Raw genomic sequence first — 72,089 nt, forward strand, 5'->3', positions numbered from 1 at the left:
GACCGAAAAAAGAAATATGTCCATCGAGTTCTGCCTATTATCCCCCCCCCCCTCCCCCCCCCCCCCCCCCCCCCAATGTTGATCCCAGAGGAAGGCAAAAAAACCCAATGAGGAAGAAGCCAATTTTCCCCATTTAAGGGAAAACTTCCTGATTCCAATCTGGAAATTGGAATAATCCCTGGATCAATAACCTTTCTAATGTAATTAGTGACTATAACATGTAATATTGTAAAGCTCAGGAAAGACATCCAGGCCCCTCAAACTCTTTTATTGAGTTTGCATCACCAGGTCTTCAGGCAGAGAGTTCCATCGTCTTACTGCTCTTACCGTAAAGAACCCCCTTCTATGTCGGTGTAGAAACCATCTTTCCTCAAAACATAGAGGGTGCCCCCTTGTTACAGTCAAAGTTCATGGTATAGATTGTATATTTCCCCTAATATATCACTCATTGCCAAAAAAAATCAAAGCACTTATAAAGTGTTGTCGGAATCTAATGAAATTTTCTATGTGTGATTGTTACACTGATATAAGTAAGTGATTACTAACGGAAGTGTGGTAATGTTGTGCAGGCATTCCTGTGACACCCTTGCTGTGTGCAGCAGAGAATTATCCTACTGGAAAATGTCTCTTGAAAGCCCTACCTTGAGAGGCAACACATGTGGCTGCAGGATGTCCTGAACATATCGTTGAGCTGTCATTTCCCCCTGTGCCACTACTAGGGTTGACTGACTGCCATATGCGATGGCCCTACCAGACCATTACAGCAGCAGTAAAGGCAGGATTGAGGCACTCACTGTTGCTCTTCAGACATGAACATGGCCATCATCAGTGCCCAAACTAAACTTGGATTTGTTGCTGAAGACAACCTGGTTCCAGTCCATAGCAATTCAGTTTCATTATTCGCAATGCCACTGCGAACGGAGTTGACAGTGGGTGGGTGTCATAGGTATTACATAATGATCACCATAAGACCAAATGTCCTTCAGCCAAGTGCCTGGAAATGGTTTTGATAAACATAGGGGTCTGTAACAATGGTGCCACCATGGATGGAGGCCAAAGAAACAGTTGGAGCTGGTCATGCTTGTCAAATGATCAAGAGCATCCTGAGTCCAATGACCTTGTCTGCATAGTTTCACACATCCACTAGTCCCAACACCTAACAGTCTGGTTAGAACGGTCCATGTGGTGGGTAATTCATCAATATGACAATCCAGCTTCTCACATTCCAATAATGCACCGCCTCCCCCTCTTAAAATCTCTTAACTGGATGAAATATCTTTGATTGCGTCATAGAGGCATCTAGTGGTAACTAAGCTCTACACAACTGAAAAAAGAGGTCCACCACACACAAGCAGCCTCTGAGTGCCTTTTCATAGGCCGAGGGTAGAACCACTTTTAGCACCTCAGGTGGCAAGACTGTTCATGTTATCATGCCACAAATCTAATCATTCATATATCTGCCTGAGAAGTAACTGCTTGCCAAGTTTTGCAACAGAACAACAACTCCTTGTAGGTAATTGATTATTTTTACAAAGAGTGTACATAATAACAGTGTGTAAGGCTTTAAAAAAAGTCCTATGTCTATCTAGTTTCAGCCTGTTGCCCCCCAATGTTGATCCAAAAGAAAGCAAAAAAAAGCCATGAGGTAGAAGCCATGGCATAAACAGGCATGGCATGATTTGTAGAGATGAGCGAGCGTACTCGTTAAGGCAAAATACTCGAGCGAGCATTGCCATTTTCGAGTACATGCCCGCTCGCGCCAAAAGATTCGGGGGCCGGCGGAGGTGAGTTGTGGGAGTGAGCATGGGGGGGGGGGGGGCGGGGGTAGGGGGAGATCTCCCCCTCCGTTTCTCCCCTGCCAGCCCCCGATACTTTTGGCACGAGCGGGCATGTACTCGAAAATGGCAATACTCGCTCGAGTATTTTGCCTTAAGGAGTACGCTCGCTCATCTCTACAAATCATGCCATGCCGGTTTATACCAAATGATGCAGCAGTAGATAAACAATCATTTTCAGGTCTGAATGAAAGATCCGATCAGCGACAATCTAACGATTTATCGCTGATCGTTCATTTACACCAAACAATTATTATGCACATAAATTGTGCCATATAAAAGGCCATTAAGCCCAATTGTGAAAGTCCTGCTTCCATTCTATTGTCTCTCCCATAGTCTCACTGGGATCAGTGATAAGATAATCAAGGGTAATTGACACTAAATTGTACTACTCCACAGGCTGAATGACAGAGACTGATGTTTAAACAAACCCTATCTTTATCCTACAATTAAGCACTATGAAAACTCCGCATTTCATGCCCAGACTGGGCACTTCAACAAGCTCAGCTAGCTTCTAGGATATTACTGACATTCAAATAGGTAAAAAGCCAACAAAATCAAACAGGTCAGAGGTCATACTTAGCTAAACTGGAAAAAAAAGCCATCATGAATTCATGAATCCTTTGTGATTTGGTTATTTTCCCCGTGAAATAAATATAAATGGTTGGACATAATTGTGTTGGGGTTTTTTTTAAGTTAAATTTGGCTCATGAAGGTTACACATTGCCTTGGTAACCGTCCTGATGACACTTTACTTAGCTAATTAGGGAGACACTAGAATCAGAGGTCAAAACAAAACACTTTCGAAATATTATTCAAAGCCATAATATATAGCAAAGGATCATGCACAACTTTAATTGACAAATAGGCTTTGTCAATTATTCTCTTTATTTTCCCACCCTACAAGCTTAATTGTGTGTCATATTTCTTGTGTTTTAGGTCTAAGACTGACTTGTACATTTCAATTTAAACTGAAAAGAATCTGCCATGCCCCTAACGCTCCACAGCAAGTTCACAAGGTTTCCCTTAGAGAATAAATTGTACTTTAAACCTTTGGTAGCTGGCTAGGCTTGGAATAATAACTTGTCAGTTTAAAAAAGATGTGTAAGATTCTTTACAGGGACACCTCACCTTTCTTTTTTTCCAGTTATGTCCCAATTTGCTAACTAAATTGATTTTTATTGATATATCATAGACACCCTTTCTGATTAAAGGAACATTCCAAGACAAATTTATACAATATGTTGTTCGAAGTGCCAAAAGGAACAGTGCACGATTCAAAGAACACCAAAGATAAAGTCATACATCACCACTTCAGGCCCTAGGTAAAACACAATGTATCAGCGTTCTTCAACAATGTCCAAATTCAACCATACCCTAGATTATATATTAGAGAAAACCTGTGATATGACTCATGATGGAAAAAACACATTTGGCCACTGATACAAGATCATACAGATCATGTAACAGATAAATCACTTCATGTCATAGATCCCATAAAGCATTGAGTTGACACAGGGGCGCAAGTAAAGGCTCAGGGGCCCTGATGCAAAAGGTGAGCTGGGGTCCCCCCTCTATCTATGTCTGTACCCGTACCCATACCTAAGCCATACTGCACAGAGACATAACTTGAAGCTTCTGGGCCCCAATGCAAAACCTTTAACAAGTCCCCCAACTATAATGCTTTATTCATACTACTGGGCTCCCTATATGGAGAAGAGAGGCCTTATGGGCCCCCTAAGGCTCCTGGGCCCGGGTGCAACCGCATCCCCTGCACCCTCTATAGTTATGCCCCTGAGTTGACGGGATAGAAGGAGGAGGGTCCCAGGAACACTAGTGACCAGGTAAAATAGTATTAGGCGGACTTACTTTTGGCTAGGGCTATGGTTTATGCAACGTTCTCTTTTATACTTCCGAGCTTTTGATACCATCATATACATGAATGTACTGCATGTTGCCATGATACACACAGACATGTATAGTCTTGCTTTGGAACCACACAAAAGGATTTTGTTGAGCTCTAAAATATACTAAGCATAAATTTAAATCTAAAGATTTGTTCTGTCCAAACATTTTCATGAAATGTAATGATTCAAACATATCTTCTGGTGGAACAGAGATACCAGTCCTTTGGTAGATAATTACTGTATTGTGTTATCTGAAGATCCATTATGCATTCTTTGTAGAAACAGCCTACTTGCAAGTTATCTGTATGGAGACCGCATACAAAAACAAGTAAGAATAATCATATCATGATGATATATGGTGATGCATTAGCCCTGAAAGAGAAAAATGATAAATGGATAGTCTCATCAGCAGAAATTGTATTATGTAATATTTTTCTACAAATGGGCATTTTATCCTATGTTAAAGAAACCCTCTGGGCCTAGAGAAACAAACATGGCTGAAATGCATGTCTGACTACCTGATGCCATCGTACATAATATGCATTGGTAGTCCAGGATGCTACGTGCTGATCTGACTGGCCATAACTACTGATCTGGGCAGCATTGGATAATCAAACAGGTGTAGCGTCTTAGATTAATGATGTATACTAATACATAGTGTGCACCAAGGCAGTCATAGAAGCTGGTACGGCCATCTTTGTTTCTCCAGGCTCGAAGCATTACTTTAACAAACTATCAGCATTCAGAGTAAAATATCTATTAGTGAAAACTAAACTAAATTCTAATTCATTTATATTAAGTTCAAATTAATTATGACATCCTATTTTATAGATTCTATTCATCAAAGTTATAACATTTTCTTCGGCCAATGCACCCCCACGATTATATGATGTGACTAGATAATAAGTAGGGTAATAATGGGTCAAAAAAATCTATTTGTCAGAACAGCCGCATACCAACTTGACTGTGGGCCACTCCTGAGGACAAGATCTCGGGTCCACTGGATTTTATAATTTAACCCTACCAATTGTGATATGGTCCTTGCTGCAGAAAGCCCATGACAATTACACCATGAATAGTCTTGGTTCACAAAAAGTTACAATATTTATTTAACAATGAAACAATAAGGGTGCCCACCCACTAGCGTTTTTTACTGCGAAATTCACAGCGTTTTTTTTTCTGCAGGGGTCTTTGGGCTATGGGAGTTGTAGAGCTAAAATCGCGATTGCGCAAAATCGCGATTTCGCGGTAAATCGCGATTTTGCGCGATTTTAGCTTTACAAGTCCCATAGACCCCCTGTAGAAAAAAAAACGTGCGAATTTCGCAGTGAAAAAAAACGCTAGTGGGTGGGAGCCCTAAAGTTGAACAATATAATAAGCAATTGTACTTTTATCTTCGAATACATAGGTGCTATATACTGCTAACTAGAGATGAGCGAGCACGCTCGGATAAAGCAGTGACTCGAGCGATCATCGCTCTTCTCGAGTAACTGCTCACTGGTCCGATTATGCTCGAGGCGGTGGCAGGGTGAGCGGGGGAGGGCAGGGTGTAGCGGGGGGGGGGGGGAGTGATCTCTCTCCCCCCGCTACCGGCCGCCGCCCCCCTGAGCACGCTCGGACCAGTAAGCAGTTACTCGAGAAGAGCGATGCTCGCTCGAGTAGCTGCTTTATCTGAGCATGCTCGCTCATCTCTACTGCTAACTAAAATGTAGATAAGACCTATAAAAAAAAATAGGGGCAAAAAACCACCATATCATAAAAATATGGTAACAATAAGGTAAAGTGTCAAATAAGTATAAATGGCCACACAAATATCATAAACCAACAATAAAAAATGCACAAAAATGCCACATCAAAACAATATTTTATTGAAAACACATTAAAAAAAATAATATCTAAAAATATGAGTCACCATAGGAAAAACACTGAGCCATGGGTGAAGAATCTAAAGACAAATATATACGCCGAAACATACGTAGTGGCTGACGACATTGTATGAAGCACCCCAGACAACAGAGTAATGTGTTTCTCCTTTATTATATTTTTGCACATTCATTTATATTGGTTTTTTATATATGCTGCTTTATTAGTTTACACTTGCACTTTAATTGATATTCTATGTATGACTTCTTGTGGGTAATATATTGATAGATTTGTCTTGGGATTCTTCACCTGTGGCTCCGTGTTTTTCCTAGGGTGACTCATCTTTTTAGATTATTTTTTAATGTGTTTTCAATGAGATATTGTTTTAATATGGCATTTCTGTGCACTCTTTGTTGTTGGTTTATAACAAAAATATAGAATTGGTAATAAAATGCAGTAACAGTAGTACCTGCTGAGCAATTTTAATAGCTCTTCACTAACATTGCTACTGTTACACATAATTACAGATCACAGAAAATAATGTCGTTTCTCTTTAAGAGTTAACACTCCACTACTTGTCTCTGTGGAAGGCTCCTCAGGTACCCCAGGTGTCATATTACTTTCCCCTCTTGTAAACAAATATCTCAATACATAAACAGGGCTCAAACTATAGACATTTAGCAACAGTCCAATTTCTCAGTGTAGTCTGTCTCTTCCTGCAGCAGGCCTGCTGGCTAACTATTGCGACCATATTGGTATACACCTGTCTTTGCTGAAACCAGCCTCACTTACAGTTTTATGCATGAGAGTTGCAGCTTCTACCAGCATGATCTCTTCCACAGCATTGCTTGGGGTCAGGAGCACTACTCTGCACTCTCTCTGTTTAGCGCTTGTTGCGGTTGCTGCACTCTGCTTACTCGGGCCCATGCAACGATTACTCCTCTGTCCAGCCTCCTCAGCCGTCCTTCCTGCACCATCACAAATTAGCTCAGCTCTGCTTTGCCCTGCTCTACTCCCTGCACAGCAAAAATTTGCCTTTTTATAGTCAGAGCATCAGCTAAACAAGAAATGTCCAGTGGATATTCTCCATTCCATTTGCAGCCAGCATCTTGGTGCACCATTGTGAAACCTAGTACACCCTAGGCCAGTGATGGCGAACCTTTTAGAGACCGAGTGCCCAAACTGCAACTCAAAACCCACTTATTTACTGCGAGTGCCAACATGTCAGGGGGCGGGCTTATCACGACATATGATTTTATCCCCGTCGTTCCCAAAAGGACAGGGCCGCTTCAAAATAGACAGGGTGCAGATTTTGATTGCTTTTTTTGACGTGGAAATACTGCAGAATGTCCTCAGTGGAAATTTCTGTGGAGCATTTCCACATCCAAAAAGCAGTCAAAATCTACTCGCTGTCTATTTTGAAACAGCCCTGCCTATCTCCGCCACATGTAAACATACCCCAGCGATAATAGTGACCCACCACCCTCTGCTGCCCAAGCGATAATAGTGACCTCAACCCAGCGGCCCGAGTGAAAATAGTGACGCTCCCCCAGTGGCCCGAGCGATAATAATGACCCCCCCACGGCCCCAGCAATAATAGTGAGACCCCCTCAGCAATAATAGTAATTCCCCCCCCCTCAGCGGCCTCAGCAATAATAGTGCCCCCACCCCCAGCGGCCCCAGCAATAATGGTGACCCCACCCCCAGCGGCCCCAGCAATAATGGTGACCACCCCCAGCGGCCCCAGCAATAATGGTGACCACCCCCAGCGGCCCCAGCAATAATGGTGACCACCCCCAGCGGCCCCAGCAATAATGGTGACCACCCCCAGCGGCCCCAGCAATAATAGTGATCATCTCCAGCAGCCCAAGCGATAATAGTGGCCCCCCAACGATAATAATGACCCCCTCCTCCCACAGCGGCCCCAGCGATAATAGTGACATCTCACAGCGGCCCCCAGTATCACAGTGACCCCCCCACAGCGGCCCCCAGTAGCACAGTGACCGCCCCACAGCAGCCCCCAGTAGCACAGTGACCCCCCCGCAGCGGCCCCCCAATAGCACAGTGACCCCCCGCAGCACCCCTCAGTAGCATAGTGACACCCCACAGCGGCTGCTCCTCCTCTTCACAGCGTGCAAATTAACTTTTTCCACACCACTGCTGCCCTATTCAGCAATTCCAGCAACCTGATTGGTTTTTTGGTGAATCAGTCAACCCAATCAGTTTGCTGGAATTGCTGAATAGGGCAGAAGTGGTATGGAAAAAGTTAATATGCCTGCCGGATGCTTCCTTCCTCTGCTCTCGCGGAACCAAGTAAGAGACATTGGGGGAGGAGAATGCTGACAGGGGAGCCGCGGCCCCTGCTGGTATTCACTAACGTGGTGCGCGTCCGACGGCAATGCATGCCAGCAGGGAGAGTTCTGTGTGCCACCTCTGGCACGCGTGCCATAGGTTCTCTACCACTGCCCTAGGCATTGCTACACATCAAGGCCTTTCAGAGGAATCATTAACCGCTTAGGGATTAGTACCAGAGGAACATGCAGAGACAATATACAAAGCTGAGGTCAGGTCAAACCAAGTTCTTGCGTAATAGTGAGACAGGCAGAAGGTCAGGGCAAACTGCAAGCAAATAAATAATAGTCAAAGTACAAACCATGAGGACAGCAAAACAAAAGAAAACTGTATGAACCGGGGCCAGGTCAAAACAAGAGTTAGTCAGGATGCAATAACACTTTTGTAGAAACATAGGGAACTAATTGTTCAGGGACTCAGCAGTGGGGAAGGGTGTTTTATATAGCTATGGAACTGACTGGATTGGCCAGTGATGGAAAAGTTGGGTGTTTCTCCTATCTCCTCGTCTGCCAGTTGTGTCCACCAATCCTGCCCAGCTGTAAGTCTGGTGCACATTGCACCATCCTCTATGTCAGAGATCCTATCACTGCTGCTTGTAGGGGGGGGGGTCAAACTGGCCATTTATGTAGAGGCCCTTACATATGTGTGCACTCTATGGGTGGCAATAACGGGGACCCTGGCATATCAGATGGTATGGCATTTTCAGAATCTGACAACTGGAGGGTATCTAGAGCCACAACCTGTGGATGAGGGAAGTAGGAGGACCCACCGGCCACAGTCACTGACATGACACAATTAATTAATATTGCTTCATTAAGGTTTGGACTATCAACATAGTAGTCAAAAAGAGCCCAAAATGCATATTCAAAAAAAAAAAATCACTCTGCTATACAGTACCTCTACATAAAAAGTGTTATAATTACCCTGAAATGAGCATGCTAATTCAAAAAGTCACAACCCATTTCCCCATCCTTAGGTCATCAGGAGACCGCACTAACACAAAATTCATGGGATTCAACACAAGACGAGGTTGACAAACAACCAACACAAAACCACCATATAGCTGTTGTCCATGCTACCCTCTGTTCAGCATCCCACATGGAATCAGCAGACTTACTATACAAAAAAGGAAGGGGTTCAGCTTTTAAAGACGATCCTGAATTATATTACTCCTCCTCAATGGGTTTCCTCAGCCGAAACACCTAATTATGATAGCCCTGATCCCAAACACACATTTTTGCAGTGTAACTTAGTGTATCAAAAATAACTGTGGCAGAGAGCTGGCGATACTTCTAAATCATCCAACTCTGAACTTAATAATATCTGTGTTCTGCAATGCCGTAATGAGGTGCAAAAAATAAAAGGCACCAAACTCATTTTTTTTATGAGTTCAGTTGTAAATAGAATGAATATGAAAGTCATAGATGCAGTATTCTTAATGTAATAAAGCATTTTACACTGTACCTTCTAGACACATAATGTACAAGTTAAGGTCCATTGGCTTTAAAGGTATAGTTTGTAACCCGGATTGATAACTGTCTGAAAGCCTCCAGAGAGTTGAGGTCAATGATTCATACTCTGTATGCTCCACTGATAGAAGTCATTTACCACAAGGTTTATTGCTGGGACAATTATTATTCAATGCATTTATAAAAGATATACTGTAGTGAATGGGATTAATAAGACCATCCTGGTGTTTTCGTCTTTTCAGACAATACCAAGCTATGTAATGTAATATAGTCTATGGAAGATGCTTTTAAATTTGCAAGCTGACCTAGACACAATGACATCAACTTGACGTATGAGATTCAAAATGAGAAAGTGAAAAGTTATGCATCTGGGATCTAAAATTCTACACACGCCATAATGCACATTTTAGGAAATGGCGGGCTTGCAGTAGGTGTATTTGTTGATCACAGACCTAATACCAGCATTGAATGTCAATAAGCTGCATCTAAAGCAAGTTGGATGCTTTCATGTTTTACAAGAGACATGCCCTCATAAGACAGAGACCTAATCTTATTTTACAAAACATTGGTGTGGTCTCATCTAGAATATTCCATTCAGTTTTAGGCACCAATTCATAAACAAATATTTCCTGCAGTTGTGAAAAGTTGACAGAAGAGCAACCAGATTGATAAAGGGTATAGAGAACCTCATGTCACATGTGCTCAGGCCTGTCGGCATAAGTGATAGCAAAAACCTATGGAGGTTGGCACCTTGACAGACTGAAGCAAGTGTATAATGGAAAACTTGAGCCAGATGCAGGAAAGAAAGCTGAAGATGATAAAGAACCAAATATAAAGCTACAAAGTACTTCTTAAATCACCCCAACTGGATCTGCAAATAAGTGGAGCATCTGCCCTAAAAAGGGCAACCCCACTGTTCGTAGAAGCAAAGTCCAAGTCAGAGGGAAACAAGGGCAACTTACTACTGATAGCCAAACACTGAACACTGAGCACTGACAACTGAGCTCTGCGAAACTGACCAGTACACAAGCACCAATAGGCTAACTTCGATGATAGACAGCCCAGCCACTCTATCAGCGCTAGACCCAAGGAAAAATGTTGATACCTTAGCGTCCAAGCCAACTAATAATGTCACACCGGACCCTCCATGAAAGCTGCATCTCGACACTTCAGTTATGTAAGAAGATTAAAATAATAAAGTGAATATCATTTTGAGATAAGCTCAAGAGGAATATAATTAAGTGTTATGTATATTAGCCCTGTTTTTTGCTCCCCCTGAGGACTCTACAAGGTGAAATATGTTGGGGTGGCTATAGATTAGATTTTAATAGGGTTTTGGTGGTGCTGATGTATTAATTTCCACTAAGGCTTTTGGAAGTTGGCCATCCAGACCTATGTTTTAGTGTGTATATGCACAATTACACACATGACACTGATTGATGACTGCTGGTCACATTGCTCTCCTACCACCAGTTGCCCCTTTATTTTAAATATCGTTTGATGTTGTCTATGCCTTTTTCGAATAATAAAGTATTTATATTATATTTTAGGGGATATTACTAGAGATGAGCGAGCACCAAAATGCTCGGGTGCTCGTTACTCGGGACGAACTTTTCGCGATGCTCGAGGGTTCGTTTCGAGTAACAAACCCCATTGAAGTCAATGGGCGACCCGAGCATTTTTGTATTTAGCCGATGCTCGCTAAGGTTTCCTTGTGTGAAAATCTGGGCAATTCAAGAAAGTGATGGGAACGACACAGCAACGGATAGGGCAGGCGAGGGGCTACATGTTGGGCTGCATCTCAAGTTCACAGGTCCCACTATTAAGCCACAATAGCGGCAAGAGTGCCCCCCCCCCCCCCAACAACTTTTACTTCTGAAAAGCCCTCATTAGCATGGCATACCTTTGCTAAGCACCACACTACCTCCAACAAAGCACAATCACTGCCTGCATGACACTCCACTGCCACTTCTCCTGGCTTACATGCTGCCCAACCGCCCCCCCCTCCCCCCACAGCGCACACCAAAGTGTCCCTGCGCAGCCTTCAGCTGCCCTCATGCCACACCACCCTCATGTCTATTTAGAAGTGCGTCTGCCATGAGGAGGAACCGCAGGCACACACTGCAGAGGGTTGGCACGGCTAGGCAGCGACCCTCTTTAAAAGGGGCGGGGCGATAGCCCACAATGCTGTACAGAAGCAATGAGAAATAGAATCCTGTGCCACCACCATCAGGAGCTGCACACGTGGGCATAGCAATGGGGAACCTATGTGCCACACACTATTCATTCTGTCAAGGTGTCTCTGCATGCCCCAGTCAGACCGGGCTTTTTAATTCATAGACACAGGCAGGTACAACTCCCTATTGTGAAGTCCCTGTCGACCGACAGCATGAGTGGCTCCCTGGAACCCACCGGCGATACACAAAAATATCCCATTGCATTGCCCAACACAGCTGAGGTAGTAATGTCGTGCTTAATGCAGGTGGGCTTCGGCCCACACTGCATGCCCCAGTCTGACTGGTGTTCTTTACAAGTGGAAACAGATGCATTTATAATTCCCTGTGGACCCACTGCCTGGGTGGGTGCCAGGAAGCCACCGGCGGTACATAGAAATATCCCATTGCATTGCCCAACACAACTGAGGTAGTAATGTCGTGCTTAATGCAGGTGGGCTTCGGCCCACACTGCATGCCCCAGTCAGACTGGGGTTCTTTACAAGTGGACACATGTAGGTTAAACTCCGTGTGCACCTACAGCATGGGTGGCTCCCTGGAACCCACCGGCGATGCACAAAAATATCCCATTGCATTGCCCAACACAGCTGAGGTAGTAATGTCGTGCTTAATGCAGGTGGGCTTCGGCCCACACTGCATGCCCCAGTCTGACTGGGGTTCTTTACAAGTGGAAACAGATGCATTTATAATTCCCTGTGGACCCACAGCATGGGTGGGTGCCAGGAAGCCACCGGCAGTACATAGAAATATCCCATTGCATTGCCCAACACAGCTGAGGTAGTAATGTCGTGCTTAATGCAGGTGGGCTTCGGCCCACACTGCATGCCCCAGTCAGACTGGGGTTCTTTACAAGTGGACACATGTAGGTTAAACTCCGTGTGCACCTACAGCATGGGTGGCTCCCTGGAACCCACCGGCGATACACAAAAATATCCCATTGCATTGCCCAACACAGCTGAGGTAGTAATGTTGTGCTTAATGCAGGTGGGCTTCGGCCCACACTGCATGCCCCAGTCTGACTGGGGTTCTTTACAAGTGGAAACAGATGCATTTATAATTCCCTGTGGACCCACAGCATGGGTGGGTGCCAGGAAGCCACCGGCGGTACATAGAAATATCCCATTGCATTGCCCAACACAGCTGAGGTAGTAATGTCGTGCTTAATGCAGGTGGGCTTCGGCCCACACTGCATGCCCCAGTCAGACTGGGGTTCTTTACAAGTGGACACATGTAGGTTAAACTCCGTGTGCACCTACAGCATGGGTGGCTCCCTGGAACCCACCGGCGATGCACAAAAATATCCCATTGCATTGCCCAACACAGCTGAGGTAGTAATGTCGTGCTTAATGCAGGTGGGCTTCGGCCCACACTGCATGCCCCAGTCTGACTGGGGTTCTTTACAAGTGGAAACAGATGCATTTATAATTCCCTGTGGACCCACAGCATGGGTGGGTGCCAGGAAGCCACCGGCGGTACATAGAAATATCCCATTGCATTGCCCAACACAGCTGAGGTAGTAATGTCGTGCTTAATGCAGGTGGGCTTCGGCCCACACTGCATGCCCCAGTCTGACTGGGGTTCTTTACAAGTGGAAACAGATGCATTTATAATTCCCTGTGGACCCACAGCATGGGTGGGTGCCAAGAAGCCAGCGGCGGTACATAGAAATATCCCATTGCATTGCCCAACACAGCTGAGGTAGTAATGTCGTGCTTAATGCAGGTGGGCTTCGGCCCACACTGCATGCCCCAGTGTGACTGGGGTTCTTTACAAGTGGAAACAGATGCATTTATAATTCCCTGTGGACCCACAGCATGGGTGGGTGCCAGGAAGCCACCGGCGGTACATAGAAATATCCCATTGCATTGCCCAACACAGCTGAGGTAGTAATGTCGTGCTTAATGCAGGTGGGCTTCGGCCCACACTGCATGCCCCAGTCAGACTGGGGTTCTTTACAAGTGGACACATGTAGGTTAAACTCCGTGTGCACCTACAGCATGGGTGGCTCCCTGGAACCCACCGGCGATGCACAAAAATATCCCATTGCATTGCCCAACACAGCTGAGGTAGTAATGTCGTGCTTAATGCAGGTGGGCTTCGGCCCACACTGCATGCCCCAGTCTGACTGGGGTTCTTTACAAGTGGAAACAGATGCATTTATAATTCCCTGTGGACCCACAGCATGGGTGGGTGCCAGGAAGCCACCGGCGGTACATAGAAATATCCCATTGCATTGCCCAACACAGCTGAGGTAGTAATGTCGTGCTTAATGCAGGTGGGCTTCGGCCCACACTGCATGCCCCAGTCTGACTGGGGTTCTTTACAAGTGGAAACAGATGCATTTATAATTCCCTGTGGACCCACAGCATGGGTGGGTGCCAGGAAGCCACCGGCGGTACATAGAAATATCCCATTGCATTGCCCAACACAGCTGAGGTAGTAATGTCGTGCTTAATGCATGTGGGCTTCGGCCCACACTGCATGCCCCAGTCAGACTGGGGTTCTTTACAAGTGGACACATGTAGGTTAAACTCCGTGTGCACCTACAGCATGGGTGGCTCCCTGGAACCCACCGGCGATACACAAAAATATCCCATTGCATTGCCCAACACAGCTGAGGTAGTAATGTCGTGCTTAATGCAGGTGGGCTTCGGCCCACACTGCATGCCCCAGTGTGACTGGGGTTCTTTACAAGTGGAAACAGATGCATTTATAATTCCCTGTGGACCCACAGCATGGGTGGGTGCCAGGAAGCCACCGGCGGTACATAGAAATATCCCATTGCATTGCCCAACACAGCTGAGGTAGTAATGTCGTGCTTAAAGGAGATGTCCCGCGCCGAAACGGGTTTTTTTTTTTTTAAACCCCCCCCCCGTTCGGCGCGAGACAACCCCGATGCAGGGGTTAAAAAAACCACCCGCACAGCGCTTACCTGAATCCCGGCGGTCCGGCGTCTTCATACTCACCTGCTGAAGATGGCCGCCGGGATCCTCTGTCTTCATGGACCGCAGGGCTTCTGTGCGGTCCATTGCCGATTCCAGCCTCCTGATTGGCTGGAATCGGCACGTGACGGGGCGGAGCTACACGGAGCTACACGGAGCCCCATAGAGAAGAGGAGAAGACCCGGACTGCGCAAGCGCGGCTAATTTGGCCATCGGAGGGCGAAAATTAGTCGGCACCATGGAGACGAGGACGCCAGCAACGGAGCAGGTAAGTATAAAACTTTTTATAACTTCTGTATGGCTCATAATTAATGCACAATGTACATTACAAAGTGCATTATTATGGCCATACAGAAGTGTATAGACCCACTTGCTGCCTCGGGACATCTCCTTTAATGCAGGTGGGCTTCGGCCCACACTGCATGCCCCAGTCAGACTGGGGTTCTTTACAAGTGGACACATGTAGGTTAAACTCCGTGTGCACCTACAGCATGGGTGGCTCCCTGGAACCCACCGGCGATACACAAAAATATCCCATTGCATTGCCCAACACAGCTGAGGTAGTAATGTCGTGCTTAATGCAGGTGGGCTTCGGCCCACACTGCATGCCCCAGTCTGACTGGGGTTCTTTACAAGTGGAAACAGATGCATTTATAATTCCCTGTGGACCCACAGCATGGGTGGGTGCCAGGAAGCCACCGGCGGTACATAGAAATATCCCATTGCATTGCCCAACACAGCTGAGGTAGTAATGTCGTGCTTAATGCAGGTGGGCTCCGGCCAACACTGCATGCCCCAGTCAGACTGGTAATATGTACCTTAACAGTAACCGCGTTGGTGGTAATGTGGTGGTGACTGCGGACCTAGTAGCGCGGTTTTATTTTGTTGGTTTTCGGAATGTGGCCAGGATTAAGTGGGCCGTGGCGGGGGATGTTTTGGAGGCACTACGTGTCCTCTCCACGTGTCCGTGGTTATATGCACCTTAACAGTAACAGCGTTGGTGGGAAATGGCCTCGCCGCCATCATGTCTTTGGGAAGCCTCTGTTTCCACACCCCAGAGACATACCATTAGCAGCGGTATAGGCAGAGCCCAGAATTAGTAACATTTCAGCCGTAGCATTAGCTACAGGCCCCACTAACATATCACTAGCAGCATTATAGGGGGAGCACAGTCTTCGTTCCATTTCAGTAATAGTAGCAGCCTACACAGGCCCCAGGAACAATTCCGAAGCAGCAGTATAGGAGGAGCATAGTCTTAGTTCCATTTAAGTCATTGTAGCAGCCTACACAGGCCCCAGGAACAATTCCGAAGCAGCAGTATAGTGGGAGCGCAGTCTTAGTTCCATTTCAGTAGCTGCAGTATAGCAAAGGCCCACGTTACATTTATGTAGCTAAAGTGTAGGCCAACCCCACACACACTTCTGTACCATGAGTGCAGGCGAAGAACATACAAATTGCTATGATTACACTGTAGGTGAGGGCCCCAAAACATTGGTGTACCAACAGTACTAATGTACCTCAGTAAAAATTGGCCATGCCCAACCAAGATGGCAGGTGAAACCCATTAATCGCTTTGGTTAATGTGGCTTAAGTGGTAACTAGGCCTGGAGGCAGCCCAGTTTAACGAAAAATTGGTTCAAGTTAAAGTTCCAACACTTTTAAGAGCATTGAAACGTATAAAATTTTTTTAGAAAAATTATATGAGTGAGCCTTGTGGCCCTAAGAAAAATTGCCCGTTCAGCGTGATTACGTGAGGTTTCAGGAGGAGGAGGAATATTAGACACAGATTGATGAAGCAGAAATGTCTCCGTTTTGGATGGTGAGAGAGAACGTAGTTTCCATCCGCGGGTGCAGCCTACGTATTGCTTACGTATCGCTGCTGTCCGCTGGTGGAGAAGAGAAGTCTGGGGAAATCCAGGCTTTGTTCATCTTGATGAGTGTTAGCCTGTCGGCACTGTCGGTTGACAGGCGGGTACGCTTATCTGTGATGATTCCCACAGCCGCACTAAACACCCTTTCCGACAAGACGCTAGCCGCAGGACAAGCAAGCACCTCCAGGGCATACAGCGCTAGTTCAGGCCACGTGTCCAGCTTCGACACCCAGTAGTTGTAGGTGGCAGAGGCGTCACGGAGGACAGTCGTGCGATCGGCTACGTACTCCCTCACCATCCTTTAACAGTGGTCCCGCCGACTCAGCCTTGACTGGGGAGCGGTGACACAGTCTTGCTGGGGAGCCATAAAGCTGGCCAGGCCCTTAAAGACTGTTGCACTGCCTGGGCTGTACATGCTGCTCGATCTACGCACCTCCCCTGCTACCTGGCCCTCGAAACTGCGCCTTCTGCCACTAGTGCTGTCAGATGGGAAATTTACCATCAGCTTGTCCGCCAGGGTCCTGTGGTATAGCAACACTCTCGAACCCCTTTCCTCTTCGGGAATGAGAGTGGGAAGGTTCTCCTTATAGCGTGGGTCGAGCAGTGTGTACACCCAGTAATCCGTAGTGGCCAGAATGCGTGTAACGCGAGGGTCACGAGAAAGGCATCCTAACATGAAGTCAGCCATGTGTGCCAGGGTACCTGTACGCAACACATGGCTGTCCGCACTAGGAAGATCACTTTCAGGATCCTCCTCCTCCTCCTCCTCAGGCCATACACGCTGAAATGATGACAGGCAAGCAGCATGGGTACCGTCAGCAGTGGGCCAAGCTGTCTCTTCCCCCTCCTCCTCATCCTCCTCCTCCTCCTCCTGAACGCGCTGAGATATAGACAGGAGGGTGCTCTGACTATCCAGCGACATACTGTCTTCCCCCGGCTCTGTTTCCGAGCGCAAAGCGGCTGCCTTTATGGTTTGCAGGGAATTTCTCAAGATGCATAGCAGAGGAATGGTGACGCTAATGATTGCAGCATCGCCGCTCACCACCTGGGTAGACTGCTCAAAGTTTCAAAGGACCTGGCAGATGTCTGCCAACCAGGCCCACTCTTCTGAAAAGAATTGAGGAGGCTGACTCCCACTGCGCCGCCCATGTTGGAGTTGGTATTCCACTATAGCTCTACGCTGCTCATAGAGCCTAGCCAACATGTGGAGCGTAGAGTTCCACTGTGTGGGCACGTCGCACAGCAGTCGGTGCACTGGCAGATTAAACCGATGTTGCAGGGTGCGCAGGGTGGCACCGTCCGTGTGGGACTTGCGGAAATGTGCGCAGAGCCGGCGCACCTTTACGGGCAGGTCTGACAAGCATGGGTAGCTTTTCAGAAAGCGCTGAACCACCAAATTAAAGACGTGGACCAGGCATGGCACGTGCGTGAGGCTGCCGAGCTGCAGAGCCGCCACCAGGTTACGGCCGTTGTCACACACGACCATGCCCGGTTGGAGGCTCAGCGGCGCAAGCCAACGGTCGGTCTGCTCTGTCAGACCCTGCAGCAGTTCGTGGGCCGTGTGCCTCCTATCTCCTAAGCTGAGTAGTTTCAGCACGGCCTGCTGACGCTTGCCCACCGCTGTGCTGCCACGCCGCGCGACACCGACTGCTGGCGACATCCTGCTGCTGCTGACACATCTAGATTGCGAGACAGAGGTTGAGGAGGAGGAGGAGGAGGAGGGTGGTTTAGTGGAGGAAGCATACACCGCCGAACATACCACCACCGAGCTGGGGCCCGCAATTCTGGGGGTGGGTAGGACGTGAGCGGTCCCAGGCTCTGACTCTGTCCCAGCCTCCACTAAATTCACCCAATGTGCCGTCAGGGAGATGTAGTGGCCCTGCCCGCCTGTGCTTGTCCGCGTGTCCGTAGTTAAGTGGACCTTGCCACTAACCGCATTGGTGAGGGCGCGTACAATGTTGCGGGAGACGTGGTCGTGCAGGGCTGGGACGGCACATCGGGAAAAGTAGTGGCGACTGGGAACTGAGTAGCGCGGGGCCGCCGCCGCCATCATAGCTTTGAAAGCTTCCGTTTCCACAACCCTATACGGCAGCATCTCAAGGCTGATAAATTTGGCTATGTGGACGGTTAACGATTGAGCGTGCGGGTGCGTGGCAGCGTACTTGCGCTTGCGCTCCAACACTTGCGCTAGCAACGGCTGGACTGTGCGGTGCGAGACATTGGTGGATGGGGCCGAGGACAGCGGAGGTGAGGGTGTGGGTGCAGGCCATGAGACGGTAGTGCCTGTGTCCTGAGAGGGGGGTTGGATCTCAGTGGCAGGTTGGGGCACAGGGGGAGAGGCAGCGGTGCAAACCGGAGGCGGTGAACGGCCTTCGTCCCACCTTGTGGGGTGCTTGGCCATCATATGTCTGCGCATGCTGGTGGTGGTGAGGCTGTTGGTGGTGGCTCCCCGGCTGATCTTGGCGCGACAAAGGTTGCACACCACTGTTCGTCGGTCGTCAGGCGTCTCTGTGAAAAACTGCCAGACCTTAGAGCACCTCGGCCTCTGCAGGGTGGCATGGCGCGAGGGGGCACTTTGGGAAACAGTTGGTGGATTATTCAGTCTGGCCCTGCCTCTACCCCTGGACACCGCACTGCCTCTTGCAACCTGCCCTGCTGCTGCCCGTGCCTCCCCCTCTGAAGACCTGTCCTGTGTAGGCGTTGCACACCAGGTGGGGTCAGTCACCTCATTGTCCTGCTGCTCTTCCTCCGAATCCTCTGTGCGCGCCTCCCTCGGACTTACTGCCCTTACTACTACCTCACTGCAAGACAACTGTGTCTCATCGTCATCGTCCTCCTCACCAACTGAAAGGTCTTGAGACAGTTGCCGGAAGTCCCCAGCCTCATCCCCCGGACCCCGGGAACTTTCCAATGGTTGTGCATCAGTGACGATAAACTCATCTGGTGGGAGAGGAACCACTGCTGCCCAATCTGAGCAGGGGCCCGAGAACAGTTCCTGGGAGTCTTCCCGCTCCTGAGCATGTGTCATTGTAGTGGAGTGAGGAGCCTGGGAGGAAGGAGGAGCAGCAGACAGAGGATTCGGATTTGCAGCAGTGGACGGCGCAGAACTGTGGCTGGACGATAGGTTGCTCGAAGCACTTTCTGCCATCCAGGACAGGACCTGCTCACACTGCTCATTTTCTAATAAAGGTCTCCCGCGTGGACCCATTAATTGGGCGATGAATGTGGGGACGCCAGAAACGTGCGTCTCTCCTAATCGCGCAGCAGTCGGCTGCGACACACCTGGATCAGGAGCTCGGCCTGTGCCCACACCCTCACTTGGGCCTACGCGTCCTCGGCCGCGTCCACGTCCTCTCGGCCTACCCCTACCCCTCAGCATGCTGTATTACCAGTGATTTCCAAGCCAGGAATGAAATTGGCGCAAGCCTGCAGCCAAAATAGAATTTTTTCCCTAGTTTTTCAAAGGACAAGCCACACTGCGTGTATTCAATGAATACTACTAAGTTTAATAACTGTGTTGTGGCCCTGCAAATGTGTCAGAGAACTGCAGTGATTCAAAGTTATTGGCTCCAGCAGATCAGGGATTTCCCATGCAGGAAAAAAATTGGCGCAAGCCTGCAGTAAAACGTAGCTGGCTGCGTCTGATTTTTTTTAACGTTCTTCACGCAGCACACACGTACCCAGAGCCCTGAGGACTGTCAGAGGCAGGTGAAATAGAATTTTTTCCCTTGTTTTTCAAAGGACAAGCCGCACTGCGTCTATTCAATGAATAATGTATGTCTTCTGGCCCTGCCTACACAATTCTATCCCTGTAGTATTAATGCCGGGTGCAATGGTCTGCACAGCCGGTTTTGAGAAGAAAAAAAAAATGCAACACTGCTAACAGCAGCCTGGACAGTACTGCACACGGATAGATGTGGCCCTAGAAAGGACCGTTGGGGTTCTTGAAGCCTACACTCACTGCTAACACTCTCCCTGCCTAACCACCACTTCTGTCCCTATTGCAGGGCGCAATGCTCTGCAGATCCAATTTTGAAAAAAAAAAAAAAATACAGTGCTAACACAGTACTGCACACTATTAGAAGTGGCCCTGAGAAGGACCGTTGGGGTTCTTGAAGCCTACACTAACTCCTAACGCTCTCCCTACAGCAGCACCAGCACGACACCACTGTCCCTCAGCTAACTCACAAGGCATCTGAGCCGAGCCGCGGGAGGGGCCAATTTTTATACTCGGGTGACATCTGATTGCCCCAGCCACTCACAGCAGGGGGGTGGTATAGGGCTTGAACGTCACAGGGGGAAGTTGTAATGCCTTCCCTGTCTTTCAATTGGCCAGAAAAGCGCGCTAACGTCTCAGAGAGGAAACTGAAAGTAACCGGAACACCGCGTGGTACTCGTTACGAGTAACGAGCATCCCGAACACCCTAATATTCGCACGAATATCAAGCTCGGACGAGTACGTTCGCTCATCTCTAGGTATTACCCATGGGTATTTTTTGCCTTTGGCAATTAGAATTGTGTAAAATAATTAGGTGAATATAATTTTGAGATAAATTCAAAAGGTATATAATTAAGTATTATACATATTTTAATGTACTGGCATACCAAAATAATTAAATGGATCATGAACGGAAAAAAGGTTCAGTCTTCAGGTACTGTTAGAGGTTTGTGGCCTGTACACTTAGCACCGACATCCATTTACCACCACAGACCGCCAACATCCATTTACCGTCCACACTCTAAACTACTGCTGGACTGGGAAGGTTTGCAAGTGCAGTAGTTTTTATTACATTATCCTTACATTACAGCATCAACCACCAGCCCAAATGCAACATTTGTGAGAACACCATTTTTACTTCTTGCACTTAACACTCTGGGAGTTCCTGAATATTTCTACAATCACCTTTGTGTACCCCTAGTGAGTGACCTGACATCAGCAATATTTATGGAATAGCCACTTTCTATAAAATGACCTATTGGTCATAATAAACCGTATCTTAGCTGTATTTTTATGACACCTTAATGGTTGTGTCTAGTCAAGCCAACCTTTTTCATACATGAACCTGACCATGAGCTGATCACAAGTCCCCGTGAAAATGGAGCAGCCAGTTATTCAGACAAACTTTTTTACCAAACTTTTATAGAAGGAGAAACACTACAAGACATCTTGAAGCTAAAGTCCACATTCAATGACTGAGTTCTACATACTTCAATAAGCTCTTCCAAAGAGTAACTTACTTTGAGTTCAAAAGCCTTTACAGTTCTGTGAAATAACTACTAAGTTTGAGCGTTACTGTAGACTTTGGGTGGAGGAAAAGATCCCTCCTTAGAAAACTAGGACACTTGTAAGTCATTGCTGTATTTAATTTCAGCAACAATAGTTGAGCCGGTTTGCTTGAGTCTGTTTGCCGATATGCAACTGTAATTCTGCCTTCGAATTTTGTATGACCTTTGAGCCAAGCTTATGCCCTCACCGCCACATACAGCAGTGACAGATCCTGCAGCTTAATGTGTTACTAAGTAGTTACTTTTATTGCAATATTACTTAGTGTCATGAAGGACAAACAAGAATTAGACAGTTCTGGTTTCCAACTCCAACATGTTTACATTCAGAGATTTGTAATCCTCCTTTTCTTAAGGGCAATAGGAGATCTGGCAGAGTTATTCCACATGACCCAAAGCCATCTGTTAAGTTAAGATTTAGAGCATGCTGTGGTAATTCATAGCCCTGTGAAATCACGTTACTAGAGTCTTCTTTCATGTACTGAGATGTCATGGTAAATACTATCAGAGTTTATCCATCTATGAGATTATCCAGAAGGGATGCTTTTATCCGAGCTTGCTGCAGTTTAACACAAAGCCTTAAAGCTAAAAATGTTCCTTTTAAAGTATACATTTCTCCCTAAAGAAACCAGCTCAAATGTCCAGCCACTGAACCACTGCTCAGCAGGCACAACAATGAGGTAACGAAGAACTAAATAACCGGCCTTTCACAATGTCATCCTCATGCACCTGTACATTGCAACAGTCCAAGGATAACATAAGTCATAGAATCAGTAAGTTAATTAATGAAGTAGCAGTCCGTAGTAAATGTTCTAGTATCGCTGGTAACTCAAGCTGATATGTGACAGCTTTGCAAGACATTGGAAATCTATTACTCATGCAGTTTTCTGAGTAAACTCAGAGTTAAACCTTTATGAGCCTGCACTAAAATATTAGTTTATTGCAGAAATACCAATACACTAATATAGTTTTCTTACCACAATCCATCCGTTTTATAAGCCAAGGTGTTGCAGCATGACAGCTGGAGATCTATTCGAAATTCAGATTCCCTAAAGTGACCTGCATATTAGAAAAGGTAGGCTATAAGCTGACAGCATGACAGGGACGCCTTAGGAAATTCTCTGTGGTTTTCCTGCCATCATTAAATTTTATTCCCTCTGGTCTCATTCACATCAGCACTGTTTTAGTGCATTAGAGGCGCATGACAAGAGTGCTTCTATAAGAACCAATGGTTTCCCGTAGAAGCATTCACGCAAAGGAATTTTAGATGCGCAAAATCCTCGCACCAATCAAAGAGAGGACATATGACTGCAAAGATCGCATCTAAGGTCTGTACTCCAAAAATTAATGTGTCAACAGCACTCAGATTAAACCCCAGGAAGAAAAACCACACCGGGGAAGGAGGAAAAAACAGGTGCGTCAGCAGGCGCAGCCTCAACGTTGTAGACCAGCAACCCCTTAGACCGATCAAAAGTATAAGTCTCAAGGCGGTGGCAGCATAATAGGTGCTTCAAACAGTTATTATAAAAAGCAGGACTTTATCAAGCCGCTAGTCTATGAAACAAGGCGGTAACATGGACCCTGGAACATGGACTTACCGCCTTGTTTCATAGACTAGCGGCTTGATAAAGACCGTAAACAGTCAAAACGTTGCCTCTTTTAATGATGAAACAATAAAGTCCTACTTTTTATAATAACTGTTTGAAGCACCTATTATGCTGCTACCTCCATGATACTTATGCATTTGATGCATCTAAGGTCTGTGGTGCCAGAAAAGATAGGACCTGACCTATCTTTAGTGCATGCTTTCCATAGACTCCTATGAGAACTGGATTACACACACCTCCGATTGTGTGAATGGGCTAAGTAAAATAAGTAGAATTTACCCATTCATGCGATCTTTAATGCAGTATAGCTGCAATCTTTTCATGTGCCTATTCTCCGCTAAAACAGTAGTTGTTTGAATGAAGCCTCAGACCGACACCAAAGGCCTCTCACCCAGTTGACCAGCACCCCATTTTGCATGGACAAAGTGCGATCTTCAGATTATTTGATGTCTGTGTCCTTTCTATAGCGAAGACTTTGGTTTGGCTTATATACCTCTGCATGTTGCAATGCTGGTTAAAGGGTTTGACATTGACTTATAGGGTTGCTATCCATAGGTGGCTCTACAGAGACAGCTTTCCATAATCAGGATAGGGTTTATTTACATACCCTTTTTCCCAGGAAGCATTGCCTGCCTCTGCATATTTGTGTAGTGGCTGGCCCCTATGGGAAAAAAACAACCCCTGGTGAAGTATCATTTTACTTACCGCCTAAGTGGATGCCGTGTGGCACCAGCACATGTCACACACTTAGTGGGTCTTGATTGTATTCATCCATTTCCTATATGTCTCTATCATGTGGTATCCAAAAGGATTTGTGTCATTGCATCTTTCTCAATGTGTGAATCCTAGGTATAACTACATACATTTATAGATAAGGGAACTACAAATACCATAATTCCCTGATATACTTGCCCCATTTGAATCTCTTTATGAGAAGCAGCTTTCTGTTACTAATGCAGGAAAGTGTATGTTAGATAGCATTGATTTCAAAAGATACTATATAATGCCTTACTTACCCAGCAATGACATTTCTGGGGAGTTGAACACTTACTGACAGGTTTTACCACAGTTTACAGTTGATTTCTAAAGATCTGTGATTTTTGGTTTGTACCAAAGTGAGATTGTGTTCTGCTAATGGGACAAACTCACTTTGTCTTTCAAAAACATCAATAAAAAGTAACCAAACATTTGTGTATTCCCCTGTCACGTCCAAACTGGACATGTTGGATCCATAAGCCATGAAATTTTCACAGGCTGTGAACAAACAGGCTGCAAGTGCACATAAAAAAGTGGTAAACAATAAGGAAAACAGACCCCAAGAAACACTGCCCCTATAAACCCTTTACCTAGGAAAGGAACCTGCCTATACGCAAATAACCCGCCCTAATAAGGGCGAACCTGACCATGTACCTTGGGCACTAACAAACCCTATGTGGGATAGGAGAAAACATGATATAAACTATAGTAAGCACAATACTTAGCTTTGTGAAGCATCAGGTAAACAAGAGATCCAGCACTAAGCTCTGACTTCAACCACAGTAAGAGCAAGACTGAAAATAAACAGCAATGAGCTAAGTGCAAGGCCAGGTTAAATAGTCCAACCAAATTACCCACAGCTGGGACCAAACAACCCTCACCCAATGCCACTCCCATCTGATTCAGAAGATGAACAGAAACAAATAGAAGACCTGAACCATATTACTAGAAAGGAACAGATCCAAGAACTGCTGCAAGAACTCCAGTATGGCACCAATGAACACTATAAGTCATGACACATAACACAAGCCCTCATACTGACTGGCTTCACAATGGAAATTTATTAATTCTATGGTTGATGGAATATGGCAATATTTTAAAAAATTCCTTTAATGAAGGGATCTTATTGTGCAAAAATAATAAAATCTAAAAAAAAATGATATGCTTGGTATCATTGCAACAATAACGACTCTAGAATTCTAGTGTATGCATAGTATACAGTCTGTCTATAAACCCATTTTTTTTCCAAAGGGAGAACTACAGAGTAAGCTGCAAACATGCGTAGATTACCAGGCATTGATGTGTGCACTAACTCATGGCAATTTTGTCAGACAGCGGAGGTTCCTGCCCTTCTAGCCTAACTTACCCTTTTTTTTTTTTTTTTTTTAATGAAGAGAGAAGTGCAAAATGGCCAACAGTTCCAACTTTTTGTGCAAATGAGGCTTGCACTGAAACCTGTGACTTTTATATGACAGCTTTCTGGCGCATAGCCAATAATAAATTTCCCCCTTCATGTTCATAGATTGTTTGGAGTTACATTCTTTGTGCCTTTCGGTCTTCTTTTTTTTCAATGAAAATGTGTTTGCTCTTCAATTCAATGTCTATCGGAGAATCCCAGATTTCAACCATAACATCATAGACACGATTAACACAGGAAGGAACAATATATTTTTATCTCACTTTTGAGAATTTGACCTGGTAGTAGTTGAGGACTAATAACTCGTGTTTAATAGGTACGATACATCCCAAATGGATTAGACTTACTGTATTTAACAATTTCTTTGCAAAAAAGCTGAGATTTCAGTCATTTCCATGTGATAATGTTTTACCCAAGATAAATTATATTTTGAAGAAGCCTCCTAGACATATATCTTTATAATGGTCTGTGTCCCCCGCCCCCCCACCCTTATTTTTGGGAGGGGGCAAGAATGAAGAGGAATATTGGCATAATAACCCTGATTAATATGTCATAGTGTGCCTACGCAATGCCGCTATATAGTGCCAAATAACAGTCACAGTCCCAATATAATGATGCCACGCAATGCATACATAACAGTCCAGTACATTCAAAACAAAAGAGTAGAATACAACCAATGCGTTAAGAGGTTTTTTTTCCAAGACAAAATATTTGTTTTCAAAACAGCTGACCATGCTGAAAAATTTAATAAAAGCTTTTACTCAACTGTCCATGATCCCCGCAGCTCCAGCACCACATCTGCCGTTTGCCCACAGGATGAGTTTGCGGTTGGTCTGTAAGAGCGCGTTCACACTGGCGAGAAAATCGGGCCATTTTCTCGCGCTGCGAGAGGTAGTGTAAACGCATGATTATGAAACCAATGATTTTCAATGGTTTCATTCTCATTTGCGATGTTTTCACTCCTATGATGCTCTGAGGAAAGAGAAAATAGCAGCATGTCCTATCTTTCTGCAATATTGCCCATTGTTTTCAAGGGTTCTACCTTGTTCTCAAAGGGGCCTGCTGCAGCAGCGCCGGCCCCATTGAAAACATATTGAGAACATCGCAATCTCCTGCCGCTGCTGTTAGGGAATTCCTTCATCCCTATGGAGAGTCCCTTCATCACTGAACACTGTGACAGCAGTGGCAGGGGATTTCTTTATCCCTGCAGGGAGTCCCCTCATCACTGAACATTGTGACAGGAGCAGCAGGGGTTTCCTTTATCCCCACGGGAAGTCCCCTCATCACTGAACACTGTGACAGCAGCAGCAGGGTGTTAAGTGACGAAGGGACTCCCAGTGGGGATGAAGGAATCCCCTGCCGCTGCTGTCACAGCAGTGGCAGAGGATCACAATGTGCTCCCATTGCTTACAATGGGGCCAGCGCTGCTGCCCTATTGAAAGCAATGGGATTAAGGTAACTCCCAAAGCGATGCAAGGCTGTTTTCACATGAAAAGGACTCACATCCAGGGCTTTTAGAAGGTTTGCAAGAGCAATATCGGGCCAGGAATCATGGCCTGATATCGCTCTCGCCAGTGTGCAGGAGCCCTAAATGACATCTCACAGACAATCACAGTGCATTGCTAACTTCACATATCCCAAGATGTGTTGTGTGAGGTTATCTACTTGTCTATCCTAAATATTTCTATATGAGGCCATCAAATGCTTATGATGTGAGTCTGTGAGCCTTTTGAGGGTAATGCCTTCATGTTGCACTAATGAATTTGCATTGTGAGAACTTGGAATCCATATAGTAGTTGTCCAGTTACCGGACCCCATCCCTTCAATAACACTCGCTGTAGTAAAATAATAAGTACTTATCTGTTTAAGCACTTACCCCAGGATGTGAGCACTGATGCAAGGAAAAGGACTAGTGACACTGCAATCTCTGATTGGCTGCAATGGTTTCCAGACTTCCAGTGACATCAGCTATCACAATAGACCTCTAAACCACACCAAGGAGGTGGTGCTGGATCCTGGTGGAGGAGGAGGGGTAAACACTGATTAGTTTCTTATTTTACTACAATAAGTTCTATTAAAGGGATGTTGTCCGGTAACTGGTCAACCCTTTTAGAAGAGTTTTCCTGTGACTTAAATTTGCTTCACAACGACTGTGTCCTTTCTGGTTGCTGCTGCTGTAACTGCTGGAGCCAATCGCTGGCCACAGCAGAACCTCTAAAGCCAGTGATTGGCTGCAGCAGTCACCTTTCCTGTCCAGCACAACCAGGAAGGGCAGAGGGGTTGTAAAGCAAATTTAAGTCACAGGAAAATCCCTTTAACAACATTTATAAAAAAAATTAATGGTAGACACATCTGTCCAACAGGTCCCAGACGTCCAGCAGAAGACAACCTCATTTGGCACTTACCATGGAACCAATTACTTTCCACTAGGGTCTATTTTATATAAGTGTATTCAGAAATAATGTACAAGACTTTATTGATTACACAGATGTTACAACGCCAGGCTTCACTGCCACTGTACATAGTTTTCATTGCGTGTCTATGATATGCGGATACCCTAGCATGCTGAATGAATGTTTGGCATGTTAAACAAACAGATCTAGTGGCAAACATTTGTTTGGTGATCACTACATCTGTATACAGTATCTTTTATCTGCAATGATAACAGCAAAGATTATAATGAGATTAAAAGTTGACACATACATGTCTTACATAGGCGGAGCACGGAACTCCTGCATTATATCCTTTAGTGGGCTGAAGAACCCCAGAACAATGCTATATACAATAACAGTTCAATACACTTCCCACATAAGAATGCCACAACCCTTGCCACAGTGCTATGTCATAGGCACATAATTTTTACAATATAGTAATAGCCATTCAGGAACCCAAAATTGTTCTATTAACCCCTTTAGTGGCACGCCTGGAAAATCTCCAGAGCTTGCTGCACTGACCATGCAGTTAAACCCCGGAAGATTTCCGTGGACAGATCTAGTGCTGAAATGTGCAGAGCACTGAGCTGTCACCTGAAATCTTCCGGGGTTTTTACTTGCATTGTAGACTCTGTGGGGCATGACATGGTAATAATAAATCTGCCACTGAAGGGGTTAAGTGACCAAATATTGCCAGAATATCTACATAATGCCACAGTCAATATAATTCTTTAAATAGTAGATGCATCAAGGACTGAGGGGTTAAAAGCATATATATGACATACTGTATTCAGTCAAATAGAAAAGGAATCCAACCCCACGTGCATCCACAAAGGAACAGAGTTTCTTTTCAAAGCATTAAAATCCACATTCAGCATTCAGTGCAACTACTTATACATTTGGAGCTTTGGAAGCTCTTAATTATGGCAAACGTACAAAAAAGATAAACACATTAAAATAGTACATTGAATGAGAGAGTAGAAATCAGCATAAAATATGGAGTATAACATCATAATCTGAGTAAAGATCTCCTGCAAGCGTGAAGATAACAAGTGTAAAACAGCATTGTAGAGCCGACTAGATTCCTAAACTTCAAAACCACACATGCAATTTCATAATAATTAATATTATCTTGTCCGACATTCAGACCCATGGGTTGATGAGTTGCCAGAGTGAGGATCTGAAAGGCTTCACAGTCCAGCAACCTTCATCTGCAATCCTCTCCTGTTGTTTCTGATCCCCTGTAGTCCGAAAAACAAATCCAGAGCAGTCCCCATCATACACTTTAGAGAAAAGTTGGGAAACCATGGATGGATTACTGCTTTGCCACCAATGTCCAACAAAAATTTGCCTATAGCTTTCTAAAGTACCTGTAGTGCATCCTACATACTGTACAGTATATTACATTCTAACAGTCAAACAGGTATACTATATAATGTGCATTACAGTTGATGTAGCTTTTGAAGTGCTTTGTCCATGAGTGTCCATGATTATAATAAAGGTCTTTGGGGGGTTTTATTAATAGCATTACATCTGTCCATAAGCTGTATTTGGTATTGCCAAAAATAAAAAAAATCACAGAAAGCAGCCCTATACGTACTGATATACTGATACAAGAGGGCAGGAAGGAGCACCACATCCCTCAATATGCGGACAGCCTGACTGGTAAATGGAGGAGCAATTTCACCAGTGCAAGTACTAATGAACGGCCACTCATACACCTTCCTCTTACTGAGAGAATGGCTGTTAAGTACTATACTTGCACACAGATAAAGCATAATAAGGGTGTCAGGCCACATGATACATGTAGTGCAAAATGCAGGTTTACAACCTATTAATGATGCCATATTTTAATCCAGCGGACTGCCCTGCATCTCATGGGTGAACCACATTGGCACTGGCACACCGGGCTCTCCCAGCGTTCCATGCCGCATTGCATACCGATAAATACGAGGTATTGGTATATATTTCAATCAAAATACACAAGCTCACAACCTGCGTCAAGGGTCCCCATTTTATTGTGAGTCCCTACACTAACATCAATGAAAATAAAAAATAAAAAAATCTAAACTGATGAAAAAAATCACAGAAAGTGGCCATATACGTACTGATATACTGATACAAGAGGGCAGGTAAAAACACCACATCCCTCAACATGTGTAGTGGCCTAAAGTTAGGGGCCCACACAGCACTTTATTAGCTACCTCAAGTGAAGTGTATGCGTGTATGTCTGTTAAACTGTGTCTGGTTATGTGTATGGGCCTAGACAGGTCACCAAAAGGTCAATGTCTGGTGTCTCTCTAGTTAACTTGTAGAATGTAACCTAACCTGCTCTGTGTCTTGTCAATCGCCTCTAGCTAGCCCTGGGATTGGGTAGAGAGAATTTCCTCTAGCCCAGGATTGGTTAGTGTGGAGGTACAAAAGCTAGCACTTGGGTGTGGTTAAGCAGTCTAGTCCTGGAGCTCAGCCATGGAGGAAGTCTAGTCTTGGAGATAGGTGAGAGAAGATAGCCAGAGATAGAGATTGGGAGTTACAAGGTGAACATCTACACAAGGTCTTCTAAGAAGTAGTCTAGTTCTGGAGCCTAGTCATGGAGCTAGAAGGAGAACATCTAGGTGTGAGTACTGTAGCAGGGTGAGAGGAGAAGTCAGGGATGGAAGATATGTGTCGCAGAGGTTGCTCAACTGGGTGATGTAGGCCTTGCATCCTCTCTCCAGTACAGGTTTTCACCTGAGCCAGGGAACCAAGTGGAGCTCAGGTACCTGCTAGATATAAAAGGAGTCAGTCTGCAGAGCAGGAGGTCGTGTGTGTGTGTGTGTCTGAGAGCTTCAGACATGTGCACTGTGGAAGACTAAAACAGGAGTTTGTCTTCTCAGGAGGCTGATGAGATCCCTGTCCCTGCTACTACTGACTAGAGGAAGCTACTCACAAGTCTACTAAGAGGTTGCTACCAAGGAGGCTCCACTTCAAGCTGGTAAAAGCTGCCTGAAATAGAACTACCCCTGTGATATTGTTTATTGCTATTGACTAGTACTTACTGCATTGAACTTGAAGGACTTTTGATTTCTTCCACTTTTACTGTGATACCAGCTGTTTAGGTTATGACCTCTCGTGTGAATAAACAAACACGAACTGACTTTTGTCGTTTGCCTGGTGTTTAAACCCCCTGGAGCATCACAGTACCTAGCAAGAGAAGTGGTGCTAGAGTTTTAGCAAAGGAGAGAGAGAGGAATGACAGAGAAGAGGAGTACAGGAAAGGAACAAGTCAGCAAGTCAGTAATTTGTCTGCAAAGCATTAGTTAAAGCCAGGGATGTAAGCTGGAAGTGTTGTACTGCAATATGTTGCCACAGCCCCCCTGAAAAAAGTGTTTCAATGCAATGTCTACTAATGCAATGCCAAGTCATCAAATATCTCAAGTCAATGTGATTCAACAGTTACTGCAAGGGAATGTAAATGCAAAGTCAAGTACCCTCTCTCCCTGCAAATAAAAGGTTGAACTGTTTTCATCAGCTACAGTCTGTTTCCTGAAGTGTCTTTCTTTCATCAATACACTGCACTGAGGTACTACACTTAACGTTCCAAGGACAAGGACTACTACCCCCATTATTGTTGAGTTCTCCACTTTTTATATTTATGGTTTCTGACTCGAATGGGTCCCTACCCGTGGACAGGCTGGTGTAACGATGAATTACCACCTTACTCTACCCGACTCCATGGGTAGCAGGTTATAAGAACTGCCTGATTTTACCACTGTGTGTAGCTGAGCCAGGCTGCGTTTTACTTTTAGAGAGGAGCAACAGAGCCACCATTGACTATTATCTTGTTTCACCGCTGTCTCTCCCTCTAAGGACTGCACTTGGTTGCCACGCATGCAAATAGCCAAACTGCTAACAGGAAGAGAAATTGACAGGTGCAAGGCACTGATGAACAACCACTCACACACCTTCCTTATATTGGGTTATACATTCCATGTGGCCTGACACCCTGTATATGCCTTTATTGTACAAGAAAAAGTACTAAGCAGCCATCCCCTTTAATACAAGGAAGGTGTGTGAGTGGCCATTCATTAGTAATTTGCACCTGTGCAACCCTACTCCATTTAGCAGTTTGGCTTTCTACATGTTGAGGTATTTGTGGTGTTTTTACCTGCCCTCTTGGAGTAGTATATCAGTAAATATATGGCTGCTTTAGTTTTTTTTTGTCTATTTATATTTTCCTTTTCTGTGATTTTGTTTGATGTTAGTGTAGGGACTCAAAGAACAAGGACCCTTAACGTGGGTTGTGAGCGTGTGTATTTTCACCAAAATATTAACTAATACCTTGTATTTATCAGTACATATTAGTAACATGCAGTGCGACTTTGAACACTGGGGGAGTGCAGGGTGCCAGTGCAGTTCACTTATAAGGTGCAGGGCAGCCTGCTGGATTAAAATATGGCATCATTAATAGGCTGTAAACCTGCACAGCGCACTACATGTATCATGTGGCCTGACACCATGTATATGCTTTCTTGGGGGCAAGAATAGTAATAAGCAGCCCCCCCCCCCCCCCCCCCCACAGTATAAGGAAAGTTTGTGACTGGCTGTTCATTAGTTCATTGCACCTGTGCAATGCTCCTCCATTTAGCAGTTTGGCTGTCTGAACGTTGAGGGATTTGGTGTTTTTACCTGCCCTCTTGTATCACTATATCAGTAAGTATATGGCCGCTTTCTGTCTTTTTTTTTTTTTTTGCCTGTTTATATTTTCCTTCTCTGTGATTGTATTTGTTATTGCAGTTCAGTTCCATTTACTTGAATGGGGATGAGTTGCAATTCAGGAGACAGCCCATGGACAAATGTGGCTATGTTTCTGGAAAAACAGTACCCGTTTTTCCTAGTCCTAGACAAAGCACTTTAATGTTAAATATTAACTTATTAATCATGAAATAGAAGTATTCTTTTGCCATCAACTTTACATTTCTTGTAGATATCATTGCCATATTTATAAAAGCCTTTATGTCTTAACCAGGTAGGTCTCCGAGGACAAACCTGGAGACAGTAAATTCCTAATAATTGGAGGTCTTCTAGAGATAATAACAAGTATTTGCAGCTTACTTTAAGATCCTTGGTGAACATGTACCGAACACAGACAGGAGAAATGCACAAAAATTTAAGAGTGAAGCCAGCAGTACTTCACCTAATACAGCAGAAGTTGAGTCGTTTAATTAAAACAGGGATAGTCAGTATACATCTATCAAAGTAAAACTTTCAATTAATTTCCATAGCATAGGGTTTGTTCCATTTTAGAGCTCTGACATTTTGATGAATAGATCCCTAATTATCCAGGAATCTGTAATACATGATATCTCATTTGCATTTTAATTCTATACTCACTGCTGGTGCATCCACACATCCTGGCCTCATAGCATAGAAAGGGAAACATGTAAGAAACACAGTGCTGATAAAGATCTAAAACTTAAAGAGCCCCACTGATGATTTGTTTGTCTATATACTCCAGCAACATACTATACAGCACTCGGATATCTCAGACTAAGGGCTTTATCAGATGGGCTTGTTTGTGAGTATTTAACCCGCGTGCATAACATAGAGATTAGAACCCATTTTTTTCACTGATTCATTCTCACTTTTTTTTCTCCTGCAAAAAAATAGGACTAGCTCTATTTTGTGCATATTTGCACACCAAAGATCCCCATAGGGGTCTATGGGAGGTGCGCAAACACGCACATCTGCATGCACGGGTATACATGTTTTGGAGCCATATGCTTTGTAATTCCACATGACGCTATACACATGAGCGTTTTTCACATGGACCCATGGTTCGTGTGATAAATCTCATGGCATGTCCTATTTCTGTCTGCTTCATGGATGAGAAATAGGACCTGCAATGCACCTGCAATATTGGACAATCGGACAGCAAATGAACAGGTGACTGTGTGCTGTCTGATATGAGTTGTACCCTAGTCCCCTGGGCACAACTTACAGTTACGGCTGTGTGCCATCAACCTAAAGCAACGTTCATTATAAATGTTCTAGTTCATCACACGGATGATAGAACTGCAGTAAAGACTGATACACAGAGAAAGCAATAGTTAAGAGAGAGCGGAATGGAATGTAACTCTTCAGGCTTATATCACATTTATGGAAAGCTGGGCTACGACCAAAGGTGGAATGTCATGAATTAAAAACCAGTGGAAGACAACGATACAAGTAATAATATCACAAAATAGTATTAGTGTGTCTACATACTCTATAGTAGGCGGCACTGCAAAAATGTATGACCAACGAATACACAGAAAATAGTGCAAACGTGTCAATGCACCAAAAATACATAAACCTTTATTGAATGGCACATAAAATAATCTACATTACATATAATAAAGTGCATAAAATATGTACTCCAAAGTGTAACATTTCAAAAAAATAATGAAAAAACAAACCAATGTATTGGAGCCTCCCGGATGGCGTCTACCCCAACACACATTTTGGCTGAGCAGCTTCCTTTTGGGGTTGTACCAGATTATAGCAGCCCACTGTTTAAAACCAATCCAATAATCCTCCCCAGTAATATGCCGCCATTTATGCTTTAATTTCACTACTCTGAGCACATGGGGAAATGTCTTTTCTGATTGGCTTGCACTATATGATTATGACTATGCATATATATATATATATATATATATATATATATATATATATATATATAAAGGTGTAGCGTTTAGCTCCTAGACTTCAATGCAAAATCTGAACTCCAGCATCATTTATACTTATGTGGCAGAGGGGCATTTATGTTGCCCCAACCATTATGGCTTTGGTGCAACTGCAACCTCTAAACCCCCTATAGCTACACCTCTGGTGACAACTCATATGGGCACTGAAATGGTTGCCACCCAACATCTGGTATCCAATTTTAGATATCAAAACTATTCGGAAACAACGGAACAGAATATAATAAGAGATTTCACATAAGAGGGCAACTCATGCTATGTGCCGATACTGTATATTTACTTTTGTGATTGAAGTTAGGTAGGTGGAATGTAAAACTAGTGAGATATAAGTAGTTATATAAAAAACACAACATGCTCCAATCTGAAAATATTGCACTTTAAATAAAATGTGTACGTGAATAAAATTGCGCCATTATATAATGTTCTACAATTGTTTAACTTAAGTGCATCACTTTAAGGTTGGGAAGACACAGATTGGTTGATGCGTTGATAGACAGACATATAGACTGACAGATAGATTGACTTATAAACTACATATATACTAAAGAAACAATGCAAAAGCGGTAGATGATAGTCAGTATCTATAGCTCTTTGACTCCTTCTGTCACATGTTGTAACCATGACTGCGGAGCAAGGTAATAATTTAGAACAATCACGGGCCCTGAGTGCTTGGCTGCAGCCTCTGAACAAAAGCTTGTTACTGTGTTACGCTGCACTCCCCCAAGTCAATAGATTGAAGGGTACAGGGAAAATGACATGCTGTGGAATGTACAGAAAGCATGAGCGCACCGCAGTTACAGGCAAGATGCAATATTTATGTGCCAGAGCCGCTAATCATCAGCCATGTCGTTCTTGTTTGTGAAGGTATACTATGGTGCAGCAAGATTAGCAAACACTCATTTTATGTTCATTTTTTGCTACATTGAATTGTTTCATTAATTGCATACTATTGTAACACTGCTGTGCTATTAAAAAGGTGTCCTTTAGCAATTCACTTACAGTATATCTACCTTTACAGACTATTTTAAAGTTGACATATAGAATGATTGTCCCACAAGAAGTTGCAAAGGCAAATCTTGGGGCTCGGCTGAGAGATGTACCGTTTGCATTGTCTCTTTTAATTCTATGAGCACTCGTATATTAAAGAGGTTGTTCCACGACTACAACTTATCTCCTAACCAGAGAATAGTGATGTGTCTGATCGATGGGCACAAACCACTGGGACCCCACCACCACCAGAGGTGTAACTTGAAGCTTCTGGACCCCAATGCAAAACCTGTAACGGGGCCCTCAACTATAATGCTTTATTCATACTACTGGGCTCCCTATATGGAGACGAGGGACCTTATGGGGCCACTAAGGCTCTTGGGCCCTGGTCCAACCACATCCTCTGCATTCCCTATAGTTACGCCCCTGCCCACCACTCCTGAGAAAAGGTCTTGAGTGTCCTCAAATTAATAGAACAGTGGTATTAGTGCTCACCTCTCTATTCATTTCTATGGGACTGCCAGAGATAGGTGAATATAATGTGTATGCATCCGATAATCCTGAATCTCTGGATAGATATTTTATTGTTTCATTTTGGACTTTCCTTCCACCCTTACAAGTGAGTTTATATATTTTTATGACCTTCTGATAATGCAGAACATTTAATAATACTTTACTTATCAGGTGCTGCATTGATAAAGGGACACTCAGGACTTCTATTCTGATGATCAGTGGGGGTTCCAGCAGTCAAAGCCCACCTATAAGACATTTATCAACTATCTTGTAGATTATGTGATAAGTTTTTATTTGTGGGACAACCCTTATTAAAGTGGATCTGTCATCTGAATATGCTGCATTGTGTAAGAGCAACATGTTGTAGGTTGATGCACCTAAACTCTACAAATAATATTGTGCCATGTACTTTCTAGATCCTTCTGATTACATTGCAAATCACAGTGGTATGAGATATCTATATAGTCGAAGCTAAGGCCGTCACAGATATAGAATTTAAAAATTGAAATTTTATTAGGAATTATTTTAAAAATCAAGGCCAGCCAAAGAAAAACAATTACATAAAACGTATAGTGACAGGACAGACAAACAACTAAAAAGAGGGATCTTGGGATGGGTGAGGGAGGGAACTATATGTCACCAACTCCCGTCTAACCATCACCAGGATCCTCAAGAGTCACTTGTGATTTAGTTGATGGGGCAGATCCCCCTATCAAGGTAAGTATTTAGCACTTGAGGTGTTGTATGATTCGTATGTTCTCCAAATGGAGACTGTTTTTTAATAAAGGTATATATGTTATACGAATCAAGCAAACTACTTTTCTTTTGGGACTCTTGTAGTTTTTAATGTTTGAATCAATGTCGTTTAGTGCATTTGTTTTCACTGTTTTATACACTTTCTGTTTAGATTGCTCTTCAAACCAGTATGGTATTGAGTTTACAGTGTTTAAAGCTTTTCCGTTTATATTGCTCTTGCTCGACGCGTTTCCCTATCGAGGTACTCGATAGTTCATTAGGAGCCGGGCATCGATAAGCCCCTAAATAAGTAGGAAAAGATTTGTTTTAGAATATATATCAAAGATGATCACTAGATAGGTGGCTGAAATACGCCTGTCACTATTCAATAATAGAAGATTCCTCAGAGTTGCCTAGTTTATATAATAAACTTGGACCCTACCAATCGTATGGGTCTCAAACGTGCTCTAGTCGTTCAGAATCCAGAAAATCGATTTAAACTGGATATTTCTGGCTCACATAAGGTCTGCCACATTCATGCGGCTCTGGTGTAGAATAGAAAAGCTGTGCATCATGTGCATCCATGAAAATGATGCATATGGTGTGTATCAAAGCTGCCAGAGTTAGTCTGTCCAAAGTGGCACCCAGGTTAGCATAGGACTGTCATATGTCCTCCAGGACTGGTAGCTCCTAGGTTAGTGGCTGTAAGATTAAATATCTATTCGCCCAACAAGAAGATAACGTACGGGGAACAATATCCCAAATCAGCCTAGGAACTACTAGTAACTGCCACAATGGCAAAAAGCATTTTTAAGCTAGCTAGAAGACTTGCATTAGTAAGACAAGGTCAGCTCTGGTAGCTTGTAGAGCAAGAGAGAAGACATAGAGCAAGGCAAAGAGGAGTGCTAGGAGTAATCTCCAGCAGCGCCTGCGGCTCTGGTGGTGAGCTGCAGGCATCTGAACTATCGAGTACCCCGATAGGGAAACGCGTCGAGCAAGAGCAATATAAACGGAAAAGCTTTAAACACTGTGAACTCAATACCATACTAGTTTGAAGAGCAATCTAAACAGAAAGTGTATAAAACAGTGAAAACAAATGCACTAAACGACATTGATTCAAACATTAAAAACTACAAGAGTCCCAAAAGAAAAGTGGTTTGCTTCATTCGTATAACATATATATACCTTTATTAAAAAACAGTCTCCATTTGGAGAACATACGAATCATACAACACCTCAAGTGCTAAATACTTACCTTGATAGAGGGATCTGCCCCATCAACTAAATCACAAGTGACTCTTGAGCATCCTGGTGATGGTTAGACGGGAGTTGGTGACACATAATTCCCTCCCTCACCCATCCCAAGATCCCTCTTTTTAGTTGTTTGTCTGTCCTGTCACTATACGTTTTATGTAATTGTTTTTCTTTGGTTGGCCTTGATTTTTTAAATAATTCCTAATAAAATTTCAATTTTTAAATTCTATATCTGTGACGGCTTCTGATTACATTGGGATTATTCACTCCCAATATTTTAATCGCGGTGGTCACATAACAAAAATAGTATTTCTTAATATGCCAAAGTTGCAGTATTAACAGTGTCCTGTGTTTCCTAACAAAGTGCACAACTCTTGAGAAAAATGCCCCAGAGCACTTATTTGTCTAGTTTCAGCGTTCAGTTTTAATGCTTGTGAAATATTTTGTCAATACCTGTTGTTCTTTTCCATAATAGAAAAAGTTGAAGTGTAATGTGTGTGTATATATATATATATATATATATATATATATATATATATATATATATATATACATGCAGCAGTTTAGTAAGGGTAACAGTGGTTTGACTTCCTTAGAAATTTGTGTTTTAATCTCCCCGGGTAATAATTACAAAGATATGCCATTATTCAATGTATACCTTTCATGCTTTACTCTCAGAAGGCTGCTCAAAGCTCCTAAGCCCTTGACATATGATTGCTGCTAGTAGGCACTGAGGTTCAACTTCTAATTTTGTCATGTTTTATAATTACTAAGCTGATAACTTACAATTTCTGCTTTCTGTCCCCTAAGACCCAGTGTATGAAGAAATAAAGCTGTTTTAGCCAGTTTTAAACCTAATCCAATGTGTTGTTGTGAGAATTTCTTTGTGTGCCAACAATTTTACCTTAGAGAGATCATATTCCAGTGAGCTAACGTGCTCCCAATATTGTCACATTATGGAGGAGAATGAGGGGGACAAAATTAAATTGCACACTAAGTTTCCTACTGTGGAAATAAAGGGTCTGGAAACCTGATTTGAGAGACTATGGTCCTCATTTATCAAAACAGGCTATCAGTAAAACTCTCTTTTTTGCCTATATTAACTAATCAGAGCTAAACTTTAATTTTCCAGAACAGTTTAAGAAATGCAAGCTGAGCCCTGGTTGGCTGCCATGGGCCACAAAGACCGTTTTAGTATTGATAAATGAGTCCCCACGTGCTGATTTGAAAATCTGTTTCTTATGTGGGATAGAGAGCTATAAAGACTGTTCTGTGCTGATAAAAAGTTGTTGCAGTGGTTCGAACAAAGGTATCCCAGGAAAAGTGGCAAGATGATATCAAAGAGCAGAAGTACCAACATACCAGTGCAAAGGGCAACCGACCAGAGTTATGTTTGAGATCTCCTGTGCCAGAGAGGTCATGTTTTCTCCGCGAGAGGCCAGAGAAAGTGCAGCAGAAATCTAACAGTGAGATCTAACTGATGTTGGTTGTACTGTTAGTAACATCAAATCTAAGGAGTGAAGATTGTATAATGCAGTTCAATTCTGTTGATAAATCATGTCATCTTTCAATGAAATCAAATTAATGGTAGATCTCGGTCCTGTAAAAATACATTGCATTTTCAAATACTGAGTTAGCTCGGTAAATTTCTGGTAAATTCCCCACTTGTGCCTTCTTGACCAGGCTGAAGATTGAAACCTGCAGTCTCAGCCACAAGCAAAATTAGGCCGCCTGCAGACGGCCGGGTCGAATCCGGCTGCAAAAATTCTCGCAGCGGGACCCAACCCGAGCGCCTGCAGAGAGCAGCGTGTACTCACCCGCGCCCCGCAGCTCTGGCTCTTTCATGTGTCGGCTGCCGGGAGTTTGTGATGAGCAGCCTTCATAACAAGCTGGTCCCAGCCTGCAGTGAGCTGACCTGGGGCACTGGAGAAGCTCAACCAGGAGAAGATGTGATAAGGAGACAGACATGGAAGGGATAGGTAAGTTTAGATAATTTTTCTTTTAATGACAAAACCCCTTTAAACAAATACTAGATAGCTATTAACAATTATGGTCTGAAAATTTTGGCAAAAAAATCAGAGGAGGAGACAATGCAGAAAAAAAACTTCGGAGAGATTAGCTGCGCTAGATACTTTTAGGAAGAGCGTCGTAAGGTAATTTATTAAAAATGGATGATTCTAGGAGAAGTTAGCGGTATGGATGCGTTTCTGAAGAAGAAAAAAAGTCTTCAGAAGGAGGTAGTTTGTATCCAAAATTTAGAAAGCATGTAGTCGAAGGGGTTAAATGAAATGTGTAGCTATAAGGTATTTTTGTTCCATCATAAATAAAGTTGAATAGCAATTTGGAGTAACAGCATTTTATTAATAGTGTTTACGAATAAAAGAGGTTTGGTACTGAGTTAGCCAGTAGAGCAAAATGTGATTGTTCTCAGTAAAAGAAACCAAGTAATCTTATAGATATCATACACTCTAATGGCTAACAAAAATACATAATGTTATAGCGAGCTTTCAAACCTACATTGGGTTCTTCTTCAGGCATATTAAAACAAATCTAAAAACGTGTTAACCTTTTTCAATCCAACTTTGGATTCAGGGTTTTCTAGGGGGCTTTCTCTTTCTGCCATTATACAATCTGCTGGATAAAGCCAGTTGTTACGGTATAGCAAAGAATAGCAGACAAGATGACAGAGACAGGAGACCAGCAGAGGCAGACTAGCTAGCACACTGAGGGAAACCAATAACTGGCAGTGATTGCAAGTCTCTGCCCGACCTTTAAACAAAAGCCTCCGCCCAGGGGCGGAGAGAGGAAGACAGCCAACTCCCAACAGAACATAATAAAAGGGAGCTCGTGCATGGCAGCCGCACTCACAGGTGCGGGCGCGAATGGTGTTGCGCGCCACCAGCACCATGCCGCCTATGCTGGACGGGCACCCACTCCCCCAGCAGCCGGACAACAAGCCGGGGGAATGCGCCCCGACTGCAAGACCCCGCACACTGCTGCCCCGGGAGGACCAGCAATTGCCGCATTGTAACACCAATACTGCGGTATGGGACATGCTGGAGAGGCCCCCGACCCCAGAGTGGCCAGTAATATACAGTAAGAATACTCTGCCGGATGTTTTCCGACATCGGAGCTGCACAGCCTTCAATCAGAATGTCTTCAGACGCCAGGTAGAGATTTGGAAAGGGTTAAGGTCCTTTTACACACAACGACGATCACTCAAAATTTGCTCGAGAGCCATCTTCTGAGCGATAATTGCTGCATGTAAATATGCCCATCTTTCACTTTTCGGCCGAATTATGATTTTATGTTCGGCAGAAGAGCTGATAGCAGGGACTTCACGCTCTGTTCTCCATGGGGAGTGCTGATAAAATTGTCTCAGCTGTCAGCCCGTGGCAGAACAAAGGAAATGTATTCAGAGAACAGACTACCCGCTGTTCTCTGAATATAGCTCCCCGCGGCTCATGCACATTAATAAGCTACTAATTGGCATTAGTACCAATTAGTAGTTTATGCAAAAAGACATCTTTCAAGCAATCATCTTTGTGTGTAAAAGGCCCTTTAATAAATACACATGATCACATGGGAGGACAGGAACATGGTGAACTTAATTTGCACTACATAAATACCAGAGACAGAGGGTAAGAGGGCACAGACATGTTGGGATCAATAGCATTTAGATAAATAGGAGAGAGGGATGACTATAACAGTCTCTCCCCAAGAGAGACATATTGTTCTTTCTAAGTAGATATTAGAAAAAACTTTCTGACAGTGAGTGTGATCAATGAGTGGAACAGGTTACCATGGGAGGTGGTGAGTTCTCCTTCAATGGAAGTGTTCAAACAAAGACTGGAGGAATATCTGTCTGGGATGATTTAGTGAATGCTGCACTGAGCAGGAGTTTGGACCAGATTACTTTGGAGGTCCCTTCCAACTCTACCATTCTATGAGTCTTTGATTCCTTGTTTGCAGGTATAAAGGAGAGACTTCACATTCCTTGTCACTGGACTAATTATTTACCGATATGGTCATCCCTCTCTGCCATTTATCTAAATGCTATTGATCCCAACATGTCTGTGCCCTTTTACCCTGTCTCTAATACAAATTAAGTTCACCATGCCCTTCCATGTGATCATGTGTATTTATTAAATACACTTTTATATTTGTTTCATTATGCCTGAGGAAAGACCCTGCCCAGGTTCAAAAGCTCGCTATTACATCATGTATTTTTGTCAGCCATTAAAAGGTATCATATCTACAAGATTACTTGATTTCTCTTACTGAGAACAATCACATTTTATTAGTAGTAATTATATAATAAAGTAGAGGGTTTCTCTTTAATAGTTTGCTATTTATGATTGTCATATCTTGTGATTACCAGATGTAGTTGTCGATGGTGGGCGCAGTTTGAACATGAGCCTAAAGAAGCGGGAGGAGCCCCAAAAAGTAGCTGCCACCACTAATGCAAGAGATATGTTCCCAGGCTCACTCTCTGGCTTCCGTGGATAATTTGGGCTAATGGACTGCTTAAACACATGGGTGAGAATGTCTACTTGGAATATGGAAGTATGCCCTTATGTTTTTAAATAAAGGATTGCATTTGAACAAAAATGTTGGTGTCATTTGAATGTTGTTGGTGATTATGTCTGGGAACGGGATCTGGCAGTAACGCCGCTGTGCCCAGAGTTTGCCTTCAGTTGCATATACATTTGGATACAAGATTACAATAATCAAGCAAGAGTTGGTAGAGCAATCCACAGATAGAACGTAGCCTCAATACACTAACAACGAGAAAATATAAATGTATATTTTCTGGTCTGAGTAACATTGGCATAAAAGCAAGAGAACAATCTGACACATTATAATAACATATTTAGTTTGCTCCACTGGCGGTAGGCAGATATAAGCATCCTGGTTATCGGAAGCAGTAGTGGGAGTAATATATGCAGCAGAGCTTTACAATAGAAAATTGTAATTGGTTGCATTCCAGTTTGTGTCTTTTGCAATTGATTTTCCTCTTATTTTCTCCTTTAAATAAGACCATTTAGATAATGTGGTATAAGTGTGATGTGCTTTAAATGTACGAAGTCTGTCTATGTAAAAATGATGTAAGTAATTGTGCTGCGTGTAATACAATGGAGTCTGCTGTTAGACACAGAGTCAATTTACAGTATTGATGACCAGTATCTTCCTGACCTTGCAGTTCCTGAACAGATCACCAGGTGGCACCTTTCAGCCTTTAATGCGAAAGATAGGGAGATCCCTAAAATTCTTGTTGGCTAATTATGCAGTATACCCATTTTGGGTAGACATGGCAGACTGAAGTAAGCAAAGTGGTGCCATCTGTAAAGGAGTACCAATAAGGGTTAGGGCGCCCACCCACTGGCGTTTTTTTACCTGCGTTTGCGGTTTGCGTTTTCCGTTTTTCCTGCACAGGCATAGAGATAACATGTGTTCCTGTCCACTGGCGTTTTTTTTTTGGTCCGTTGCGATTTTTAACATAGGAACTGTCAGTTGCATATGTGTCCTTATTTTTCTCTTAATGCACCCATGAATGTCAATGGAAATGGCGCGAAAAAGCTGCGAAAACGCTGCGAAAAACACGCCAAAAACGCTGCGTTTTTCACGCACGGAAATCGCAAACGCCAGTGGGTGGGCGCCCTAATACTGGGGCAGATTGTGGAGGTGACTGCATTATAGATTTAGAGTTAAACACTAGATATTTGAGAAGGGCTCACTAGATCTCTTCTGCGTAATGGGTGTATTTGATTTTATATCTTTATTGTCTTTAAGTAGTGCCAGTATGGCATGGACCATGATAAAAAAGATCAATGGTGGGTGATAGCATTTATCTTATGTACTTATTTAGTACCTTTCCAAATGGGCAACAATGGATGGACATCATATCGTAGGAAAAATAGTGCTGTATAGTCATGAACAATTATGTAAGTACCACATACATGATAAGTTAACATAAAAATACACTGTTAGAATTAAATGCCTTGTTCTTATTCTTAACATATTCTTTTTACTCAAGCCAAAGTCTGCTTCCTTATTTGAGTAACTACAGGAAATTGGAAATAACTAAGTGTAAAGTTCGAAGCTGAAGTCAAACAATTAAGTATAATTTACAACCAGCTAAAATACAACTGCACAGCACACTGATAATGATTGCTCCAAGATCCTGTACTTATATTTCTTTGTTCAAATATTAGTACATGACTTCTGAGAAGTGCATAAAAGGAGCACTCCAGGAAACACTGATACAGTGATATGCCAAGTGCGGGACCTGAGGGAGCATTGCATGACTTTGGTTGATTCAAGGACACCCAAAACTAGAAGTCACGTCCCTGCACAAGGCATAATATATAATAGTGTATCAGTTTCTCATGGAGTGTTCCTTAAATGAAGATATATTAAATTCTTCTAGTTCTGACCACTGCACGTCCTAACTTGCCACACTTGTAAATCAATTTCAGACTGAATTACTTTGGGCTCAGTGGAGGTAATAATTCTCAGAGCCATCTCCAGCTATGCAGATCAGATTCATTGTCCACTTTTGGTTACATTAAAATAATGTAATGATCATTCATTATATAACACCAACATATTCTGCAGCACTTTACAAATCAGAGGGTATACAAAAGTGCAAAATCAAGCATCACATATAATAATACACTAACATACAATCGGAGAAGTGAAGGCAAGAGCTTACAAGCTATAAGGAAAGAGGGGCGACATAAGAGGAACAAGTGCTTGTTCTATACAATGGCCACGCCATCCTATAAATAAATAGGGTAATATACATAAAGCTGTATGAGATGGTCATATCTGGTATCTATGTATATACAGTTATGAAGTGCATTGGTGAAATAACTAATATGTTCATAAGTCATAAGAAGTTACTGTATCTTCTTTACTTTTCAGCTTAGATGTGGAATGTGCTGTTGAACTCATGGGTCCTGTTATGGATTAGCCCGTTTTTTTTGGGGGGGGGGGGGGGGGTTGTCAGCCTTGACTATCCTCTAATGGACCAGCCTAGTCAAAAGATATTTTTCATGACCAGAACATATCTGAAAAAATACTATTAATGATTCATTTACAGTCTCTCATCTATGCTTCTATATAATGAGTGTAAGATAATGTAGAATGAAGGCAAAAAGGACACTCTTTTGGCCTCTATCTGGTGAATGGAGGCTCCATGAAACATTAACGTATAGGCCAGAAGCTTTTCCAAGCATAAACGTTAGGCTAAGTGCACAGATGCAGTGTGTACTTAACCTTGGTTATTGTCATGCTAAATGAAAGACTCCCCAGAACAAAGTGTAATAATAGGAACTGATTTTTAGAGAACACTAAAGCATTGACTTCTTACCATTGATTAAGTGGCTTAAAGAGTAATGGAAAACTGTGAGAAGCTCCCAGTTGCTTCGGCACACTATATGCATTCAAACATGTATGACTCCAATGTTCTCACTGATAGAAGGCCTGCTGGTGAAATAATATTACAATCCAATCGCATGAATAACAGCAAATCCAATAAAATATGTTATGGCTCATGTCTCATGTGGCTGGATTTTACTATACCAGATTTGCTCTTTGTGTTACTTTCCTCTGTATAAAAAACATAAAATAAAGGTTCAAGCTATTATATATACTGTATATTTAATGTCATGACTCATGACACCTTACCTCATGTGACTATCTCTCTTGTGCTTTTACATAGAAGCAATAGTCTGTGAGATAATGGAGGTGCGATGTGCAACAAGCTGTAAGAGGCCTGCACTCTCTGAGTGGTTTCTAAGAGGTGGCTGAGGAGCCGTGACATGGTGGTGATGAGTGCAGCGGGCTCTATGTAATCTTACACACAGATGAAGGTAAACAGGGGTGTGGATGACTAATGGAATTAGGTAAACATGACACCAGTGCCTGACTTTAAAAAGCATGGTAGATAAATAAGTCTAGCACACGTGTTTGAGTAAACTGCAGGCTCACCATTTGCTGTTGAACGTGGCAGTCTGCAAGAATATTACACAGTTAACTTACATATACGCAGTTTAAACATTGATACACAGAGCCAGCATCTGAGATAAACAAGAGCTATAGAGAGACTGACGACTAGGGTGGAGAAAAATCCCTATCAACCCGATTAACAGTTTTTGCCAACCTGAAACACTAGCTAAGATTCTCCAGTACTCACCTTATAGGATCCCTTCCGCTGGGTCATGTGATCTATGACAATGGCAGGTCCTTCAACCACATACAGAGATTCTTGCAGGTCTTACAGCAATTGCTTTACAGTGAAATGACTAAGCTAAATAAACTATTTAGTTCCCTATCTTGACTCATCTTCTTATTAAACAAATTCCAACACCACTAACCTTTGCTAAATGAGCTGAATTTAGGACAGTTGCTTTTGACTTGCAGGTAAGTACTTTTACTGTAGTGTCACACTTCAGGTCACTATAGAGGCAAGGCATCGTGAAAGCTCTTCTGCCTTTATTTGCAGTAAACAGAAGCCATTCAAAGATTAAATGGCTCCTGTTTACATGGAGCAAAAAGCTGCTCAGTAGTCACTTCATTTTAGTGAGCTGAAACGGAATGACGAGTGACAACCGAGAGACTTCTTGCGCAGTGCCCCATTAGGGGCCGTGTGTACACGGGCTAACAGTTGCTCATAATAACTCATTTCAGCAATTATTGGGATGATTATTGGCCCATATAAAGTACCTTAAGTAAGTGAAGTCTGTTGAATGTACCAAACAAGTTGCTCCAAATTTACTATGTTACCTAAATTTAGTGCAATTTACAGTGATTTATAACAGAATGAATTCTAGGACACAATTGATAAATCTTCCACATTTTATTTCCACCTTTATATACCAGTATAAAATGTGATTAATCTTCATTATAACCAAACAAAAATGGACTATACAGCAAAGCAACTATTTGGTTACTCTAAAAATATGCCTTTTTGTTTTTTTCATGATCTGCTAAACAATTACTAAAACTAGCTCAGCTACCTGACTACATATGTACAACTCAATAGCAACCAGGGAGATACATAACTTGTTTTAAAGACCTTGGCAACACTGTATGTTTTTTACTTTATCATTGCCTCATTACATTGGCTCCTATGAGTACAGTACCAGATTTACATGTCAGTAGACTGTTGGTGCAGATTGCTACATAACTTAAAGGGATTTTCCAGGCAGCACTAGCTGTCAGTTCTGAGAAACACCTGTGTTGTGGCCAGCACCAATAATTGATAACAGCACCAATCAATGGGACACTAGCCTACAATTACGAATGCAGCTCCCATTGATTTCAATTAGAGCTGCACCTGCAGCTATCAGCACCGGCCACTTCACAGGGGTCGGAGTAGAGGTTTCCAACACTTAAAATTCTACTAAAGTAAACCATAGTTTAAAGTGGAAAAAAATCACAGAGAGCTGCCATACACTTACTGATAAACTGATACAAGAGGGCAGGCATGTAAACCACTTTTTTCCCAATAAACAGCCAGAATGCTAAACATATGGGCTCATGTATTTTGGCCAAAATATCAACTAATGCCTCGTATTTATCATTAACATGTAGTGCAATTTGGAATGCTGGGGGAGCACAGGGTGCTAGTGCCAGTGTGGTTCACCTGTGGGGTGCAGGGCAACCCGCTGGATTCAAATATGGCATCACTAATAGGTTGTAAGCCTGCATGATGCACTACATGTATCATGTGGTCTGACACTCTGCATCTACTATTTTGTGCAGAAATAAACAATAAATGGCCACCCCCAATATAAGGAGGTCTGTGAATGGCTGTCTCATCAGTGTCCTCACATGTGTTTCTTGCTCCTCCATTTAGCATTTGCCTGTCTGCATGTTGGGGGATAAGTGGTTTATATGCCTGCCCTCTTGTATCAGTATATGAGTAAGCATATGTCTGCTTTCTGAGATTTTCTTGTCTGTTTGATATTTCCCTTTCTGTGATTTTATACCTTTAAAAGGGAAGTTCCCACTTCTAGCTGGTTTGCTGCAGAGAGCAGGCAGCTCTGTACATTTCACAGTGGTCCGGGTTGGTACTGCAGTTCCATTCACTTCAATAGGATTCAGTCTGCAGTACCAACCAGGTCAGTGTGCAGTGTACAGAGCTGTCTGTTTCTGCAGCAAAAGAGCTAGAAGCGGAAACCCCTTTAAGTAATGTATGGCTAGGAAATTATGGTCTGCTCTTAGAAAAAAAGCAGAATATTGGGGTACATTTCTCACATTTTTTACTACCCACTATCCTTTTTTCCCTCCCTGCATGTCTAGCTCTTACTTCCACAGCACAGTATTACATGCACATATAAATATACCTTTTAATGGCTAACAAAAATGCATGATGTTATAGCAAGCTTTCTAACCTCTCAGGATTCTTCCTCAGGCATAATTCTTCTTCAGGCAAATAGATCTGAAGAGGCATGCATATATATATACACACATACTTATCATAAGGCACAGATATGGATGTATGATACCTTTTAATGGCTAACAAAAATATATTATATTATAGCAAGCTTTCGAAAATTCAAGTCTGTGTATTGTCATAAGTATGTGTGTGTGTGTATATATATAGATATATATATATCTATATATATAAAGCTGAAATCCCGCACTGACTCACTGACTGACTCACTGACTCACTGACTGACTCACTGACTGACTCACTGACTGACTTACTGACTGACTCGCCAAAAGTTCTCCAACTTCCCGATGTCGTAGAAACATGAAATTTGGCACGAGCATAGATCATCTCCAAAATAGGAAAAGTAATTGGGCCCCAACTCGATTATTCAATTCTAGCGCAAAAGAATTGGCGTCGAAATTCTACGTACATAATCTAAATCTGTCACTTCCCAATGCCTTAGAAACTTAAAATTTGGCACGGGCATTGATTATGACATAAATAGGAAAAGCTAATAGGTCCCAACTCCATTATTCAATTCTATGCGCAAAAGAATTAGCGTCCAAATTTTACGTACGGAATGTAATTTTTTCACTTTCCGGTGTCATAGAAACATGAAATTTGGCACGATCATTGATTATGTCATGAATAGGAAAAGCAAATGGGTCCCAACTCGATTATTCAATTCTAGCGCAAAAGAATTGGCGTTGAAATTTTACGTGCGGAAGGTAATTTTTTCACTTTCCGGTGTCATAGAAACGGGAAATTTGGCACGAGCATTGATTATGTCATAAATAGGAAAAGCTAATGGGTCCCAACTCCATTATTCAATTCTATGCGCAAAAGAATTAGCGTCCAAATTTTACGTACGGAATGTAATTTTTTCACTTTCCGGTGTCATAGAAACATGAAATTTGGCACGAGCATTGATTATGTCATAAAGAGGAAAAGTTCATAGGTCCCAACTCGATTATTGAATTCTAGCGCAAAAGAATTGGCGTCGAAATTTTACGTGCGGAATGTAATTTTTTCACTTTCCGGTGTCATAGAAACAGGAAATTTGGCACGAGCATTGATTGTGTCATAAATAGGAAAAGCTAATGGGTCCCAACTCCATTATTCAATTTTATGCGCAAAAGAATTAGCGTCCAAATTTTACGTGCGGAATGTAATTTTTTCACTTTCCGGTGTCATAGAAACGGGAAATTTGGCACGAGCATTGATTATGTTATACATAGGAAAAGCTAATGGGTCCCAACTCCATTATTCAATTCTATGTGCAAAAGAATTAGCGTCCAAATTTTACGTACGGAATGTAATTTTTTCACTTTCCGGTGTCATAGAAACGGGAAATTTGGCATGAGCATTGATTATGTCATAAATAGGAAAAGCTAATGGGTCCCAACTCGATTATTCAATTCTAAGCGCAAAAGAATTAGTGTCCAAATTTTACGTACGTAAAATTGCCTCCCCGTGGTGTTTCCTGGGTAACGCAGAGAACTATGCAAAATGGTGAACATATGTTTTTCCTCAGTATCTCTAAAGTAACCACGACTTCATAAGATTTTCCGTGTGAACACCAGATAAACACCAGTACCAAATTAACTCGGGCGAAGCCGGGTATATCAGCTAGTATATATATATATATATATATATATATATATATATATATATATATATATGCCTCTTCGGATCTATTTCATTATGCCTGAGTAAGAATCCTGAGAGGTTCGAAAGTTCGCAATAACATCATGTATTTTTGTTAGCCATTAAAATGTATATCTGCAGGATTACTTGGTTTCTCTTTCCGGGAACAATCACATATAAATATATTTGTGTGTATATATATATATATTACATATGAATACAATTGTTAAGTGTTTTTATATGTAAGTTTACCCTTCAGCAGGCATCCTTCCCTCAGGGTCGCCTACTGGCACAGGTCTATTCTGCCTATAGGTTATTCCAGCCCCATATGGGTATTTCTTTAGATGAATGCCTTAGTGTCTCATTTTGTGGTTCATATTTTCCGAGACATACGGCACTAGTTGATCCAATAAACCTTTGATGCATTGTTATCCATAGGAGCAGTGATGTTCCTCTTATAAATACAAGTGTTGAATCGTAAAAAAAAATAATTGACATTGGGATTCTGCAGGTGGATAGTAAACCCACTTTTATTCGGGAACGTCTTTGAGAGCAGTCACATTAAGCGTGACTTTCTGTCAGGGTTCAGCATCGTTATGGATTGTGTAGAGAAATGTTTTAACACATTCATTTTGTCTTCAGTTTCCTGTCAGCGTTATTGGAAAACTAATAATGATGAAAGGAGCAAAACACACAAAAAGCAAATTCACAAGTGAGATATTGCTATTGTGAAGATTGCTTTCACAGTCCAAGATTTAGTGGCTCTCCTAAACCCGGCTATTAACTTGTCCAGATTTATATACTTTGCTCTTCAAGGCTTAGAAAAGAAAAAAACGAAAAGGGTTATTGAAAGAAAGAAAAATCATGTAGAAGAAAAAGAAAGGCAAGAAGTTAATGTTTGGTAGCATGCTAAAAATAGTGGCCTTTTCAACCTTCATCAAAGTGCTTGCACCTTTTCAATCTCTCACTCCTGTGTGTTGTTAAGGTTCCCATTTTAGGATACCAATTGGAAGATCAGTGATAGGTATATCTTGTGATGGAAAATCTTAACCTACAGATGTGTCTTCTTTTTATATCCATTGTGAGACATTTTATGTCTGAAGCTTAGAGCTTGACTTCGGCTTTCTGTTTAATCTCGGCGATGTATCATCTACATTTTCTTCACATTGGTCAGAGATGGTACAGGTACATTATCTCGCTAGGTAAAATTTATTCCCCTATGAATAACTGTGTGCCAGAGCATATATATGACATAGTTTGGAGGAAGCAATCTTGCAAAGTGTGTATATCTAGTTAGGAAATACAAATACTTATTTAAACTACTGGTTGGAAAGTTCATGATATGCTATAGACATGAAACTCATGCAAATATTTCTCAATTTTCAAGTCTGAATGATAAAATTCCTGTTGGATTAGTCCTATCATGATGAAGAGCAGTTGGTGAGGGATAAATAGGAGGAAAGTAAATCTATTTGGAATTCAAAGTCTGTTAAAAGCGCTTTATGGGCACTGTAAATGGGGGACATTACCAGTTATTAAAGGGGTTGTCCAAGTTGTTGCCCGACTCTGTCAAGGAGGAGAAATGTGTGAAAATAGTAAAAGATGCATCATTTATCTATTACATGTCAAACTTTCTGCCAGTTTTTGTTTACATGGCTGCAGCAGTGATGTGTCCTTATAGTCATGTGGCCCTTGAAGCTAATCCCTGGCCCTGCCATGATAAAATACAAGACTGTTGAGGCCAATGATTGGTGTGGAGGACCAGAGTGGCAGTGCTGGAGGCACTTAACAAGTAGGTAATGCTTCTTTTTATTATTTTTCCATAGTACTCCCATTCCTTAGCCAAGTTTTGGAAAAACTTTGGAAACACCTTTAAGTATAAGAGACTATACTAGATTAAATATGCCTGGGTGAGGGTGTGGACCAGAGCATGACTTGAACAGTAGAGGCACCCTAGGAGAACTCCCATCTATCCTGCTAATTTGTCTCTCTTCCGGGGGGAAAGGGGCATTTCTATTTTTGCTGTTCTGATTGTCTTGCTGGTTTCTGGGCCACTGGTTGTGTTGGATCAGGGTTCCTGGTGTGAAAGAGTAGAGGAGTGGAGAAGCGAAGGAGCAGTATTAGCTGAGGCTGGTTTGTTGCAAGGTCTGTCTGCTGCTCAATTGAAGCGACTGGTGTATGTGCACTTCAAGATGGTACTCATACACATATGCGAACACTATAGTGAATACTCTGCACTGTGAGGCTGCATGCTGCATGTGTTATACTGGTAGCAATATTGAGTATTGAGCGGGGTGAATGTTCAATATAAAGTAGATGATCTGGAAAATAAACTAAGGAGAAATAATCTGCAACTGGTGGGGGATCCAAAAAAGGTGGAAGGAATATATCTGAGAGAAGCTTTTTGATGGATGGATGAAATCAGTAATTGGGAGAGATATTCTGTCTTCTTTTTTGCTGCGGAAAGGGCCCGTAGAGTTCCTGCTGAGCTACCTCCACCTGGTGCCACACCAAGAACTACTTTGATAAAACTCTTACATTCGAAAGATTGGGAAACTATCTTAAAGAGAACAAGAGAAATGAAAGAAATATAGTAACTATGGGTGGACATCATATAATTATAAGCTTTTCCATCTGCTTATGCATGTTAGTATTAGGTAGGTACGTTTTTTTGTGGTTGTCAGTCATTGTCGGATGTCTGCTTATTTTGTTATTGTGTTCAGTGTGTATGCATGTTCCCCTATTCCAATCCTTTCCCACCAGTCTTTGTTTGGGTTGTGTCCATGTAGGTTGTTGTTTCCACGTCCTGCATAGACGTAACATAATGGCTAGCCTCCTACTGGTGGTTGTCCTGGGCATGGTGTGTCTTAAGGCCCATTTACACGCAAAGATAATCTTTCAAACGATTGAAAGATTGAAAGTTTTAGCGATCAACTTGCATAAAGTGTTATTGGACACTAATGTCCATTAACACTTTATCATCTTCATTTGCATGTAAATGGGCCTCCGGGAGCTGTTTGTAGAGCCTAGCATGGGGGCTGGCCTCAGCACACAGCTGCACTGTTCTCGTCGGGGCTGCCTGCCTGTAATCTCCTGGCTATCGCAGAGAACACAGCATGCGGTCTGTTGAAAGATACTTTATCTCTCTGTGGCTGTATGATGGATTTTAATTTCACCTTAAAATCATCATTCAGACGAAAAGTGTATGATGGTAGCATTTACATGCAACAATTATCGCTTACTTGTGGTCATTTGAATGAATTTTGAGCAATAATCATTGCATGTAAATGAGCATTTATGCTCGGGGGGGAACAATTGAGGAATGTGTCTCCTTATATGCAGAGGATCTGTTCTTGTATACGAGGGATGAGAGTAACTCTATGGGTCCTATTCTATCTATTTTTGATATATTAGGTAAGATGTCGGATCTTACTATTAATTAGGGGAAATCTGTAATTCTTCCCTTAGATCCCTTAGATTTTTCATTTTAACATATGCAACTTAAATGGCGAGGGAATTCAAATATTTGGGAATTGTGGTGTCTTCTAAGCCCCCCGAGAATTTATTTCTGCCAATTTGATTCCACTACTATGAAAGTTTGAAGATAAGGTTAAGGTTTGGAATCACCTCTCCTTGTCAATTATCGGTAGGGAAAATCTTATTAAAATTGTTTTGATGACACCGCTCCTTTTATATAATTCAAAATTCTCCAGTTTGGATTCCATCGTAATAGTTTTTAGGAGTTCATATCATATTTAGGAGTTTATTATGGAATAGAAATCTGCTGGAATTAAATTGGAGACCCTTCATAGGGATAAATGGTTTGGAGGGTTGGTAATCTCATAGGCTTGGATATTGTTTCTGGTATCTCAATTGCAACAGTTGAAGGGTTGGGGAGAAAGAAACAGTGTGGGGTTGAATGGAAGATTGGTTTATAGAATGAGAGGTTGCAGCCCTCCTATACTGGTATGTGAAAGTGGGATGAAAGAAGGAAAAGAAATAGAGGTTATATCTGACTATCACGTTAATGATTAAATTATAGAATACATTTTACAACTGGATGAATTTTCCATATACACCCCTCTTTGGAGAAACCTCAAATTGCCAAAGTTTCTTAGGTTGGAGGAGTTTTTCCCATGGGAGAACAGATACATTCTAGGGGTCTTTTTATAGCTTTGAACAATTTAGAGAGCTCTATGATGTTCTCCATAGCAACTTTTTCCAGTCCATTCAACCATAATATGCGTTTGCTGCCCAGGCCCAGTCAGTATCTGTGCTTACAGTGAATTTTTTGGGGTGTTCTGGAGTTACGAAGGGTGTAACATCTTATTTACATAGACAGACACTGTACTTTCCTATTATTCACAACAATTCGCAGAGTCTCTGTATATTCACATAGTATGTGAGCAACTAGGCTGTGCTGCTATGTTAATCAGTGAACTGCTATGCTAATTGTGCATGTTTTTTTAGATTACATTTAGGGATGGCTTTACTATGCAACATGTTTATAGACAGCTATGTATTTAGGCAGTCTCTTTGCAGTTTCATAGAAACCTCTCTGACAACTCCAGCTTCTGTCACAAATGTGATTTATGCACAATCAGCATAGCAGTTCACTGGTTAAGATAGCAGCACAGCATAATAGCACAGTAGCTCACATGCTATGTGAATATACAGAGATTTCTCTGACAATTGAAGCTTCTGTCACAATTGTGATCAAGGCACAATCAGTGTAGCAGTTCATTGGAAGCGTATATTTTGGCTGCTTTCTATAGCACCTCTATCAAGTGACACCCTATGCACCCCAGTATTGGTGGCCTACAGTCACGTAATTTCCACAAACACTGCATGCTGTGTGAATATAATGGTGGCTAAAGATTGCTGCCCTTATAGCCCGCCTAGCTTATATACACTTAGTTTATGGACCTAGTCAAGATCCTGTTCAGCTACCTATTCCTTTATTTTAAAATGTCTTTGTCTTTCTTTGAGCACATATATGTTAATAAAGTATACATTTTTATTGTTCTGTTTGGGAGAACTCTACATGAGGCACAGAAGCTGATTACTGCTCACTGGATTCAACCTGCTCCCCGAACCCAAGCCCCCCCCCCCCCCACCCCGAAAGTGAAAGGTTTTGTTGCAAAGCTAAGAGAGGTTGCATTTTTGGAAAGGGGAATATATCATAAAAGAGGTTGTTTGAGAACATTTAAGGGATGATGATATATAAGGGATCACATATATAAGTGAATAGTTAATATTAAATGCTGGTTGCATAGAAGAAACCATAGTATTGTTTATGGGATTTGCAGTAGGTTAGGAGGAGGGTCAAAAATATGAAGAAGAGTTAGCCCTTAATGTTGCTGTTTTTTTTTGGTTAAAGGGGTTGTCCCGCGCCGAAACGGGGTTTTTTTTTATTCAATAGGCCCCCCATTCGGCGCGAGACAAACACAAGGGATGGGTAAAAAAAAAAAAAAGTTTAGTACTTACCCGAATCCCCGCTCTGCGGCGACTTCTTACTTACCTTACCAAGATGGCCGCCGGGATCTTCACCCACGATGCACCGCGGGTCTTCTCCCATGGTGCACCGTGGGCTCTGTGCGGTCCATTGCCGATTCCAGCCTCCTGATTGGCTGGAATCGGCACACGTGATGGGGCAGAGCTACGCGATGACGCGTAGAAGGGGGCGGAGCCAGAACTCCGCTCGTGCCGAGACCCAAGAGAAGGGAGAAGACCCTTCTGCGCAAGCGCGTCTAATCGGGAGATTAGACGCTGAAATTAGACGGCACCATGGAGACGGGGACGCCAGCAACGGAGCAGGTAAGTGAATAACTTCTGTATGGCTCATATTTAATGCGCGATGTATATTACAAAGTGCATTAATATGGCCATACAGAAGTGCTTACCCCCACTTGCTTTCTCAGGACAACCCCTTTAAGTAGGTTTTGTTGGGGAGGCTATGATTTGTTTAAATATAATTATGTTTTAATGCATTGTTTTGGTGGGTAATGATAAGCCTTATGTATATTATGTGTATTGTAGAAAGTCCTCCAGGGGGTGGTGCGGCACAGACACTCTGGACTCAAAGTGGATAAACTTACTTCAGTTTATTCAGGAAAAGCAACAGAAAAGTCCAAATCAATGTCAAACATGCAAAGGTGCAACAGGCAGGGTGCTCAGGATCAGGCTGCAAGGTATTGCTCTCTCCTCAGCTTGTCAGACACTGACTCCATGTACCTGCAGCCTTTTATGCCCCAGTAACGGGGTCAGTGCCTACAGCTGAGTTGAGAGCCAGGGTAAAGCTATGGACTGGATCTCCACCTTGTCCAGACTAAGAGCCTGGGAGGGAGATATACTCCATCCACAACTTCACCCTTTACCTGCCTACAGTATGTATATATTTATTCATAAAATAATGTGGTACAGTATTATAATTATAACTTCAATAAAAATGATCTGATTTAAAAAAGCTAAAAATGCCTTAAAAGACCTGAGTCATGTAGACAATTGAGGGACTGTTTTGATCTTCATTTCATCTAACATTTTTGAACAAGTGAACATTTAGCAACCTTCTGTTCCTCTACTAGTTGACTGGAGCATAATAGCAAAATGGTATAAATGGATTATGAACAGATAATATATAGTCTGATTATACTGTATTATTCTTAGTCATTCAATATTATGGCAATACTATAGCAATATTTCAGTATGGGACCCCCTGTGCCACCAAATGACCGTGTGTATGAAACTGTTGCGTCAGTCACACTCACGAACTGGCAAAACTCCGGAGGAACTCAGACACACTGGACATAACTCACAGACAAATATAACACACTGACTGACAAATGCCCAAAACATGACTAAGGATACTCGCCCGCAAAAACAGATGTAAATCAATACGATGCAAGGTATTGGTCCGTATTTTTGTCAAGATATTTAACCCCTTGAGTGGCGAGTTTCCTACCACCCTGTCGTGCCCACCAGGGCAGGTTTTTTAAAATGGTCTACTCATTGAATTTCACCTAATTTTGCAGTTGCGTCTCAAGAGCCATAACTTTTTCATTTTTCCATTGACATGGCCATATAAGGGCTTGTTTTTTGCGGGACAAGTTGTGATTTTTTGAACAGGGGGGAGGAAAAAAGAAATGGGGAAAAAAGAAAAAAAGGGGCCATGTCTTTAAGGGGTTATATAATGTATCAACTTCCTTCTCTGGGTCATTATGACGCATGGATACCACATGTGTGATTGTATTTTTGATTTTTTACAAAGTAAAGGGAGACAAGTGTTTTTATAATTTTTTTTTACTTTTTTTTTATTTATTTATTTTTGTCCCTTTAGGGGACTTCCACAGGGACCCATCAGGACCCCCTGATCACATTCCGGGGGTCCGATGGTGACAGCCCTTTACATGCTGCAGTGACAGCCCTTTACATGCTGCAGTCACATAGACTGCCGCATGTAAAGGGTTAACACAGCAGAGATCGGAGGTTTTCTCTGATCTCTGCTGTAAGAGCAGGTACCTAGCTGTCCTCTGACAGCCAAGCACCAAGCTTTCCCTGCCACAGAGACCATCGGCTTGCTTCTGACAAGCCGATGGTCTCTATGGCAACCTGTAAACAAAGCAGGAGATTGCTGACAAATCGGCAATATCTTCTGCTGGTTTTTCAAAGCCCTTGCTTTGTTCTCTGTGGGTCTGTGCAGGCAGAGCACACTGTCACAGCTTGTGGCATTGTGCTCTGCAGCTCCCATAGTGATACATAGCCCGGAAATCTTCCGGGCTATAACACTATCGGCAATGGAGTTCGTCTCGGAAAATTTCCGGGCGTGCCACTCAAGGGGTTAAGCCCACGAGCCCACTTCAAGAGTCCTCATTATCTTGCAGGGTCCCTACCGTAATGAGACAACTTCCACATGAAACCTGCCTGCATGCGTGGTGCTTGTCCCGACAAGGATGGCCCCGCACTGGAGCCTAGGGACATACCTAGAACTAGATAACAAATGAAACCTAGCAGGACTGAATGCAGCTCACATCAACACATACAACACCGAACACCGTGCACCCTGAACAGAACTGTCCACACATCATGCCCGGCACCCTGCACAGAAACGCAGGAACAGGTCACAGTTCCACTGAACACACCGAACAAACAGAAGAGCTGGTATATATGAGCAGCGGACCGGTGGTGATTGGCTAGCTGGAGAAATCCACACCCAGTTAGCTCAATCAACCCCCACCTCTGGGGGGCTGCGCTGTGCTGGAACCAGAAACAATGGTGTGCACAGGGCCATTCAGCTAAGCAGTTCCCAGGATCGTTGGAGTCACCAGTCGTTGAATGCACTGCAATTAGATATTTATTGCTTATCCACAGGACTGAGGGATTATTTTTTTAATTTTGTCATTGATGCATTCCAAGAGCCAAAACATTTTTATATTTTCTGTGGACAAATTGCAAAAGCCAATGACTTGTATGCTGCAATTTGCAGTTTTTATTGGCACTGCATTTACAGGTTTAATAATATGCTATCTTTATTCTTTGATTCAGTATGATTACAGCAATAACAAATTTATTTAGTGTTTTTATATTTTAATAGTTCTCCAAAGCATTGTTGCTTGTCATTAGCTTTCACCCATAACAGACCTGGGGACCAACCGTCAAGGATATCACAGGATGATGATGAACCAACAAAGGGAGTCCTCTGTTGCTGTCAAACTCCTTAGATTCAGCAGTTGCTATTGATATATATCATACTCAGCACCTGCTACTGATAGCATGGGAACAACTCCTGTGCCATCCTGCTGTAAGAACACCTTAGTTAGAATGCAAAAGTGCGTTCAAATGCAGGAAGGGAGTTAATATGTCAATAAAGCAAAGCACTTTCTCAACAATACACTACATAGTGCTAATGTATAGCTTCATTGTATTCTGTAAATTTACAATAAAATACATATAACTAAAAGTCACGTGTGCCTCACTTATTTTACATAGGAAAACTCAAGCAAGGAAGATCGATATCTATAGAAAATCACTGTTTAGTGAACATGACTATGGTTCTGTTAAGGTACCTCACACAGTTCCGTGACCTTCAAAGAAAGAGGAATCACTTTCATTAGAGTAAAGAAAACCTGCCGGGAAGGCAATGTTGTAAACCTCCCAGGTCTAAGTAAATGTAAGAAATCTCAGTAAAAGGCTTTTGACATTTGATGCAACTGCAAACACAAGTGAGAATAAGAAGAAAAAGTCCTACACTTCAAAGAGTTATTTTTCCTTCACGTTTTCTTTCTGTTGGGTGGTGACTAATACATATGAGTTGGGATTCTTTATTAAAATACAAAGGCTGAATTGAAAACTGAAGTAGAATTAAGTCATTTTATTTACAAAGTCTTGAAAGGTTAACTTGTGAAAGGCATTGAAGGCCAAGCAGTGCATCTACCTACCATGGGGCATTCCCATGTAACTATTTTAGATAGACACTAAGAAATAAAAAAGCTTACCTGAACCTATAGATTATTTAATCTATACAATTTCTCTGTGTATTACTCAGTAAAATCATGGTGAGCAATGTTTATCTCATTATAACTTACAAAAAGAATAGACTTTAGTAACACATTGTTTCATGTATAAAATGAATAGGGTATGGCTAATAAATTGTGGCACCTTGCCCATCCTTGCCACTTCCTGGCAAAGCTTTTCTAATGAAGCAGCAGCTGAAAATAATTCAACACAGCCCTATTGGTGATGGCCATTGAATATGTCTCCAAGGGCCTGCAGCCGCATCTCAAACTATGGTCATTTCCATTGGTTTTACTATTGTTTCAGTTGTGAATATATATTTTTGTAGCAGTAAATTCCATACTAAGCAGTCGTATTTGTGTGATTCTAAATTACATGCAATTAAATGTTAAATGATTTGTGCTCAATGCCAATTACACTACCAATTTTCTATGTCTGATACATATAAAACTTTTTTCTTTCTTTTATTTTCATCATCTTCCTCTCTTTTTGAGTGCTGAAAAATTTTCTGTATAACACAAAATTATCTTTAAAGGGGTTTTCCAGCAAGACACTATTGAGGACTTATCCTCATGATAGGTCATTAATAGTTGATTGGCATAGTTCCTCTGCTTGGGATACCCCTAGAGATGAGCGAGCATACTCGTCTGAGCTTGATGCTCGTTCGAGTATTAGGGTGCTCGAGATGCTCGTTACTCGAGACGAGCACCACGCGGTACTCGTCTCGATTAAACGAGCACTGACCATTGAATTCAATGGAGCCGGCAATACAGCCGGCTCCATTGAAAGCAATGGGCTGCCGGCGAGCGCGGGATGAATTATTGGGAAGGGCTTAAATATATAAGCCCTTCCCTGCAATTCATCCAGAAATGTGTAAAAAAAATATATATATATATACTCACCTGGTCCCGGCAGACGGAGTTCAGCGCGGCCGGCGGCAGTCCTCCTGAACTGCTCTGAACAGCTGTGAGTAGTATTCAGCAGCCGGGAATTTAAAATCCACGCCTGCTGAATGAGCTGCCTCTAATTGGTCACAGCCTGACCAATCAGAGGCAGATCTCACTCACACACCCATTCATGAATTCATGAATGGGTGAGTGACTGCCTGCAATCTGATTGGTCCCGCTGAGCCAAATCCCCGGCTGCTGAATACTACTCACAGCTGTTCAGAGCAGTTCAGGAGGGCTGCCGCCGGTCGCGCTGAACTCCGTCTGCTGGGACTAGGTGAGTATATATATTTTTTTTATTTTTACACATTTCTGGATGAATTGCAGGGAAGGGCTTATATATTTAAGCCCTTCCCGACAATTCATCCCGCGATTGCCGGCAGCCCATTGCTTTCAATGGAGCCGGCTGTATTGCCGGCTCCATTGAATTCAATGGGCTAACATCGTTCTTCTCTGCCACAGCTGTTACAGCTGTGGCAGAGGAGAATGATCTTTATGCTGACAGTGCGGGGAAGGGGGTCTCACTCTTGCCACTACTGTGGCTTAATAGTGGGACCTGGGAACTTGAGATGCAGCCCAATATGTAGCCCCTCGCCTGCCCTATCTGTTTCTGTGTCGTTCCCATCACTTTCTTGAATTTCCCAGGTTTTCACAAATGAAAACCTTAGCGAGCATCAGCGATATACAAAGATGCTCGAGTCGCACATTGACTTCAATGGGGTTCGTTACTCGAAATGAACTCTCGAGCATCACTGAAAGTTTGACTTGAGTAACGAGCACTCGAGCATTTTGGTGCTCGCTCATCTCTAGATACCCCTGATCAGCTGATTGAAGTGTAAGCTCGTACTTGGGTGAGCAACACTGTCATTTCAGTTTATACCAGCAAGAGAAACAACGTAATCTTGTAGGTATGATACCTTTTAATATCTAACAAAAATACATGATATTAATGTGAGCTTCCAAACCAACACAGGGCTCTTCTTCAGGTTTAAGTGAAATAGATCTGAAGAGGCATGCATATTTATACACCCTTATGGCACACATACTTATGACGAGGCACAGACATGGATGTGACTGGTTTGCACTTAAAGGAATACCTTGGGACTACTGGACAGCAGCGCTTCCAGTGTCAGGCAATGGGCTTCACTGTACAGGTCCAGGAGGGCAGCAGGCTAGCAGGAGCCCAGGGGCAAATCATCCAGGCACTATGACAGGTGGGCCATGGCCGTGCACTCAGGGACATTTAGCTACTGAGCATCCTGCACACCCGCTGTTATTTGTAGGACATTTAAGTCCAAAGAAGCCCAGGGTGCTTGTTGATTGGCTACATAAGACACACCCCCGACCAATGATAAGCCCGACAACAACTTCGCTTAACGCACAGGTTGAACCAGGTCCCTATGCAGTAAATGTGAAAGAAGAACATGCCTATATCCATGATTGACAGGTGTGAGGATGTGAGCTGCAGAACCCTGCCTCATTATAATGCCATCCAAGAGCAGATGTAGTGGGAGAAAAAGGGTTAAAGGTCACATGGGAAACATATTGTGTATCAGTAGTGTTGGTGAGAACAGGACCCAGCACTGGATGCTTTGCATTAGCTGGAACTATCCACGTCTGATTTGGTTTGCATGTGATGTCAGTTCTTCCCTATCAGGACAGGAAGCTGCAAGTAACTAGAGGTTACCATAGACATTTCCAGCAGTTCTGGAGAAAAAAGTAAAAGTAGCATGCACCTTTTTTCCTATATATATTACTAGCTGGCAGGTGACAGGTGCACACCTGCCTTTAAAAAAAACGTCCATTTTACGTCTGCCAAAAAAAGATGCCTTTTCATACACATTCGGCTCCGTGTGGCCTCATTATTCAGTCCATGTGACATTTTTCTCTATACCATGCATTTTTCCCATCTAAAAAAAAATACTGAAACAAGCCCAATCTTATTTTTCGGCATCGTTTAGGGCTTATTTACACATTAGTATTTTTCATCAGTATTTTATAAACCAAAAGGAGTAGAACATACAGAGAGAAAAGTATAATAGTAATTTCAAAATTGTGAGGGGGGGGTGACAAAAAATATTTCTGCACCGGACACCACCTGACCCTGCTATGCCACTGCTCCTGGGATTTGGGCTCTGATGGTTTTTCTATATAAGAGTGCGACCCCTACTGGAGATACAGGGCGATCCACTGCTTTGCCAGTAGGGGTCGCACTCCAGTATAGTGTGGCGCACCTATCTGTGGTTGATGTCTTTGGTATCCATTCACATGTGCAGACTATGTGTGCTTGCAGTCACTCCTCCCTAATCTGGGCTGGGGTGAGTGAGCAGCTTACATTATCAGTCTGCATTGAACAAGTAGCTCCTCCATATTTTAGTATGGCTCTCTGTATTCTACTAGGGTCTACGGCGATTGTGCCTGGCCTGCAGTCCATCAGGTGTTGCATTATTGGCTTCCTTTTCAGTGAACGAAATAATACTTATAAGTAATTTTTCTCTCTTTGTCAGGTTTTTGCGCTGAACGCATGTGGTTTATTTACCACAAATGTAGCAACAACTGTATGATGGTTACCACTACTCCGCCTACTCATCTTTAGGCTAAAACAGACATACTAGCTATATAAGAGAACAGTCTTGTTAACTAGAAACTTGCGCTTGGCCCATCTTGCATTATACAGGCCTAGCAGCTGCTGACATCAGCTTACCGACACTCCGATGTGCCCAGATGCTGCAGGAACCGCTGCTGCCAGGATGTGTTACATGAGGGGCTGGAAGGCAGGATACAGGTAATGGTGCAGCAATGATAATGTCGCCATGCATCAGTATGTGGGCTAATCTACCAAGCTGTCACCAAACTGTAGTTGGCCTATAACTTAAGATCTAGACATCAGATTCGGAGTCAGCGCACTTGATTCCATGTACACAACATGTTTTACTCCCAGTAGCAAAATCTTTGTTTATCAGTGTAATCAGCAGAACAAAGTAGTGGCTGAGTCTGGTCCATTTACTTGAATGGGGCTCATCAAGATGGACATCAAAACAAGACCTAAAATGTACCAGAAAAGACTTGCAGAACACATAAAGAAATGGAAAAAGACAATGTGTCCTATTTTATAACAAGTTTAGCTGTTTTTGGCTTGTTTTCATTGCAGGTGCACCTGTAGACTATTCTGTTCTATGCTTTATGCCAAAAAGCAGCTCATTGCATAGAAAACACATAATCGTACTGCAGACTGTGAGTTTACTGACAGTTTGACTTCAGTACAGACTCTGGACAGCTCCATTCAGTACTACGAGAGGGACGCATATTTCACAGTTCTAAGCAGTTCAGGATTAGTGAGATTTTTACTTATTGATTTCTAGGTTTAATACACCATATATTACATTTCATATAGCTAGAGGTTTTTTTTATAATATATGAAAAATAATAAATATGGTAAGCAAAAAAAGAATAAGCTGATATCAGAAAGTCATGGAATAAATCCAAGTTGTCATTGATTATAACATTGTAACATTAAGTGTATGAACTGGATTTAATAGGATTAAAATGCCCTACAAGCAATTTCTTTTACATTGCATTACAGAACCTTATATAATGTGTATATATAGGATATAAATACTGTTCACCAGTCGGAATTAAAACCACTGACAGCTGAAGTGAGTATAACTGTCAGAACCGGCAACTCTCGGGGCCGCCGTGCCCGCACCACCGGTCCGGCCACCCGGGGTACAGGAGCGCGGCGCAGAGGTACCCCGGTTCTTGTGATCTCCCCGGGCCGCTGTAAGACTGGTCGCCGCCGGGTTGCTAGGGAGGCAGCTGGTGCTTCTAGTGTCCTGACTACCAGGCTGGCTTCCCTAGTAACTGTCTGTGCAGCTAGACTGGGGGCGTGTCCCCAGCACCGCCCTGATTAGCCCTGCTGCTGTCAGGCTCCCCGCCCCAATCAGCTTCTGGGGCGGGAGCGCTGACAGCATTTAAATAGGTGTGTTTTCCTCTCAGGCCTCGCCAGTGTTAGTTTGGTTCTCCAGCTGCACCCGCGTTTATCCTGACTGCTCTTGTGACCTCGGCTTTTCTGACACCTGCTTTTGGACTTGACTACGTTTTTGCCTGACCCCTCCGTACTGCGTACCCTCTTGTTGCCTACCCGGATTGTCTGACCATTCTACCGTTGCTTGTCTCAGTGTCTGTTTGTCTCCCGTGTCCCGCTTCCCTAGTGAGGGTAGGGACCGTCGCCCAGTTGTCGCCCTGGGGGTTAGCCCAGGGGGGCAAGTAGGCAGGGACAGGGGTTGCGGGATATCTCAGGGACCCCCATATCCCGGACACTGTCCATGACAGTAACACTGGCCGAACTAAGGTCAGACCCTTGCATCCGCCCGGCAACTTTGAGCCCCTCGATGGAGGCCGTGGCGGCTGTAGCGAACCAGGTCCAGGTCCTTACGACCCTTGCCCAGGACCTAACAGCCCGCTTGCAGCCACGGGAACAAGTGGCAGCTGCAGGTCCCATGCAGCCCTCGTCCGCTCCAGGAACGATGTCAGAACCTCGAGCCACGCTTCCGGATTGCTTCTCCGGAGAGAGAGATCAGTTTTTTGCATTTAGAGAGAGCTGCAAGCTCTACTTTGATCTCCGCCCCCACTCCTCTGGTACTGAATACCAGAAAGTGGGAATCGTAATTACCCGCCTGAGGGGAGAGCCCCAGAATTGGGCTTTCTCGCTACCAGCTGGCTCTCCAGCCCGACTATCCCTTGACGCCTTTTTTTTCGCCCTGGGTCAAATTTATGACGAACCCGACCGGGCGGGCTACGCAGTCTCCAAACTTCTGGCCCTGCGCCAGGGTTGTACGATGGCGGAGGACTACTGTTCCCAATTCCGTCAACATTGTACGGAATCCCGGTGGAACGATGCCGCCCTAAAAGACTTATTTTTGACCGGTCTGTCTGAGGGTCTCAAGGACCTACTTGTGGCCCACCCAGAGCCTAAAACCCTGGAGCAAGCCATGTCGCTGGCTATTCGAGCCGACCGACGTTTGAGGGCCAGACACGCCGCTCGGACCACCCCACTCCCCACGTCTACTTCTTCGACTGACCCGACCTTTTACCCTCCCACCACCGAGGCCATGGAGCTGGGAGCCGTGAACCCCGAGCAACGACGGGAACACCGCCTGAAGAAGAACCTCTGCTTCTACTGTGGGGAGCCGGGTCACCGCATTGCTACCTGCGCTAAGAAGCCACGGCAGGAAGAACTCCCGCTCCTAGGCAGTTATCGGGGGGACTGTCTAGGAGCCAAGGTACTCCCTGTGTTGTCCAAAATGTTAGTGCCTTGCACCCTAGAATTTCATGCTTTCCACCGTACTGGGCAAGCCTTTGTTGATTCGGGGGCTGCGGCTAATTTCGTTAACTTTAATTTCGTTGCTCAACTGTCCGGGGTTTTGTTACGTTTAGAAACTCCGATTCTGGTTTCAGGAGTGGACTCCACTCCTTTGCAAGCAGGGGTGGTTAATCTGGTGACCCCTGAAGTAAGGTTTACTATAGGAGCCTTACACGTGGAAACCTGCACCTTTCTAGTGATGAGAGATTTGTCTGTGGACGTCGTCCTAGGCCTCCCCTGGCTCCGGGAGCACAACCCGGTAGTAAATTGGGACACGTTGGAACTGGTAAAGTGGGGTCCCCGCTGTGCCAACCACCTTTGTGCGGTGAAGGTGGGAATCTCCACCTGCGAGGGGAGCCCCCTACCAGAATACCTCTCCGAGTTTTCTGACGTGTTCTCCAAACAATTATCTGAAGCTCTGCCCCCTCATAGGGAATGGGACTGTAAAATAGACTTGATTCCTGGGGCCAAACTTCCTAAGGGCCGCATTTATAACGTTACGGTTCCAGAGAGAGAATCCATGAGGAACTACATCCAGGACAGCCTGGCCAAGGGGCACATCCGGCCCTCAGAATCCCCGGTGGGTGCCGGGTTTTTCTTCGTTGAGAAGAAGGATGGGGGTCTCCGGCCCTGTATTGACTATAGAGAGCTAAATAAAATCACAGTCCGAAACCAGTATGCTCTTCCACTCATTCCTGACCTCCTCAACCAGGTCGCTGGTGCCCGATGGTTTTCTAAACTTGATCTCAGGGGAGCATACAACCTCATCCGCATTCGGGAGGGGGATGAGTGGAAAACCGCCTTCAATACGCCCCTCGGGCATTTTGAATACCTAGTTATGCCTTTTGGATTGTGTAACGCCCCCGCCATTTTTCAGGGGTACATGAACTCAGTGTTTCAGGATATCATGGGGGTGTTCGTGGTTGTATATCTAGACGACATTTTGATTTTTTCCTCCGACTTGCCGAGTCACCATACTCACGTTCAGACTGTGCTAGCTCGACTCAGACATAACAAGCTGTTTGCTAAACTCGAGAAATGTGTTTTCGGGGTACAAAAGATATCATTTTTGGGGTATATCATCACGCCATGCGACTTCCAGATGGATCCTGAAAAGGTGAAGGCCATCACGGAGTGGGCCCAGCCAGGGTCGTTGAAAGCCCTGCAACGCTTCCTCGGCTTCGCCAACTACTATCGCAAATTCATTAAAGACTTCTCCGTGGTGGCTAAACCTCTAACGGACCTCACCAGAAAGGGGGCAGATGTGAGGACCTGGTCTTCTGAGGCTCTGAGGGCCTTCAATACCCTAAAGGCGGCGTTCTCGTCTGCACCTGTCCTAGTACAACCGGATCTGTCCAGTCCTTTTGTGGTGGAGGTAGATGCCTCTGAGTTTGGTGTGGGAGCGGTACTGTCCCAAGGTCCCTCCACTCTCACCAACCTTAGACCGTGTGCCTATTTTTCTAGGAAGTTTTCGTCCACCGAACGGAACTATGATATAGGCAACCGGGAATTGCTGGCGATTAAATGGGCTTTCGAAGAGTGGAGGCATTTTTTGGAAGGAGCCCATCACCAGATTACGGTACTCACTGACCATAAAAACCTCACTTATCTAGATTCCGCTAAGAGGTTAAATGCTCGGCAAGCCCGCTGGGCCTTGTTTTTCTCTCGGTTCAATTTTGTTGTTACCTATAGACCCGGTTCTAAGAATGTCAAGGCTGATGCCCTGTCTAGGAGTTTTGGTTCTCCGGAACCTTCCGAGCCGGAGCCTGAGAGCATTCTCTCCCCTGGGGTGGTCCTCGCTGCTGTCTCCTCCGACCTTTCACCTCTCATTCACGCCGCTCAACAATCTGCTCCTGAAGCCCTTCCGGAAGGCAAATTATTTGTCCCGTTGTCACTGAGATTGAAAGTGTTAGAGGAGACACATGCTTCAGTCCTAGCTGGACACCCCGGTATCAGGGGTACTCTGGAGTTAGCGGCCAGACTCTATTGGTGGCCGCACATGGCCAAGGATGTACGGGTATTTGTGTCCGCGTGCCCGGTTTGCGCAAGGGGGAAGAACCTCAGGAGACGTCCTGAGGGGCCTCTTCTGCCCTTGCCCATTCCGTCCAGGCCATGGTCCCATTTGTCCATGGATTTTATTACTGATCTGCCATCCTCGCTGGGGAATACGGTCATTTGGGTAATAGTTGACCGTTTCTCCAAAATGTCTCATTTTGTTCCACTTGGCAAGTTGCCTAACGCCAAACTTTTGTCTGAGATGTTCATCAAGGAGATTGTTCGGTTACATGGGATCCCCGAGGATATTGTGTCTGATAGAGGGGTTCAGTTCGTCGCTCGCTTCTGGCGAGCCTTCTGTAAAAATCTAAACGTTAATTTGTCCTTTTCCTCCGCCTTCCATCCCGAGAGTAACGGACAAACGGAACGGATGAACCAAGAACTTATCCAGTATCTGCGACTGTTTGTCTCTGATAACCAGCATCAGTGGGCCAACTACTTACCTCTCGCCGAATTTGCTATTAACAACCATGGTAACTCGTCGACCCAACTGTCACCTTTTTTTTGTAACTATGGGTTCCATCCCCGGTTCTCGCTTTCTACTCCTTTGGTCTCGAACAATCCGGCCGCCGACATATCCGCCGAAGAACTGTGCACAGTTTGGGCCCAGGTTCGTAAGAACCTTCAGGGTTCCCAAGAGAAACTGCGTAAATACGCAAATAAAAGACGTACTATCTCTGCACCTTTTGTGGTCGGGGAGCAGGTTTTATTATCATCTAAGAATCTGAGACTTAAGGTTCCCTCCCTGAAACTTGCTCCTCGGTTCATTGGCCCATTTACGGTTTCTCAGGTTATCAACCCGGTGTCATATAAGTTGGCACTTCCTGACCCCTGGAAGGTCCACAAGGTTTTTCACAAGAACTTGCTTAAGAAGTATGTGACTCCAGTTCTCCCCACCCAGAACCCGCCTCCTCCCTCTCTGGTACAGGGGGAACTGGAGTATGAAGTAGAAAGGCTTGTGGATGCCCGACGGGTTAGAGGTGGGCTGCAGTACCTGGTCCACTGGAGAGGATTTGGCCCTGAGGATAGGACGTGGGTCCCTGCCAGGGACGTTCATGCGCCACGCCTAGTCCAGGCATTCCACAGGGCTTTCCCGCTTAAGCCCGCACCTGGCCATGGGGGTCCGGTGTACCCCCGTAGAAGGGGGGGTACTGTCAGAACCGGCAACTCTCGGGGCCGCCGTGCCCGCACCACCGGTCCGGCCACCCGGGGTACAGGAGCGCGGCGCAGAGGTACCCCGGTTCTTGTGATCTCCCCGGGCCGCTGTAAGACTGGTCGCCGCCGGGTTGCTAGGGAGGCAGCTGGTGCTTCTAGTGTCCTGACTACCAGGCTGGCTTCCCTAGTAACTGTCTGTGCAGCTAGACTGGGGGCGTGTCCCCAGCACCGCCCTGATTAGCCCTGCTGCTGTCAGGCTCCCCGCCCCAATCAGCTTCTGGGGCGGGAGCGCTGACAGCATTTAAATAGGTGTGTTTTCCTCTCAGGCCTCGCCAGTGTTAGTTTGGTTCTCCAGCTGCACCCGCGTTTATCCTGACTGCTCTTGTGACCTCGGCTTTTCTGACACCTGCTTTTGGACTTGACTACGTTTTTGCCTGACCCCTCCGTACTGCGTACCCTCTTGTTGCCTACCCGGATTGTCTGACCATTCTACCGTTGCTTGTCTCAGTGTCTGTTTGTCTCCCGTGTCCCGCTTCCCTAGTGAGGGTAGGGACCGTCGCCCAGTTGTCGCCCTGGGGGTTAGCCCAGGGGGGCAAGTAGGCAGGGACAGGGGTTGCGGGATATCTCAGGGACCCCCATATCCCGGACACTGTCCATGACAATAACATTGAATATTTCATCACAATGGCACCTGTTAAAGTGTGGGATTTATTGGGCAACTAGTTGAAGCTAATGTGTAGGCAACAGGAAAAATGTCCAGGTGTAAGGATCTGAGCAAATTTGACAGAGGCCAAATTGTGATGGTAAGAAGGCTCGATCATAGGTCTCCAAAACAGTAGATCTTGTGGGGTGTTGCCAGTATATGATGGTTAATACCTACCAAGAATGGTTCCTGGAGGGACAATCACTGAACCAGCACAGGGTCATGGGCGCTGAAGGTCTTTGATATTTGTGGGGAATGAAGGCTATCTGTGGGTCAAATCCCACAGAAGAGTTACTATAACACAATTGTTGATGCCGGTCATGATAGAAAGATGTCAAAACACAGAGAGCTTCACTTTGTTGTGTATGGAACTGTGTAAGTCAGAGTGCATATACCGATCTCTGTTGACTTCCAAAAGTATTTAGAACAGTCATGTGATTACCAGAACTGGACCATGAAAGAAAGTAGTCTTGTCTGATGAATCATATTCTTTTATATTGTGTGGACTACTAGCTGTAATATTAACCTGGAAAGAGATGCCACTAGAATTCACTGTGAGAGGAAAGTAAACCGGCAGAAGCAGTCTGATGCTTTTGGCAATGTTCTACTGGAAACCTTGGGATCTATCACTCATGTGTGTGTCACTTTGATATGCACTACCTACCTAAACATCGTTGCAGACCAAGTGCACCCCTTCATTGCAGCAATATTCTCTAATGGCAGTGGCATCTTCTACCAGGATAATGCCCCCTGCCACATTGCAAATATTGTTCTGGAATAGTTTGAGGAACTCTTTTAGAGTACATGTCTTAATGAATCAGAGCTGCTTTGGTGGTACTTTGGTGGTACTTTATGACGTGCCTAGGCAATATTAGGCACATCATAAAAAGTTATCGCTGATCGTATACATGCTCTATACCAGGGGTCCCCAACCACCGGTCCGCAGACCAGGACCGGGCCATTGGGGTTTTTTTGACGGTCCACAGCTCCGCCATTGTCTGTCAGCCACTCACCACATTAGTAGTAAATACCGGTAGGGGCTGCAAATGCCCTGCCGATATTCACTAAGCAGCACTACTAGCAGTGCTGATCTCAGCGCACACTGTGATGTCAGTGTGCAGCCGGGATCCCCCTCCCCTGATGTCTCCTACTTGGTTCCGCGAGAGCAGGGGGAGGAGGTGTCCGGCAGCACACTGATGTCACAGTGTGCACTGGGATCAGCACCGCTAGCGGTGCCGAGCAGAGGATAGGGTAAGTATATGGGTCTCGGGGGGGGGCACTATTACTACTGTGGCTGATATAGGGGGTACTAGTAGTAATAGTGTCCCCCTATATCGGCCCTAGTAGTAATAGCATTACTATTGAAGCTACTGAAACCCCGCCCCCATATGACCAAAGCCCCGCTCCTGCCCCACCCCACCCCGCCCTGCAGGGCCATGGAAAAATGCAGTGCTTGGTGCAAAAAGGTTGTGGACCACTGCTCTATACAATCCATATAAACTATATGGACAAAAGTATTTGGACACTGCAAAAAAATCAGCAAATATGCAAATACTGAACGGTATGCTGGGAAGGGCATGGGTAAAATAACAAGCTGCTCATTTTGTTATGACCATTCATCTGTGCTTTTTTTACATGTGCCATGAAGGCCCCTCATTACTCAACACTGTAACAGCATTGTCATAGTGTTCAGTGATGATGGGACTCCCCGCGGGGATGAAAGAATCCCTTGTCACAGCTGTGGCAGAGGACCGTGATGCTATTACATTTCTTTTATCATTGCTGCTGCCCCATTGAAAGCAATGGGAAGAAGGTAACTCTGCAGCGATGATTTTCGGGGGGTGAAATATAAGGCCTTCCCCCAAAAATCATCCCTGGCTGTTAAAAAAAATAAAATAAATTTAACTCACCTAGAAGCGCTGTTTGGCTGTTCTCTCCGTTCCCATCAGTCTTAATCTGTATTCTGGTGGCCGGGGATTGAAATCCTCACCTCCAGAAAGTGCTGCCTCTGATTGGCTGAGCGCTGTGACCAATCAGAGACAGCGCTCAGCTGTCACAGCAGCCTCATAGCTTCATAGACAGCA

The sequence above is a fragment of the Eleutherodactylus coqui genome, chromosome 1, assembly GCF_035609145.1.
Source record: "Eleutherodactylus coqui strain aEleCoq1 chromosome 1, aEleCoq1.hap1, whole genome shotgun sequence".
Taxonomy (NCBI): Eukaryota; Metazoa; Chordata; class Amphibia; order Anura; family Eleutherodactylidae; genus Eleutherodactylus; species Eleutherodactylus coqui.